The sequence below is a fragment of the Gymnodraco acuticeps genome, unplaced genomic scaffold (genome assembly GCF_902827175.1).
Source record: "Gymnodraco acuticeps unplaced genomic scaffold, fGymAcu1.1, whole genome shotgun sequence".
Taxonomy (NCBI): domain Eukaryota; kingdom Metazoa; phylum Chordata; class Actinopteri; order Perciformes; family Bathydraconidae; genus Gymnodraco; species Gymnodraco acuticeps.
The window spans coordinates 601,693-673,781 of NW_022990068.1; the positions used below are offsets into that span (position 1 = coordinate 601,693).

Here is a 72,089-nt window from a genome sequence, read left to right on the forward strand (position 1 = left end):
ATAGTTAGTATATCCTTAGATAATTTGTTTCGTAGATTCTTCGGGCCAAGTACAATAACTTCAGTTTTGGTCGTGTTTAACATCAAAAAGTTTAAGGTCATCCACGTTTTTAAGTCCTTAAGGCAGTCTTGAATTTTATTTAGATGATTAATTTCATCAGGCTTGATTGATAAATATAGTTGAGTATCATCCGCATAACAATGAAAGTTTACAGAATGATTCCTTATAATATTGCCTAACGGAAGCATATATAATGTGAACAAAATAGGTCCGAGCACTGAGCCCTGTGGCACTCCATGGCTAACTTTGGTTTGCGTGGAAGATTCATCATTGACACGTACAAACTGAGAGCGTTCAGATAGATAGGACCTAAACCAGTCTAAAGCAGTTCCCTGTATGCCAACTAAGTGCTCTAGTCTTTGCAATAGGATATCATGGTTGATAGTATCAAATGCAGCACTGAGATCGAGCAAAACAAGAATAGAGACACGTCCCTTGTCAGAGGCTATTAGAATGTCATTTGTGACTTTAACCAGAGCTGTCTCTGTGCTATGATGTGTTCTAAAGCCAGACTGAAAAGCTTCAAATAAATCATTGTTTTTTAAGTAATCACACAACTGTTTTGCGACCGCTTTCTCAAGAATTTTTGAGAGGAACGGAAGATTAGAAATAGGTCTATAGTTGGCTAAAACCTCTGGATCGAGGTTGTGCTTTTTAAGAAGCGGTTTATCACTGCTACTTTGAATGATTGTGGAACATAGCCTGATAATAAAGACATATTCATAATATTTAATAAATAAGTGCTAATTAATGGAAAAACTTCCTTCAACAGCTTAGTTGGAATTGGGTCTAACATGCACGTTGATGGTTTAGAAGAGAGAATCATTGAATTTAATTGTTCAAGGTTTATGGCTGAAAAGCATTCTAGTTTACTATCTAGTGTAATATTAGAACTTACGTTTCCGGGAGCCGTTGATAACACTATACTGGTCAAAGGCAAGAGGTCATTAATTTTGTTTCTAAGAGTAACAATTTTATCGTTAAAAAAGCACATAAAATCATTACTACTGAGTGCTATGGGAATAGAAGGCTCAATCGAGCTGTGGCTTTCTGTCAGCCTGGCTACAGTGCTGAAAATAAATCTTGCATTATTCTTATTCTCATCTATTAATGAAGAGTAGTAAGCTGCTCTCGCTTTACGCAATGCTTTCTTATATTCATTGAGAGTAATATGCCAAATTAAACAAGATTCTTCAAGTTTAGTAGAACGCCATATCCTTTCAAGTTGTCTCGACTTTTGCTTTATTTTGCGGGTTTCGGCATTATGCCATGGAGCTAGTCTATGTTGTTTTATTTTCTTCTTTTTCAAAGGAGCAACAGAGTCTAATTTTATTCGCAGCGCATCTGTAGCACTATCAACAACATGATCAATTTGGGGTGGTGTACATTTTGTATAAGTTTCCTCCCTTACATGCAGACATGCTATCGAGTTAAGTATTGGTGGAATCTCTTCCTTAAATTTGGCTATAGCACTAACAGATAGGTTTCTGCTGCAGGAGCTTTTGACTAATGCTTTGTAGTCTCGTAACAGTACTTCAAAAGTTACTAAGAAATGGTCGGATAAAGCAGGATTATGCGGTTCGACTAATAGTTGCTCAATTTCAATACCATAAGTCAGAACAAGGTCGAGAGTGTGATTATAGCAGTGGGTTGGTTTATTTACACTCTGACAGAAACCAACAGAATCTAATATAGAGTTAAATGCAACAGTAAGGCTATTTTTATCATCGTCAACATGAATATTAAAGTCACCTACGATAATTACTTTATCTGTTTTAAGAACCAAAGTTGATAAAAACTCAGAGAATTCAGATAAGAATTCTGAATAAGGACCCTGGTGCACGGTACACTGTAACAAATAAGATTGGCTGCAAAGTTTTCCAGGTCGGATGCGTAAGACTAAAAACGAGACTTTCAAAGGAGGTATAATTTAATTTTGGTTTAGTATTGATAAGTAAACTGGAGTCAAAGATTGCTGCAACTCCACCTCCTCGGCCCGTGCCTCGGGCAATATGAGTATTGATATGGCTGGGTGGAGTGGCCTCATTTATGCTGACATATTCTTCATGTCTCAACCAAGTTTCAGTGAGACAGCATATATCAATATTATAATCTGATATTAAATCATTTACCAATATTGCTTTAGATGCTAGAGATCTTATGTTTAAGAGACCACATTTAATATTCCTGTTTGTTGCACTGTAGTAGTTGTTACATTTACTTTGATTAGGTTATTATGTATGACACCTCTATTAGGTTTTACCTTAACTTGTCCTTGGGCAGACACACACACCGCTAATATTGGGTATTTTATTGGGTTCGGGATTCCTATGGATGACTGCCTAGGAGAGAGCGCAGAGAAGCGTGTAAGACTGCGACTCCGCCTCCTGGTCTCAACTCCAGTTTGTCATGGATTAAGTCCACAAAGCCCTGAAATGTTTGCCGAAATGAGATCGGCACCTTCCAAAGTAGGATGAATGCCGTCTCTCTTAATCAGACCAGGTTTTCCCCAGAAGGCTGTCCAATTATTTACGAAGCCCACATTGTTTGCTGGGCACCACCAAGACAACCAGCGCTGAAATGATGACATGCGGCTATACATGTCATCATTGATCAGATTGGGGAGGGGACCAGAGAAGATTACGGTGTCCGACATTGTTTAAGCATAACTACACACCGACTCCACATTAAGTTTGGTGCATTCTGATTGGTGTATACGAACATCATTACCACCGACGTGAATAACAATCCTACTGTATTTATGTTTATTTTTAGCCAGCAGTTTAAGATGCGCCTCAACGTCGCCCGCTCTGGCCCCCGGAATGCATGTGACTGTGGAGGCTTCGGTCTCTAATTTCACGTGTCTCATAATAGAGCTACCAATAACCAGAGTTGGCTTCTCAGCGGGTTGTCTCGCTGAGTGGGGAATATCTGTTAGATACGTGAACGGGTTGGTGGGGACCTGCGGGTTTCGCGTTATGCCCCTTCTGAACAGTCACCCAGTCTCCCTGCTGCTCGGGAGTTGCCGGGGGACGGCTAATAGGAGCTACCTTTTGCCGGTCCGCACCGGCTAACATGGGCTTTACTGTAGCTGAGTTTCTTTCTAAGATGCGGAGCCGGGCTTCTATGGCTATGATTCCCGCCTCCAACCTAACAACTATACTACATTTAACACATGTACCGGTACCAGTAAAGGAGGTAGGGAAGTAACCAAACGTTGAGACAGTTAGAGCAGGAAATAGCACCCGAGGGTGGGGAAAGAGCCATGGCTAGCTATCAAGCTAAAGTAGCTACCGTTAGCAAACCCGAAAAGAGTGTAGGCAACTGTGGAGTTACAGTCGCTAAGAGAAGGAGAGTTGTGAGAGCTTAAGTTATAATAACGTGTGATTACAACGTCAGGCAGTTGCCGTGATCAAGAGTTTTAAAACGATCGATTAAGTTAAGATAATAAGCTATCAGCAACAGAACGGGCACACGGGATACCCGGAGATGACAACAACCGGAAGTTACAACATGCTTACCGCAATAGTGGTCCGTGTGTAATACAGTGCTGAAAGATCAGATTCCTCCCAACTCGCTGCGATCCCTCTCTCGTGCAGCAAGCTCGCGGGTGCAGCATGTTTCCAGCTGTGTGGGAGAGTACTCGCGCACCTCTCCTGCAAGAGTTGTATAGTTTATTATGATTTAAGCCCAATATAATAAATAAAACAATAATTTTGAAAGGTGAAATGTCCATACATGTGTTGTACAAAAAGCATATTTAAACTGCCATATGATTTCTGTAAAGTCCTGATACTTGAGGAACTCTTCTCCCTCTGCCTCATGTGCTTTTCTCTCGGAAAGATCACCATCATATTTCTCTCTCATAAATCCTCCCGTTGAGCCTCACGAAGACTGCTTTCCTTTTCCAAACTGTGCTGAAGTCTCCTCTCTTCTTTCAGACTGTTTCTCTCTCGCTCTCCTGCTCGGCTCTCGGAGGGATAGTTACTCCCTCCTCCTCGTTTGCTGCTTCCGTGTTCACGGGGCGAGCTGTCGGGCACGAGCTCTCTCTCACAGCTGAACACATAATGTGTACGCCTCTCTCTCTCTGTGTGTGTCTGATCAGCAAATGAGAACATGAGTGCCTCATCTCCCTCTCTCGTATGGGAGCTCGAGGATTCGTCCGTCTCTCTCTCAGCTCAAACAATCCTGTGAGTAAAGTAAGCGCGCGCCGACTTGAACGGCCCTCCTCACAGCAGCAGCTCGCGCTGTGATATCTCTCCCTCTCTTTTGAGAGCTCGCAGTTTGTTTCGTCAGTTGTTCACACTCACCTGCACCGACTCTAACACCGACCCTCACACTGCAAGACTGTGTGCGCAGTCCTAACATTTATGGAAGGCCCTTTGAGCCACACACACTGCTTCCATCAGTCAACAAGTGCTCGCTGTAGACTCTAAACCCTGCGTGAAAACAGCTTCCCGCAGTTTATCAGAGAGATGTTACCGTCTGGTGAGTTGTGTTTGTATTTAGTTTCCAACCCTCCATTTATATTATCATACTTTTTTTAATCTATTGTGTGCATTTATCTCAAGATGTAGGTTTTCAATTTTAAATATTTGATTTATTTTTAAATGTTTTGGAGAGAATATATTCACCTCCAGTCCAGCACACAAACACAACACAAATACATTTGATTATTTTATTGGCAAAGCAAAAGATCAGATTCAGAATCCCTTATTTTCCCAGAGAGGGGAAAAGTGTTGCATCGAAGGGAAAGTGCAGTGACAATAAAATACATTATAAATGAATATTAAGCTGATGAAGCATGTCCATTCTCTTCTGGAACACGAGGGTCTGTGATGGGTTGACTCTCCTCTTCTGTCAGAGATCTTCCTCCACCGGGTGAGACATGTGATCTGCAGATCTGCCGACACACAACACCAAGTGCAACCAGAACCAGAGCAGCGGTGATGCTGAGGGGGATCCACAGGGTCTCCTTCTGCTCCAGGGGAAACAGAACAAGAGGAACGTAAACTAAAAGATGACACCTTCAACAAAACCCTAAAGTCCGATAATATCTAAGATGTTTCCATAAGCTGCATTTTATAATCAATATTTGTGGTGTTGTACTCACGCATGGTGGCTGGGGGGTGCAGGTGATCTGATCCGGGTTCCTCTCCTCTGGTGTATTCACTGCAGGGCTGACCCTCATCCTCACAGCCTGCAGATGTCCCCTCTTTCTGTCCTTGAGGACGTAGAGAAAGTAATCTCCTCGGTCCTCGGGCTTCACCCCCTGCAGGGTCAGAGTCAGGTCTCCATCGGACCTCCAGTGAGGGGCTACAGATGTTCTGTTCTCAAACCCTGAGCCCTGTGAGGTGCTTCCGGAGGAGAGGTCCAGCTCAAACACAAGCTGTGTGTTTCTCTCCACTCTGTACCTCCCGAGTTCTCCTGCAGTAAAGTAGTGGAAGGTAAATCCAGCAGCCTGTCCCTCAGGCACTGATTTCTCCGAGGATGTGATGACATTCAGATGGATACGTTTCTCCTCTGAGCCGCAGGTTAACCCGTAGAGTCCCTGGTCGTTGATGTTGCTCCTGTTTAAGACCACAGACTCGTTTGGACTCATCCGGTCTTTGTAACCTGCTGCCGGCTTCCAGACATCCTCCAGACGAGCCACAGCCTGACTGCTTCCACCTGTCAAAGTGTGCTGAAGTGTCGCTCCTCTCTCCCTGCACTGTTCAGTCTCTGGAAACTGAACTGGGTCTCCTGATATTGTATCGACAGCTAGGCCTCCTACGAGAGGAAGGTGGACAATAAGTAAGAAAATGCACAAAGTATGAGCTGCCATCTCCAGTCTTCTTCGTCTGGATCCTGTGCTTATTACAAGTGCTCTCTCGTTAATACTATTCTTTCAGAGCTTTGAGAGAGGGATCCGCCTCCTCTGTTCAGAGCTGTGTGAGAGAGGTGCAGTTACAGCAGGTGTCCACAGAGTGCAGCCTAAGTCAGACTGAAGCTTCTCCAAATGCTGTCTCTTTAAATACTCTTTGATTTCAGTTAAATCTGTGGGAGGAGTCTGACTTCCCGATTAATTTTAACCGAGATTTGAGAGAGGGCTCGGGCTCGACTTCAAGACGGCAGCTCGCGGTTGTTGAGCCGTGTATTCCCCACGCCAGATGTCGGGCCCGGTACCTCTCTCTCACAGCTCGGGGGAAAAGGCTGATCCTGAAAGATCAGATTCCTCCCAACTCGCTGCGATCCCTCTCTCGTGCAGCAAGCTCGCGGGTGCAGCATGTTTCCAGCTGTGTGGGAGAGTACTCGCGCACCTCTCCTGCAATAGTTTTATAGTTTATTATGATTTAAGCCCAATATAATAAATAAAACAATAATTTTGAAAGGTGAAATGTCCATACATGTGTTGTACAAAAAGCATATTTAAACTGCCATATGATTTCTGTAAAGTCCTGATACTTGAGGAAGTCTTCTCCTCATGTGCTTCTCTCTCGGAAAGATCACCATCATATTTCTCTTCAGAAATCCTCCCGTTGAGCCTCACGAAGACTGCTTTCCTTTTCCAAACTGTGCTGAAGTCTCCTCTCTTCTTTCAGACTGTTTCTCTCTCGCTCTCCTGCTCGGCTCTCCGAGGATAGTTACTCCCTCCTCCTCGTTTGCTGCTCCGTTGTTCACGGGGCGAGCTGTCGGGCACGAGCTCTCTCTCACAGCTGAACACATAATGTGTACGCCTCTCTCTCTCTGTGTGTGTCTGATCAGCAAATGAGAACATGAGTGCCTCGTCCCCCTCTCTCGTATGGGAGCTCGAGGATTCGTCCGTCTCTCTCTCAGCTCAAACAATCCTGTGAGTAAAGTAGGCGCGCGCCGACTCGAACGGCCCTCCTCACAGCAGCAGCTCGCGCTGTGATATCGCTCCCTCTCTTTTGAGAGCTCGCAGTTTGTTTCGTCAGTTTTTCAAACTCAACGGGAGGATTTCTGGTTATGAGACAGAATCACTCGAGTCCGTGAACTTAACAGCTCAAACACGACACACTGACCGAGTTCAACTTTATCTTTGGTGTGTTCAGATTTTACGCGGAGGGATCTTGATCTGAGAGTGAGACTGGAGAAGCCAACGGCGAAAGCAGCAAGGAGCTCCATATGAGAGGGATTGAGTGGGAGCTTCGACAGGGAGAGAAGTCACAGCGCGAGCCGTTGCTGTGGGGAGGCTCGTTCGAGTTGGCTCGCGCTTGACTTTAAGCAAAGGATTGTTTGAGCTGTGAGAGAGGCGGAAGCAGCCACAGACAGACTCAGACACGAGCTCCTGAGAGTGTATTAGTTTATTATTATTATTATTATTATTTAAGCCCAATATAATAAATAAAACAATAATTTATTCCCGATTTATTTTACCCGAGATTTGAGAGTGAGGGATCGGGCTTGACTTCTCGATGGAAGCTCGCGGTTGTTGAGCCGTGTATTCCCCACGCCGGATGTCGGGCCCGGTACCTCTCTCTCACAGCTCGGGGGAAAAGGCTGATCCCGAAAGATCAGATTCCTCCCAACCCGCTGCGATCCCTCTCTCGTGCGGAAAGCTCGCAGGTGCAGCATGTTTCCAGCTGTGTGGGAGAGTACTCGCGCACCTCTCCTGCAAGAGTTAAATAGTTTATTATAATTTAAGCCCAATATAATAAATAAAACAATAATTTAGAAAGGTGAAATATCCATACATGTATTGTACAAAAAGCATGTTTAAACTGCCATATGATTACTGTGAAGTCCAGATACTTGAGGAACTCTTCTCCCTCTGCCTCATGTGCTTTTCTCTCGGAAAGATCACCATCATATTTCTCTCTCATAAATCCTCCCGTTGAGCCTCACGAAGACTGCTTTCCTTTTTCAAACTGTGCTGAAGTCTCCTTTCTTCTTTCAGACTGTTTCTCTCTCGCTCTCCTGCTCGGCTCTCGGAGGGATAGTTACTCCCCCCTCCTCCTCGTTGGCTGCTTCCGTGTTCACGGGGCCGGCTGTTGGCCACGAGCCCTCTCTCTCAGTGAGCAGTGAGAGGCAGAATCTCGTTTGGGAGGAGTCTGCTCTTTCAGACTCGGCCTCTTTTCCCAGCTGTGAGAAAGAGGGAGCCTCGCTACAGCCGGCACCGTGAAGACACAGCTCAGCATGTTCTCATTGGCTGGTCAGATACACACAGAGAGAGAGGGAGACTGTGAGAGAGAGAGCTCGTGCCCGACAGCCGGCTCCGAGAAGTTGGAAGCAGCCAGTGAGGAGGGAGTTAACGCAGCGAGAGCCGAGCAGGAGAGCGTGTGATGTTACGTTAGAGGCAAACACGGAAACAGCCTGAAAGAAGAGAGGAGACTTCAGCACATTTTGAAAAAGGTCTTCGTGAGAATCAACGGGAGGATTTCTGGTTATGAGACAAAATCACTCGAGTCTGTGAACTTTAACAGCTCAAACACGACACACTGACCGAGTTCCACTTTATCTTTGGTGTGTTCAGATCAGGTTCAGATTGTACGCGGAGGGATCTTGGTCTGAGAGTGAGACTGGAGAAGCCAACGGCGAAAGCAGCGAAGAGCTCCATATGAGAGGGATTGAGTGGGAGCTTCGGGAGAGGTGTCACAGCGCAAGCCGCTGCTGTGGGGAGAATAGTTCGAGTTGGCTCGCGCCTAACTTTACGCACAGGATTGTTTGAGCTGTGAGAGAGACGGGCTATTCTTCGAGTTGCCGAAAGAGAGAGGCGGAAGCAGCCACAGACTCAGACACGAGCTCCTGAGAGTTATATAGTTTATTATTATTTAAAACCAATATAATAAATAAAATAATAATTTAGAAAGGTGAAATGTCCATACATGTATTGTGCAAAAAGCATATTTAAACTGCCCTATGATTATGTTCCTCTCAAAACACAGGGTTAGATCCTGAGTTTTTTTACGAGGGAGAGAGTCTGCAGAGCCTCTCGCGGTGATCCCCCTATCTCATATGGAATTAAATTAAATAGTTTATTATAATTTAAGCCCAATATAATAAATAAAACAATAATTTAGAAAGGTGAAATGTCCATACATATGTTGTACAAAAAGCATGTTTAAACCAAGCTGATCTCACCAGAATGCGTGACTCCACCACGACTCCTTATCACCGCATTGCATGGTGGACTCACGAACTTTGTTACATTTACGTGTCTGCACCACGCAAACAACCCCAATGTAAAGTGAATGAGGCTCTTTTGTCGTGGTGCACACACGCATTTCTACAACGTCCAGCAGTGAGATTTTATTCTATAAAACTTTTTTTAAATCTACTTTATAGCTATAGTAACTCTGTGAGAAGAGTTCCTCAAGTATCAGGACTTCACAGTAATCACATGGCAGTTTAAATATGCTTTTTGTACAACACATATATGGACATTTCACCTTTCTAAGTTATTGTTTTATTTATTATATTTGGCTTAAATCATAATAAACTATAAAACTATTGCAGGAGAGGTGCGCGAGTACTCTCCCACACAGCTGGAAACATGCTGCACCCGCGAGCTTGCTGCACGAGAGAGGGGTCGCAGCGAGTTGGGAGGAATCTGATCTTTCAGGATCAGCCTTTACCCCCGAGCTGTGAGAGAGAGGTACCGGGCCCGACATCCGGCGTGGGGAATACACGGCTCAACAACCGCGAGCTGCCGTCTTGAAGTCGAGCCCGAGCACTCTCTCAAAATCTCGTGTAAAATAAGTCGGGAATAAATTATTGTTTTATTTATTATATTGGGCTTAAATAATAATAAACTAATACACTCTCAGGAGCTCGTGTCTGAGTCTGTCTGTGGCTGCTTCCGTCTCTCTCACAGCTCAAACAATCCTGTGCGTAAAGTCAGGCGCGAGCCAACTCGAACGAGCCTCCCCACAGCAGCGGCTCGCGCTGTGACTTCTCTCCCTGTCGAATCTCCCACTCAATCCCTCTCATATCGAGCTCGTCGCTGCTTTCGCCGTTGGCTTCTCCAGTCTCACTCTCAGATCAAGATCCCTCTGGCGTGAAATCTGACACACCAAAGTTAAAGTGGAACTCGGTCAGTGTGTCGTGTTTGAGCTGTTAAAGTTCACGGACTCGAGTGATTTTGTCTCATAACCAGAAATCCTCCCGTTGAGCCTCACGAAGACCTTTTTCAAATTGTGCTGAAGTCTCCTCTCTTCTTTCAGGCTGTTTCCGTGTTTGCCTCTAACGTAACATCACACGCTCTCCTGCTCGGCTCTCGCTGCGTTAACTCCCTCCTCACTGGCTGCTTCCAACTTCGCGGAGCCGGCTGTCAGGCACGAGCTCTCTCTCTCTCACAGCCTCCCTCTCTCTCTCTGTGTGTGTCTGACCAGCCAATGCGAACATGCTGAGCTGTGTCTTCACGGTGCCGGCTGTAGCGAGGCTCCCTCTTTCTCACAGCTGGGAAAAGAGGCCGAGTCTGAAAGAGCAGACTCCTCCCAAACGAGATTCTGCCTCTCACTGCTCACTGAGAGAGAGGGCTCGTGGCCAACAGCCGGCCCCGTGAACACGGAAGCAGCCAACGAGGAGGAGGGGGGAGTAGCTATCCCTCCGAGAGCCGAGCAGGAGAGCGAGGGAGAAACAGTCTGAAAGAAGAGAGGAGACTTCAGCACAGTTTGAAAAAGGAAAGCAGTCTTCGTGAGGCTCAACGGGAGGATTTATGAGAGAGAAATATGATGGTGATCTTTCGAGAGAAAAGCACATGAGGCAGAGGGAGAAGAGTTCCTCAAGTATCAGGACTTCACAGTAATCATATGGCAGTTTAAATATGCTTTTTGTACAACACATGTATGGACATTTCACCTTTCTAAATTATTGTTTTATTTATTATATTGGGCTTAAATTATAATAAACTATTTAACTCTTGCAGGAGATGTGCGCGAGTACTCTCCCCCACAGCTGGAAACATGCTGCACCCGCGAGCTTGCCGCACGAGAGAGGGATCGCAGCGAGTTGGGAGGAATCTGATCTTCCAGGATCAGCCTTTTCCCCCGAGCTGTGAGAGAGAGGTACCGGGCCCGACATCCGGCGTGGGGAATACACGGCTCAACAACCGCGAGCTGCCGTCTTGAAGTCGAGCCCGAGCCCTCTCTCAAATCTCGGTTAAAATTAATCGGGAAGTCAGACTCCTCCCACATATTTAACCGAAATCAAAGAGTATTTAAAGAGACAGCATTTGGAGAAGCTTCAGTCTGACTTAGGCTGCACTCTGTGGACACCTGCTGTAACTGCACCTCTCTCACACAGCTCTGAACAGAGGAGGCGGATCCCTCTCTCAAAGCTCTGAAAGAATATTAACGAGAGAGCACTATAATAAGCACAGGATCCAGACGAAGAAGACTGGAGATGGCAGCTCATACTTTGTGCATTTTCTTACTTATTGTCCACCTTCCTCTCGTAGGAGGCCTAGCTGTCGATACAATATCAGGAGACCCAGTTCAGTTTCCAGAGACTGAACAGTGCAGGGAGAGAGGAGCGACACTTCAGCACACTTTGACAGGTGGAAGCAGTCAGGCTGTGGCTCGTCTGGAGGATGTCTGGAAGCCGGCAGCAGGTTACAAAGACCGGATGAGTCCAAACGAGTCCGTGGTCTTAAACAGGAGCAACATCAACGACCAGGGACACTACGGGTTAACCTGCGGCTCAGAGGAGAAACGTATCCATCTGAATGTCATCACATCCTCGGATAAATCAGTGCCTGAGGGACAGGCTGCTGGATTTACCTTCCACTACTTTACTGCAGGAGAACTCGGGAGGTACAGAGTGGAGAGAAACACACAGCTTGTGTTTGAGCTGGACCTCTCCTCCGGAAGCACCTCACAGGGCTCAGGGTTTGAGAACAGAACATCTGTAGCCCCTCACTGGAATATTCTGCTTTGTGAAATATCACTTTGATTCATTTCGGGATGCATTAGGAACCGTGTTTCGGGCCCTCAGGCGTGTGCGTCAGAAGCCATTTTACTGACTCATAATTCGGTTATGATGCAAATAAACCAGCCTCACTGCCCTGTTTTCTTTCTTTGTCAAGTCACTCTTTATGACATATTCCCAAAAATAAAATGTGTTCAAATGTGTATTACATCCACCACCTTTAAATGTTATTAAAATGTCCACATTCAGGTACTGATGGAATATGGTTTTCAATTATATTTACATTATTATTTATTAACTTAGTGATTTTATAATGCTGCTACTTGAAGTGCACTTTTTTATTTTAACGTGTGCTTGCTTCTTTAATATGTTAATCCACTCATTACACTTGTGTCTTTTTATCTGCACTCTCCCTTTGCTGCTACTATATCCTGCTGTGCAACAAATGAAGGCTTTATTATTCTTTGCCAATAAAATAAATGTAAAATATGACCCTGCTTGTGTTTTTCTGTGCTGGACTGGTTTCGACGCATACAGTTAATGGATTCTTCTCCTCAACATTAAAAATACAAAAACAAATCTGCAAACTAACTGGACCACATAATACTTATTGAACAAGTCTGATAGAGGTCAATAGGTTAAACATCGACATAGAAACACAGCTTCAGATTGAACCTCCCTTTCATTCATTCCAGGAGTCAGAACCCATTTTGACTCATACTTTGGTAATGACGCAAATAAACCAGCTGTAACTGCCCTGTTCTTCTTTTTTTGTACTCATTCATCATTCTTATTTATCAGCAACTCACAATGACCAGAGAGCATATGGGCAGGGTTTAAATGTTGTGCCACATTAATATCCCCTCCTGCTATTTATTTGTCCATCTCAGTTTATTTGGCAGCTACCGCTTTAACTCAAATTCTATACGGTCACTTTTTTGGAAACAAATACAGCTTGTTCTTTTTTTGGTTTTATTACCATGATCTGCTATTGTGTTTATTTCTTTACTTATTGTGTTCTTTTACTATAAATAACGTGAGCATACTTACTTATTTTGTAATAATGCAAGTCCATTCTCCCCACTTGTACCACTGTTATGGGCATATATATGTCTCGTAATTATTTGTGTGAACATACAAATAATTTGTGTGTAAATATGTGATTTGTAAATGTAAAACAACATCCACAAATGCATTTAAAAGATTTGCAAACTCACAAATACATTTGCAAGTGTAAAACGGATCTGCAAATACGCTAAATATGTTGACAAATTTAAAAAAGATCTGTGAATATCTCTTTAACATTTACACCTTTCAATCAGGCATTTGTGAATCCAATTTGTATTTGTGGACCAAAAATGCGCTTGCGGATCTCAAATCTCTGTTCACGGATCTCAAATCTCTGTTCGCGGATCGTCTTTTTACCAACCTGATCTCATCAGAATGCGTGACTCCACCACGCAACCTTAACACCACATTGCGTGGTGGAGTCACGCATTCTGCTACATTTGCGTGTCGGCACCACGCAAAAAACCCCAATGTAAAGTGAATGAGGCTCTTTTGTCGTGGTGCACACACGCATTTCTACAACGTCCAGCAGTGAGCTTTTATTCTATAAAACGTTTTTAAAATCTACTTTATAGCTTGTAGTAACTCACGGGAGGCTTCTTTTATTTTATTTGTATTCATAATCATTTGTATTTGTCGTCAGAATGTATGGTGCATTAGTTACGAATTTTTGTTCTAAAAAAACAGTGCATTGTGTGTAATACAACTGCGATTTTGATTAAATTAGTTAGTTTTTAAGGAAGGCCAGAGCTTCAGCTGTGTCAATAGATTGTTCCCTTTAGTTAACGTTATTTAAAAGATAATGATCATGTCCCCTTTATTGTATTACGAGCGTCCATTCCCATTGGATAACGGAGAATTTTACACCCGGAAGTAAGTATTCTCCTTACAGTCGATTGATTTTACAGTGATATCTGCACTACTCATCGACTAAAAAACACCAGATTATCCTTGTTAATTACACAACATTGATTGGTTTAAATTGTGTACAATGCTTTTGTATTTTTCCCCTTCGATTCGGAGAAACGAATATTTGTTCGGAGTTTTTGGATGGCAGAAGACACTACACTACCCAGAATCCTCAGCTATCGTTTGGGACTACACCATGTGCTTAGCTTGACAAACCCCGTGATCAGTCCCCAAGCTCTGTGATTGGATGTTGGAGTGGCAGTGCGCGAAGTTTACACGGAGTGTCAAAAAGCACCTTGAAATGGAATGAAACCCATCGACGGCACACTATTCAAAACAGGAATCGAACGTGTCCTATCCCCCCCCCCCCTTAGGTTGCAGGCTCCTCCAACAGTGCAACACAATAAAACAGATACACAGAAAAAATAGTGAAATAGTGCAATAAGAGTCTATATACAAGATTGATTGGAATCTTTTTTAATTTTTATTTAACCTTTATTTAACCAGATAAAAGCATTGAGATACAATCTCATTTTCAATGCTGACCTGGCCAAGAAGTTAGCAACGTTACACATAACACATAACACACACATATAAAAGAGAACATAACTAAGAAAACAAAAGACAAAAAAGCAGTCACTACATTGTGAATATGATATAGTAGATACATAATTTCTAAGTAGCAGCCAGATGAATGTTATGGATGTTGTTTCTAAGTTCAGGTGTTTCATAGTCTTCTGGCCTGTGGGATGAAGCTGTCCCTGAGTCTGGTGGTTTTAGTCCGGATGCTGCGGTACCGCCTGCCAGACGGCAGCAGACAGAACAGTTTGTGGCTGGGGTGATGGGGGTCTTTTATAATCCTGAGGGCTTTCTTTAAGGTTAACGTGGTGTTTTTACTCCACTACATTTATTTTAGTTACTTTACAGATTTGGATTAATGATGTGAAATATAAACAACCCTTAAATCAGACTTTAGTTACACCTGAGTAAAATTCAGTGAAGGTGATTGTCAAGTACCAACAATCAGGAGAGATATTTGATAGTTGGTGCTTGAGAAGACTAAACATTTATCTGCAGATCCGTATAAAGTATATTCATTACTCGTTATTCTCTAATCGTTCATTAAAGACTGCATATAATTGATATTTTGCACATCCCTTTCAAGATTTCAAGATTTTCAAAGGTTTATTGACATATCATATACACAACTACGGTGTAGTTATGCAATGAATGAAAAACTTGGGTCACAGGTTCCTCAACAGTGCATTACAAGACATCTATCAATATGTGTGTACCTCCACCATTAAACTGTCATATTCTGCACATTTCTTATACTATCTACATAAGAGTATAATTAATGTGTATAATATCAGTTAAAATAAATGCTTCAACATAGTTAACATTGCAGGAAAGTTGATTGTCAAGTTCCAAAACAAACCATGCAATATATTAGACGTTAAGCACTTTGTCAGGCTTAATATGTATCTGTAGATAGATACCCCAAAGCTTTTTTCTTATTTAAAAGAAGACCTTAGCCTAAAGTATTCTTTAATGTTTAAATAAAGCCTTATTAGTTTGTCTGTTTTGCACATCCTCCTATCAGGCACTAAACTGTTTTGTTGTAGATATTATTTACAGTATCTTCTTGATATTTTCTATTCTATATTTATATAATTGACCTTCTACTTTCCCACTATTTTGTATGTACTCTTAATATTTAAATGTTTTCATCAAATATAACACATTCAAAAGTGCTTTACAAAAATGAAAGACATTAAGAAAAATGCATTTTAAACAGTCATTAAAAAGCAACATAATCTTCCTGCATTGCAATTACTCCAAACGTGTAATAACGTGCTTTAACCAGTAGGAGGTGCGGGTTAAAAAACTGTCAAGTTTAAAGTGTTAACAAAATAAAATATATTGCTGTTTCTGGTTTAGTTTACGACGGATATATGTTGTTATTGTTTTGATATTTGTAACACAAAAGCGATGGAAAAACCCCACAGCAACACAGAAAATATGGTCTTAACAGTCTGACCCAGCGGTCTAGTAGTTAATAAAAAACAATAATATCAAAACAGATTATTACTACTAACTTTATTGTGAAATTAAAACAGAACGGTAAAAGAATAGTTTCCGGTCTATTCTGATGCCCGATCTCTGTAGATAAATAAAGAACTACGACAGATGTGTAATATTTAATGCAGCCAAACCATTTATTACAATGCATTCATGTGATGACTTTCAAAGAGTAAAGCAAGCACTGCTGAATAAAGTATGATTTTATCTTTTACGAAACGTGTTTTTTTCATATGGAATGCAGTTGGAGGTCAACCAATCATAGAGCTTGAGGACTGATCAAGGGGTTTGTCAAACAGAGCACATGGTGTAGTCCCAAACGATAGCTGAGGATTCTGGGTAGTGTAGTGTCTTCTGCCATCCAAAAACTCCGAACAAATATTCGTTTCTCCGAATCGAAGGGGAAAAATACAAAAGCATTGTACACAATTTAAACCAATCAATGTTGTGTAATTAACAAGGATAATCTGGTGTTTTTGAGTTGATGAGTAGTTCAGATATCACTGTAAAATCAATCGACAGTAAGGAGAATACTTACTTCCGGGTGTAAAATTCTCCGTTATCCAATGGGAATGGATGCTCGTAATACAATAAAGGGGACATGATCATTATCTTTTAAATAACGTTAACTAAAGGGAACAATCTATTGACACAGCTGAAGCTCTGGCCTTCCTTAAAAACTAACTAATTTAATAAAAATCACAGTTGTATTACACACAATGCACTGTTTTTTTGAGAACAAAAATGTGTGACTAATGCACCATAATACATTCTGACGACAAATAAAAATTATTATGAATACAAATAAAATAAAAGAAGCCTCCTGTGAGTTACTACAAGCTATAAAGTAGATTTAAATTTGTATAGAATAAAAGCTCACTGCGGGACGTTGTAGAAATGCGTGTGTGCACCACGACAAAAGAGCCTCATTCACTTTACATTGGGGTTTTTTGCGTGGTGCCGACACGTAAATGTAGCAGAATGCGTGACTCCACCACGCAATGCGGTGTTAAGGTTGCGTGGTGGAGTCACGCATTCTGGTGAGATCAGGTTGCTTTTTACACACACGGAATTTTGAGACATATTTTCCGCCGGTCTCGGCTAAAATCTACTCGTGTCACTCGGTTATTTTCGGAAACCACGTGATGGCCCGCTGATGACGACATTTCCGCATGATTTCAAAGTAAGAGCATGATGGTTTGTTTAATGCTCTGTTTTTGTATTATAATGAACAGCGGAACGTCAGATGCATTCTTTATCACCATCACCATCATCATCATGTTAGGTTATAGGTGTAAACAGACGATCCGCGAACAGAGATTTGAGATCCGTGAACAGAGATTTGAGATCCGCGAACAGAGATTTGAGACCCGCAAGCGCATTTTTGGTCCACAAATACAAAATGGATTCACAAATGCCTGATCGAAAGGTGTAAATGTTAAAGAGATATTCACAGATCTTTTTTTATTTGTGAACATATTTAGCGTATTTGCAGATCCGTTTTACACTTGCAAATGTATTTGTGAGTTTGCAAATCTTTTAAATGCATTTGTGGATGTTGTTTTAAATTTACAAATCACATATTTACACACAAATTATTTTTATGTTCACACAAATAATTATGAGACATATCTATGCCCATACACTGTACATTTCGCCGTTGCGGGACAAATAAAAATATTTCTGATTGAAAGCCTTTATAGTCTATTTTAAATCCTCACGATCATCACGCCAACCCAAATCTACTGAGGTGAAACCAACACGTTTCAAACTGAAACACTTCTTTCAAATGAACAGGTCATTAACAGCAGCTCACAACAACATAGTAAACGATAACATAGTTCTGGCTGCATGCCAACACATTGCCTCATTATTTAGTGTTGTCATTTTGCAGCCACCGCGTGCCTGAAACAGAGGCCATGGATGGATGACGCAGTCGATTTACACTGAGGTGCACAATGGGCAGGATTTAATACCTTTATGTATTATTTGTTAGAAGAAAATGTCCCATGGTCAGCACGCCAACCCAAATCTAATAAGGTTTAAAGGACAAAGATTAATGCGGGAAAATCTTAAAAAATGTTAGACTAATATTCTTTTATTGTTAATGTTTTTTTTTAATGATTTATGCTTTTAAATGACTGTTTTTAAATGCCATTTTATAATGTATTTCAACTGCACTGCTTCTTAATTATCTTAAGCACTTTGTGTTGAAAGGTAATGTATAAATAAAACGTGCCTTGCCTAAGGAGAAACGAACACGTAAGAAACTTAATTATTTCCTTGAATCAACTAATCAAAAGGCTATATCAGCAGTTCATTACAACATTAGAAACAATAGTGAGTGTACTGTGGTACTGTGATATTACAATATAAATGAAATGGCATCGATTACTGTACACTATAATGAAATAAAAAGACTTGTAAAAAAGAAAGAAAAAATAAACAATAGTGGCAGAGGTGAGTGCAATACTAACGAAGCCTTAAGTACATATTTCTAATGACAGAACAAAGCCAAAGTAAACAACCACACCCAAACACACTATATTACACACTGCGAAAGTATTCATGAGGTACAGTAATCTGTTTGTCATCATGCAGCCACGGCGGGTATAAAACTAGTATTTATTACTAGGTCGTTTTACATCAAGGTGCATGACGTTTGGAGGTGATAATGAAGATGATTTAATGTGCCAAAGACAGAGTTAAAGTTAATTTAGGGCCAGTGCTGGGTCCTTTTAACGAGGCTCTCCACTGGTTCCACTCTACAGGAATATGCCTAAATGGAAGCTTGAGTGATATCATATCTTAAACTCAAGCTTATCCGTGATTAAACTTCACTTGTATCTTCATTTAAGGGTGCATGCTAATTCCTCACTGATCCGTGCATTTCTCCCGTAGTTCCATCATATGTTTAATTACACCGGTTTATTGTTGATCTTCTACGGCTGCAAACATTTCACAGCAGCGAGCAACCAAACATTTTCAACTTTAAAAAACACACAAAAGTCCAAAGTTCAACCCCGCCCACACTGATCTGATATTCCAGGCTTTTCATTGGCCAGGATTTACACCAATACAAATACATATCCTGATTGGATCTGGGCCTATCCGGGCCTTCCCTTTGCTGCGACTTCAATGGTGAGTCGGTCCTTCTTGCAGTAACAGATGTTACAACTGAATCTGTTGTGGGTAACATTTCCACATTAAACATGTCAAACAATGACTGGACCTATAGGCCTAAAACCTGCGTTAGTGTTGGGGGCATACCAGTACATTCTTTGTACTGTTTCTGATGTTATGTAAAGCGTCTTTGAGCACCAGGAAAAGCGCTATAAAACTTAAATGTATTATTATTATTATGGTGGAAGGCATTAAAGTCCTGACTGTTCTCCTATAGCCATTATAGGATTTCCTTTTTTTGTTTTCTTTCTAACATTTTTTAAATGTTGGTGAACATTTTGTTGTTGTTTGTTAGATTCTGCACACATAAATATACCTGCTGTATATATGCTTGGTGGTTTGTTCAAATAATTGGTTAATACAAACTCAATCAAAATGAATAAATTCCACACATTTACTTATTATAATTGTGTTTTATAAACTTAATTTGTTCAGTATTTTCTAATCAAATTGTTGTGATTCAAATCTATTTAATTATATTAATTGTCACTTTGTTGCCACCATTTTTATAAGTAACTATTGGTCACAGTTTGTACAGTGCAGTAGCTGTTTTAAAATGTATTACATCGTCTTATTGTGCCCCCTGGTGCCCACATTTGAAATACTGGTGCCGGTATAGTCTTCTTATGGGAAGTGTGCTTAGAAAGTCAATATCATATCAGGTATTGTGTATCAGATAATAGCAGAATTTGGACCAAGTCATTGTTTTGCGACTTTCAAGTGTTCACGCTGATCCAAGAATAACTTTAAAGTGGTGTGAAAAGAAGAAACATTTTCACATTAAATGAACTCTTCATCCTCAGATTCATGGAGATTCATGGTTTCAAATACCTGAAAACATTCAAAATACAGAACTTTTAGTGAAAACTATCATTTTATTGTATGCTTGCATTCAATGTTTAATGGACATCTTATAATTTGCTTACAACCCTCTACTTTATGCATCCAAAAATATAATTTAGTACCACACATCTACTTCCACATTTTAAATAAACAACATTAAACAAGGCAGCTCATTCTTTACAACACATAAACACCCCTTATCAGCCTCTGGCTATGTGGTAAAGCAATCAGAAAATCAAATAGTCTGAATAGAAGATTGATTTAAAAAGTCAGGATCGATCAATAAATAAACGAGACATATTTGTCATGTCCCGATGTTCTGCACTTCCCAAAGTCTATTGACAGAGTTCCCTTTTTTATAGTGTATGAAGTACAAACATTGACATTTAAAGGAAATGCTAAAAGGACAGTTTCCTACAACCCATTACAGAGGATGATAAGCAGGCAGTAGAGATACAGGATGGTTTAATAAATACACTGTGGCTGTAAAGTCTGAAGCAAACAACTATGGGAATCATGGCTATTTGAAGGGGGCCGGATCTTATGGCACCGTTCCTTTCAAAGAGGGGGCGGGGTCACTAGGTTTATCTGCGAAATAATCACCAGGATAATGATTGACTGTATTCCAGATCTAATGTCAATAATCTGCATTGTAAACATGACACAAGGTGGCGCCATATCCATGTCATTCATGTCAGTGAATGTACTACTTTGAATTGACCATCTGTATGTGTTCAGTAAATAAAGTTGCCTTGCCTTGAATGAAATTCACGCAACTCTTAATATTAGATACTGTGTTTTTAAGTGACGATGGAGATTATTTGTTGGCCCTGCTTTAAAGGATATGTTGCCTTTACAAATGGTGCGCTTTATCACAGCCTGGGTTTTGGTTGAAGTGCATCCAAATGCTGCTGCGTTTTCGCGTTTGGCTCATTTTCCATCCAAGAAACACATCGTCTACCTGTCCTGTACCACTTGTTATGACTTATCTCTCTCTCGCGTATTCCGTTAAGACCCACCCCATCTCACTCCTCGTGCTGAAACCTATGGCTGAAACCATACCAGAGTAGGGCCGGGTCTTCACAGAATACGTTTGGGGAACCAAATCAAGCTTTTTAAAAGGCGAGTGAATGTTGGCAGGCAGTGAGTGCGGACCAACGATGGAACGATAAAAAGAACGGCTCTCACCAAGTACGACTCGGTTCCCCTCGTTCGTACCAAAGAGCCGCTCAAAAGAATCCCGTCCGACACATCACTACAAACAACTGGTGAATGAAAGTAAATACATTTGAACAATTCATATGAGACAGACATTTTTCCCAGCATTCAAAAACAATAATTTAAGATCCTCACACACACAGGTTGAGGTAAAATCACATTTTAATGAATGAACAGAAATAAAAAAGCAATATCAAGATTCTTCCACAAGGGGGTGCTCTTTATCTTTAGTTCAAGGTTTTAAATCGTTTGACTTGATGTCATCGGTAATAAAACGCATTAAAATGTTATTGTGAGACTGACCGTTGAGCGGCCCGACCAAGTAAGGAGGCAGAGGCAGAACGTCCAAATACTAGTGATGGCAGTTTGACACTGAAGCTTCGAACGGAGCTTCAACCCTGGACTTCTTCTATTCCATAGAAGCAGTGCTTCGAAGCTTGTTTCAAATCACGTGACATGTGACGTCCGAAGCAGCAACTGCTTCATTTCCTGAATGAATCAACTCACTGGTTCGCGGTCCATTCACGCGATTCAATCTATACATCCATGGATTCAATGCACTGCCTCGTCTCGATTCTGACAGGTGACAGGTTGAAACAGTTTCGAATTTGAGCGCTTCAACACTTTATAACCGCTCTAAACAATGCACAATGTGTGGGTTGTTGTCGTAGTTTACGTTGTTGTGTTGAGTTGTTGGTATTGCATTTTAATTGGATCATTATAGAGCAAGCCAGGAAGAAAGATAGGTCGTTCTGGCTCGTGAAACACTTCGAAATGTGGAGAAGTTGTGAACAAAAAGACAATAATTACCATAAAAACACTGTAAAATCCTGAGTATTAAACAAGTAACCCTAACCCATAAATGACAATGTTTGTAAACATCTGTAATGCCAAAACCCACCAAACCAAAGTAACTAACTACATTTACCAATAACAGTATTTTAATTGCCTGATGCTGATTTTAATGACTGATTGAACCACAGCAATATTGTTTTAGAGTTGTTATATGGTTAACTGCTATGCCTGTCATCTTTGCTCTATGTGTTTGTGTTGTCTCCTGGGTTCTGTAGTGCCCGGAGTCTGTCTTTTTATTTATTTTTCCTCCCAAACCCCATCCCCTCAGGAAGCCTTTGCCTCCTGTCAGGTCATCATTGTAAATAAGAATTTGTTCTTAATTGATTTTCCTGGATAAATAAAGGTTCTACTACTACTAATTAAGTATTTCCTATTTAAGTAACATTATACTTCTATTCTACTACAAGAAAAGTCCATATTTACTAATACAAAAAAAAAAGTTAGCTCCACATTTAAATGTTGTAAGTATATTATATAGTGATATGATTTGGCCAACATTATATAAAAAAATGCACAATAAGTGCTTTTATTTTTGGTATTTTAAAAATACTTTGACTAGAGTGAAATCATCAATGCATGTTTTTTCCTTTTCTGCACTTTGGTGCGACTCATTTTACTTTAAGTACTTTCTCCATCACTGACCACTTGTTTTGATCTCTTCCTATACTGAAGAAAAACCACAACATGCTCTGCTCTCATTCAAGCAGCGCCATGGAATCATCTTCAGGTAGATTTGCCAGAGGAGAGAAGCGGTTAACGGACGGAAATGGGTAGGAGAAGGTGTTTCTACGTTGAGGTCTGGCACCGTTTGAACGTGATCCAGACTCGGACATGCACCTCGAACGCTGAACCTTTGAGGCAGAGGAGGCTGAAGGAGAACTGGGGGACACTTCATCATTTTTGGTCAAAAGAGCAGGACTGCTGTGGCTATGTTTGCCTCTTTGGATCTGAGGGCACGCAGGGATGTGTGTTGGGACGTCTTTGTTCTGGGGTAAACTGACAGATCTTTGATGGTTGTTGTTGGTTGAAGCTGCTGGTGTTGGATTGTCGTCGTCGGGAAACTTGCTTTGAGTTTTCAGGGGTTTTGAGACATCTGGGGAAGGAATGTGAACAATCGTATGCTGGTCATGAAAAACCACAGGACTCTGCTTGGATTTAAAGTCCTTCAGTTCCTCTTTTTGTTTGCTGTTGATCTCGATCTCTTGGTTAAGTTTGTACTCCAGGTCAGAGATGTTCCTCTGAAGCTCATCAATCTGTTTTGTCCCGTTGTCATCATCTTCTTCTGTTTGTGGCACCTTGGTGTGTTGCTTACGTAGAGAGCAGTTTTTGTCCCCCACTGTATAAAAGCACAACAAAATGTCCTTCAAACATAACAATACTGACATACAGTTTCCAACTGAAAATAAATACAATATGAAGATGATTCCTGATATGCTGTATTAATTTACCGTTACTGCCTTTTCAATTCAACTTAACACCAGTGTTTCGTTCTCATTAAAAGCTGTTTATCAACACTTTTATTTTGGTGAAAAGGCTTTTATTGTCAATCAGATGCAATCTGGGAATCTTAAGGAGTTAAAGCGTGGGAACTTGGGATTTTGCAGAGGCAGACAATCAAAGGTTCTCCTGTTAGTAAAATAGTGTTTCCAACTTACCAGAGATGAAACCGGTCGTGTATAGGAAGGCACATATTGCACATAAAATGATAGGTACTATAACAGCAATGATGATGAGTGGAGTACAGGACGTCTTGAATTCATCTGAAATGAAAATAAAAAGGTATATTATATGATGCCAAATTAGACACTTTAGACCCTCGAAGAATTTGATTTAGGGAGAATTGGACACTCAAATATGTGCATGAAATACATTTAAGGAAATTATCTTGGATCGAAACATTCTAGTAACGATACAGACATTACCATCTGGAAACAGCAAGACAAACTTAGAGAAAAATGATCGTACTTGGAAAAGCGGCCATGCAATTATGATAATCCCCCCAACAAATCCAAACCCAAAAGATACAGAACATATTATTTTGATTATTGCCCTATTTTATAGAACAACTGTGTGTACAATAAATATGATATGGGAGTTGCGTTAAAGCTCAATCTTACCAGGTATGTAAATCTCTGTGTCTCTCGTCTGGTTTATTTCGTCCTGGTGAACTCTGCAGGTGACCCTGTAATGAAAATAGTTTGGTTTTAGATTGTTTTCAATGATACATGTAGAGCAGGGTTGCCCAATGCGTCGATCGTGATCGACCGGTCGATCGCAAAGGTAGTGTGGGTAGATCGCATGGCATTGAAAAAAAAAAGCTAGAAGTACAAAGCTTACGTTAAGCTATAAAGGAACTACAGAACAGTCACATGACTTCACCACCACTAAGCTAAAGGCGGCTAATGATGGGCGTGATGATGTTTAGTCGTCTCATTTAGACACTTGTTAGCAACCTTTGTTTTTTGGACCAATAGAATAAAAAAATTCCCCAGATGGGTATTTACTGATGTATTTTATGTCTTAGAACAAAACGTTAAATCTCTTAAACTTGTGTCAAACATAGACCTTATTGTCAACCTTGACTTTGAGACTGGAAGTGGTCAAACTCATTTCTGGGTTTAAGGACTCATTCCTACCCCACTTTATAAACATATGATATAAAATAGCTGAAATGTAACCTGTTGCCAGCCTGCACCGTCACGCTCCCTCTGATGTTGAAACAACCCCTCTTGAAGTCGATAGGAGTCTTTGGGTTTTCATCACTGATGATATTTCCATGAGCGTCAATAAATGTGATCTCAGGCTTTGGGAACCAGCAGTCAGCCTCACACTGCAGAGTCACTTTCCCATCCTCAGCTGAAACTACTGAGAGCTTCGGCTCAGAAACTGCACCTAAAGAAACAAGAGTTCACAAGATGACACTTCATGTTGTAATCAGGGATTTTACTAGAAGTGTGTTTTAAGACTATAGTATTTGTACTTTTGCTTAAGTAAAGTATCTTCTTCCAACACTGAGCCAATGTTACATTCAAGCCTTTGCCAAATAAATCCATGCAATACTAACGAAGCCTTAAGTCAACAGTTAGAGCTCTTTGTATTTCACCGCTTTAAAAGATAAACCCTTCAAAGCATTATGTCTACAGCACCTGAACATGTTCTGTATAAACAATTAGGCCTGTGAGCGGAGCGGGAAGAAGTACGAAGATCTTGTACTTGAGTCAAAGTAGAAATACCAGAGTGTAATAATACTCTGTTACAAGTATACCTCAACATTTTACTTAAAGGTCACCTAATATGCAAATTGAATGTATTTTATACATTAAGGTGTCCCCAGTATGTTAAGAGGCTCAGAAAGTTTCAGCAAATAATGCCCTGGCCACACAAGGACGAAAACGGTCGTTTGCGTTACTGTTTAGTGTCATATAGACCGTTCGGCCACACGAGGACGACCGAATACGGCACTAAACGACTGCGGAAAAGATAACGGGTCCCAAGGTGGATAGAACGGCATACGCAACGCTCTGGGGGGTCCAACGGCTCCGTGTGTACGCCCTATACGATCATTTTCTGATAATGATGAGGCAATAGCCCCGCCTCTCCCCACCTCTGCTGCTCACCCCCGCGTCAAAGTAAACTGCACACTGAATTCAGATTATTTATCTTTCTCTCGATATGGACATAAACGCGAGTGAAGTCTAATCTGACAGGACGGAGACACCTCTCAAACTACCTACACTAGTTATAAATATGTTTATTTTTACTGTCGGCCGGGTCACTCATTACTGGATCAGCTGCTGCATGAAACAGACACTGGCGCTGTCCGAAGAGAGGGAGGAAAAAGAGAGGCTCCGTGTATTTATATTATTATATTATATAGAGTAATTATTAATTTGTTTTAAAGCTCAATAAATAACAAAGAAGACCTTTTATAATTTTGTCGGAAGATTTAAACTTTAATACACGTTGACTGGCGAAAAACTCTGCCCGGTTCCCTCGGCCCCCACCGCGGAGAATAAACAGAAGGGCAACCATGACAACCATGCTTCTTCGCTGCTTTTGTGGAGGAAGTTACAGCGCCACGTACAGGCTCCTGCATATGTACTGCAGCTTCTCCAGCGGTTGGAGCTAAACGGAGCGGTCTCGTGTGGACAGACACTATCCGGATGACTATTGCGTGTGGACGGAAGCTTTTTTGCGATTGCGTTTGCATTAATCCTATGCGTTTAGCCGTTTTCGTCCTCGTGTGGCCGGGACATTAGATTATCTCCCTTTTTCTCCTGATCGACATATTTAAACTCCCGTCGAAAAATGAGGGAATTGGGTTTGAGATCCAATAGGACGTCATATGGTACTTTTGGAGTTGGGTTAGGGTTTCAGAAACCTCACCAGTGGCGGCCGGCCCATAGGGGCGCCGCCCCCCCTCTTCCCACATTAAAAATATATATATTTTTAAAATATTTTTTTATTTTTAATAAACAAGGTAAATATTATATAATTGGTATCAGTAAAATGTATAATCTACAATAAAATCTCGTTTAAAATTGTGTTACGATGTCTAACGTTACTGATAAGTCACATGTTTCCTGCCTGACCTTGCCCGTGTATCATTACCCTCTCTCGTCACAGCACCCAGACGAGAGTGCAGCAAGTGCAGCAGAAGCCAACTGTTGCGATCTTTAAACTATACCGTCGAAAAATAATTTCAGCCAATCAGCGTCGTCAAATCGGATGGTGACAGGGGCGTTGTTTGGACTTTATACTGTAGCAACTATGTCCAGGACAAGGTATTTGGAAGTTTTGGAAGATTCATAGCTAACCACACTGAATATTATGGTATTGATTAGTCTTCTCATATTTTTAAGCCTCAATTTGTCCTTCCCCCCCCCCTCTAACATCACCAGAAGTCATAATTTAAGGGGTCTTTTCTCAATTTTTTTTTACCGGGGGAGCATCCCTCCTGACCCCCCTAGTATTTTTTGGTCACCATTTCCACAGCCCCACCTATAATATTTTCCACCAGCCGCACCTGAACCTCACCCTTCTTCCAAAGAACATCAGATATAGGCTCCACCTTTTTTGATATAAAATGTCTGGACTCACCCACAAACAGCTCTATGGAACCCACTTCCAGGGGTCGTTTTCCTTTCTCAATCGTCTTGCATTTGTATGTCCCTGCATCCGACAGCTGCGCGTTGGAAAGCCTCAGCGATGCGTTTCCACTCTTCAGTTCCTTCAGGAAGAGGTTTGTCCTGTATTGGAAGGTCTGTTTCTTCTCCTCGAAGGTCTCACAGCCATCTCGATACAGGAAGGCGATGGTGGGGTACAGATGCTCCTTGGACCACTCCACTGATGGGATGACAGCGTCAACCTTTACACTGACGGTGCAGGGCAGAATCACCGTTTCTCCAGCAATGGCTTGGATCTTCAGCGACACATTGTCACCCAAGGCTTCTCCTAAAATAAAGTGTAAAATGATAAAAGCAGTGCTGGTGAAGTACATATGGCAAAATGTATACAACTCTGCATTGATTTTGAGTCATTGGGTCACATGACATCAGTGATAGAAAGTAGGCCTACTAACATTTACTATATTGTATTGTACTTTTTTGACACGTTTTTACTTTTTAAATGTCCATGTAATGCTAATTTTGACTTCTTCACTACATTTCATAGGCAAATATTGTACTTTTAACTCCACTACATAGCACTCAGTCATTTGTCAACATTGACAAACTACTATACTAAAACGCTCATGTATAAAAACAGAATAAAAAACGAAATTAAATAATGCATAACAAGTACTTTTAATGTTGGTACTTTAAATATATTTTAATGGTTATACTTGTACTAACAGAGTAGGCTATTAAAGACCATATTATTAAGTAGCCTACTTAAAAATACACTGAAGCAAATGAAAAAAAAGTCAAATAACCACAGAGACAGATATATAGCCTACAACATAGTCAATCGTTATTATTAAACCACCATACATAAAATGGAGAGGACGCACATCCAGGAGACACCGGGAACCCCCGCTGGGCTGAGAAACCAAGTGAAACCCTCTAAACACGGTTTAACACACGGCTGGAGTTCTAGCTTAAGGCTCACCACCGGAACACGGCACGCAGACACACACCAGACACCCGGGGATCGGTGTTGCCTCGCGGCAGCCGCACACTACGAAAGACCCCACTTCTTTAGTGATTCGACGTTATTTAACTGCATGTACGGGGGGAAGAAATTCAACGGATTTCATATCCCCTCATTACACCATGCAGTCACGCTCACTAAAGCATTCATATACAAACTGCGATACATACCTGTGCAAAAAACCAGGGCAGAAACCAGGAGCAGAGGAAGAGGCATGGCGAGAAAACACATCTAAACTGAATTCCTGTAGATCTATGAGGCTTTTGAGATTAAATGGATATATCGAGCGTCTGAAACTAACTTCACGTTCCGTCAAAACACCCAGAATGAATCCAGACGCTGCTCAAAGTTTTATTCTTCCTGTTTACGTCAATAGGAGCGGGGCGTCATATGATCCGTCCATGTGTCAAATTTCAACATCTTGATGTGTTTGAGATCGTTGCGGAGTAGTCCTAACAATGACTCATGACTGAGTAATGACAATGGGCCATACCATAACAAGACATACATATACCAACGAAATCACATGACTCGGCATGTCACCTGAGGACACCTGAGGGAAAAAAAGATAGACCTCAAATCTTAGACTTCGCATCACCCAGAAACAGAAAGGGGGGTTACACCACCAAGCAACACATGAAGACAAAACAATATACATTACTTTTTTGAGCTAGACCTAAAATAAAGCTGACAATGAATTCTGAAGATGTGCAGAATATATCTTTGATTTGACATTTAAACACACATTTAAACACATTCCAAGCTTTCTGGATATGAAGCTGAAGGAAGAGGCTACATTACGGAGGAAGAGCCAACATTATCGCGGTGTTCTCGTGTATTAACCTTTATATATAGTCTGGTATTAACATGTATTTCTTAGGAAGCAGGTGCCGGGAATTACACACACACCCAAAAGCCAAAAGTCTCGTTAAGCTATTGTTCATTATTTTGATTATCTTAATTTGTTTACACCACGTTTAATTGTTATTGGTTATCACTTCCGTCAATCTACCAAAATAAAAACATAGGTCACTACATGGGCTGCAAATGCCTATCGTATGTGAACCTTTATTCTGACTCATTAATATCCAGCTTCCTCTTTTTCACTTATCTGTTTATGTTGTTATGTCTGTCTTTTCGCCTTCATTGAATAAAATAGTCGGGACTCTAGAAACCGTAATCTGTATTTTTTTTAATCGTTTTTCCATCTAAATGTGTTATTATTTTCCCTGTCATTTACTCATCAATAACTGCACGCATCAAACACACGAGTGACGAGAAGTCCTGCAAACTCAAGAGTCAGAAACATTGTGTGTAACAACACCCAGTAGTTACACTGTCCTCCCAGCTTGGTTTCCTTTTACCCCCCCCCCCCCGTGGTGTTAATTTAACTACAAACAAAACATATACAAAGACCAGACACTGAACATTTTTCCTAAAATGTTGTAATCGATTTGTGTGTGTGTCCTATCTGATGAACATAATGTTTGTTACTCATTAATTTCCCATGCGTCATTTTTGACCGGCAACATCAGACACAAAGTTGAGTAACACTCAACTTTGTGTCTAGGGGTAGAGGAATGTGAGAATTGGGTTCGGGATAATGCCAAATATCTGGAACAAACAAAGACAGGCAGTTTACACAGAGCAGCGGCCCTGAGAGTGAATGTGACATACCCTTTGTTTAGGAAGCTGGTGCCGCTATCTGTCTCACATGCATCACACACAGTGAGATGCAATGTGAGGTGAGTGAACTGACTTGACTCCCACAGTAAAGGAAAACTCAGTTTGCTTAAGTTGCACACTGCTTAACTACCGAGCAGCATTTGAAAATGTAGCGTGCACTCTTGTAAAGCACTTTGAATTGCCTTGTGTTGAAAAGTGCTAGATAAATAAACTTGCCTTGCCTTGTGGCCCTTATTGGTGTTCTGCTGGTCTCTGAAGCACCCTCGCTTTAGAGTCTAATCCAGACGCCGGTTTAAAACATGATTCAGTTTATGAATCCTCGGGTGGTTCTTCCAGCTGGGTGAATCATCTTCAGAGGCATGCGCCAGAATCATTTGACCTCAACCTTGCTATCAGCTAACACAAACACTAGCTGGTGTATAAAAGTGCTAGTAACCAAAGGAATCTAAAGCTGGTTAAACATAAATGAGTACTGCTGTGTTTTACAGGTGTCAACCATTAGGGTGAGTGCTAACGGTTGTTAAACTATTCACTGGCTGGGCAGCAGTGATTGACAGCCTGAGCCTGCAACAATGGAGGCAAACAGGAGCAAGGACAGCCCTTATTGGTTTTCTGCTGGTCTCTAACTGACACCTCGTGAGGAGGCAGGAGTGAGTTCAGGTTCAGGTATTAAGTCAAAGATCAAAACTTAACAGGGAAAACAGGGTGTGTGTGTCTGTTTTCCCTCTATCCGAGGCTTCTGGTCTGATCTGTTTGCTTCACATGACTCACACAGTCAAAGCCAGGATATGTTTCAAGGGTGAGAAAACATACAAGATATTGTTGAGTAATATGGTAATACTGGTTCACACATTTCTACTTTACTTGAGTAACATTTTGATTGCAGGACTTTTTCTTGTAACAAAGTTTCTTTGACTCAAGTACAAGATCTGAGTACTTCTACTTTTACTCAAGTACAAGATCTGGGTACTTCCACTTTTACTCAAGTACAAGATCTGACTACTTCTACTTTCACTCAAGTACAAGATCTGGGTACTTCTACTTTTACTCAAGTACAAGATCTGAGTACTTCTACTTTTACTCAAGTACAAGATCTGAGTACTTCTACTTTTACTCAAGTACAAGATCTGAGTACTTCTACTTTTACTCAAGCACAAGATCTGAGTACTTCTACTTTTACTCAAGTACAAGATCTGGGTACTTCTACTTTGACTCAAGTACAAGATCTGAGTACTTCTACTTTTACTCAAGTACAAGATCTGAGTACTTCTACTTTTACTCAAGTACAATATCTGGGTACTTCTACTTTTACTCAAGTACAAGATCTGAGTAATTCTACTTTTACTCAAGTACAATATCTGGGTACTTCTACTTTTACTCAAGTACAAGATCTGAGTACTTCTACTTTTACTCAAGTACAAGATCTGACTACTTCTACTTTACTCAAGAAGTCTTGCTTTTCAATTTCTTCTTAAAATAAAGAAAGGATACAAAATAAACGTAAAGTTACAAAAGCAGTACTTCCTTATTCCATGATGTTTGTATTGCGTGTACTAATTGGCAAAGTAACCAAAGCTGTCTGATGAAAGTATAACAACAGCTGCCTCTGAGATGTAGCAGAAGTGGAGTAAAGGTTCAAAGATGCGAGTAACAATGACAAGGTGTTTCATCAGCGCATTGCTCCTAACGTCCACACACCTCAAAGAAGCATTCATGCTTTTATTTACATTTTGAAGGAATGCAGATCTTCATGTGAGGAGGCCCAGTTGACTGTCCTGACCCCGGAGACTATACTCTCTGAAATGAGTATCCATTACAGAGCACGCAACCCAGTCCAACATGCAAACAAAATCAAAGCAGACTGGTCTTAGACATAGGGGGGAGGCTAACTTATGTATTTTACGAATTTGGATATTATGAATACAAACCCCACCCAATCATAACTGAGCTATCAGAATATTACTGCCCTTTAAAACCTGCAGACTGGCAACCCTCACATTCCTTGAAATCACTATTAAATTACGTGGCACAGAGTAAGAGTGAGTGTGTGTGTGTGTGTGTGTGTGTGTGTGTGTGTGTGTGTGTGTGTGTGTGTGTGTGTGTGTGTGTGTGTGTGTGTGTGTGTGGTGTGTGTGTGTGTGTGTGTGTGTGTGTGCTTGAGTGTGTTGTGTGTGTGTGTGTGGTGTGTGTGTGTGTGTGTGTGTGTGTGTGTGTGTGTGTGTGTGTGTGTGTGTGTGTGTGTGTGTGTGTGTGTGTGTGTGTGTGTGTGTGTGTGTGCTTGAGTGTGAGTGTGTGTGTGAGAGAGAGAGAGTTCCTAAACATCCACATCACCCATATGCAAAACAATTAAGTTAAATCATTGATGACGCACACTAAACTCTCACTTCCTCTCTTTAGACCAGCCCCTTTGGGCGGGGACTGACGCTCATCTCATACACACACACACACACACACACACACACACACACACACACACACACACACTCCAGTCCTCAGACATCACTAAGAAGGAAGGTAGGCAACAACAAGACACATCAGCCTAAGGTGTAAACCAGCCAAACTCTACACGACAGATTCGTAAACTCACCATGGCACGGCTACCGCTCTTTGTATTCACTCTGGTATGTCATATTGCAAAAGCTGCTTTTGGAGAATATCTGCAAGTGATTTTGGGAGAGCCGGCTGTGTTTCCAGAGACCTGTTCTAAAGGTGCAGAGCTTCACCGGGTTGAGGCTCCAACAGGGCTCGTGGCTGTTCGGGAGGAAGATGTTTGGAGACCGAGTGGGAGCTACAGGGACCGGATCCAGCGAGGCGCATCTCTTGCCTTTCATCGCACGCGTTACGCAGACACTGCACTGTATGTGTTAAAGAAATGCGGGCAAAGCGAGACACTTATCCAGCTGGAGGTCGTTTGGGGTTCTGAAAAAACAGTCACGGAGGGAGAACCGGCCAAACTGAATTGCTACTACACAGATAAACACCCGGACTTTACTATAAAGTGGTGGAAAGCTCAAGAGATGGTGTTGGAGCTGAACATGCCTTCCCAAAAGATCCAAAACGGCACAGCATTTAACAGAAGGATGTCTCTGTCACCCGAAGGCTACACAGAAGGAGACTGGTCGCTGAGTTTTGAGAAGGTTCTGCAGGAGGATGGAGGGGACTACTTTTGCTCAGTCCACAAAAAACACGGAGCACGAAAGTGGGGAGCCCCAGCTGCTGTGAGGCTGAACGTCACGCGGAGGAATCAGAGCAGCACGAGCCCGCCGACTGTAGGTCCCTCACAGGTCAGTCACCACGTTTTATTCTGGTCCTATAACCAAGCATAAGAATAGAAGACCTACATTGTACAATATCCCCAGGGAACCGAGGAAAACATATTTTCCAATCTTCTTTATTTTGTATTTCCTACCTATTTAGTGTTAAAAAAAATATCTTGCAATTTAGACTTTTTTTAAATTGTATGTCCAGGACGTCAAGACAACTTTAGTTTGAAAAGACAGACACAATGAAAAGATAAACCGTACTGAATTGGACTCCAGTCTGCACGGGCTGTAGGGTCATCTTGACTAGGATTTCACTTGTCATGGTTTCACTTAAAATAAAAAACAACAATAAGACATATGCTACCCTTGGCTCAAAAGAGTAAAAGGAGATACATGTTAACAACATGTCCACTGTGAGCTGGGTCCCAGGAGGTTATATAAGTATACTTACATATTAAATACTATGGAGATGCAGAATGTTTAAAAAAATACAGTATATATATTTATGGGGTAGGCTTCATGACTCAGTTTAGACAAAAAAGCTCACAATAGCTGTATTGAAAAGAAAGAAAGTGGATCACATCACTCCAGTTCTGAAGTCTTTACACTGGCTTCCTGTGTGTCAAAGAATAGATTTCAAAATCTCGAACTTGGTTATTTATCTGACCTTTAAAACCCTGTCCCACACACCGAGATCCTCAGAGGCCCCGCTGTGTGTCGTTCGGAGGTCAAGGTGCAAACACGAAGGGGACCGTGCCTTTGTGGACAGAGCTCCTGACTCTGGAACGACCTGCCAGAGGAGATCTCCTCTTTCAAGTCACTTTTTTAGAGTTGCTTTTATTTATTGTCTTATTCTCATGTGTAATGCACTTGCTGTCTGTGTATCTGTACGATAAAGCCCTTTGTAACTATGTTTGTGCTAAATAAAGTTGTTCTGAAAAACCCAGATCATCATTTGACCTTATTAACCTTTACACAAACACTAGCTGGTATAAAGTGCTAATCACCAAATGAACCTTCATCTAGTTCAACATGAAGGAGTGCTGCTGAGTGTGTGGAGGACACTGTTTACACCTGACCTCCCTGAAACCATCAAGCTTTAGGGTGAGTGCTAACGGTTGTTAAACTATTCACTGGCTGGGCAGCAGTGATTGACAGCCTGAGCCTGCAACAATGGAGGCAAACAGGAGCAATGACACTATGGACAGAAGGTCCTTTCATAACTGACACCTCGTGAGGAGGCAGGAGTGAGCTCAGGTTCAGGTATTTTGTCAAAGATCAAAAGATAAAAGGGAAAATAGGGTGTCTGTTTTCCCTTTTGACAGTTTCAACAGGAAACACAAACAGTAGTAGAGCCATGTGTGTGGTGTGGTTTCCTGTTGGCTTCACATGACTCACAGTCAAAGGATATGTTTCAAGGGTGACAAAACATGTTGAAGTTATTGTTGAATATAATGGTAATACTGGTTAACACTTTACAATTACTTGAGTAACATTTTTGATTGCAGGACTTTTACTGTAACAGAGTATTCCTACAATCTCAGTACTTCTACTTTTACTCAAGAACAAGATCTGAGTACTTTTACTCAAGAAGTCTTGCTTTTCAATTTTTTCTTAAAATAAAGAAAGGATACAAAATAAACGTAAAGTTACAAAAGCAGTACTTCCTTATTCCATGATGTTTGTATTGCGTGTACTAATTGGCAAAGTAACCAAAGCTGTCTGATAAAAGTATAACAACAGCTGCCTCTGAGATGTAGCAGAAGTGGAGTAAAGGTTCAAAGATGCGAGTAACAATGATGGAAGGTGTTTCATCAGCGCATTGCTCCTAACGTCCACACACCTCAAAGAAGCATTAATGCTTTTATTTTCAACTGATGCCATTTTTAGGAGTTTTTTTTGCATTTTGAAGGAATGCAGATTTTCATGTGAGGAGGCCAAGTTGACTGTCCTGACCCCGGAGACTATACTCTCTGAAATGAGTATCCATTACAGAGCACGCAACCCAGTCCAACATGCAAACAAAATCAAAGCAGACTGGTCTTAGACATAGGGGGGAGGCTAACAGAATTTGGATATTATGAATTCAAACCACGTACAAATCATACGGCACAATATGACTGAGTCGTGGTTGCACATGCCCTTTGAAACCTGTATGACTGGCACTATCTGGCAACCCTCACATTCCTTGAAATCACTAGTAAACTACGTGGCACAGAGTAAGAGTGAGTTTTTCCATTCATTGGTATTATATCATTCAAGTATTATTTGGGGTCGAAATCTTGAATGTCATGTTATTATACTCATCCAGCGAAAATATAATGTTACAGTATACTATACAGACTGACCAGTTCCCTAACCACCACCAACAATAATCCATTCTCAATAATTCACAATACCTCGCCTCTGTGCTTTCTGTTATTACTTTAAGGGGGTTAAGGAAGGAAGGAGAGGGGGTATGTTAGTGGAATTTGTCTTGGTTCATGTTCAAAACAGTATATTGCTTTCCTTGTAAAGAAACACATGAGGACAAAAACAAAGCTGTAGTAAGAGGTGTATTACGGGGAAATCAAACAGATGAAAGTAGACCACATCTCCCCAGACTCTATGACCACTGGACCTTTAAGTCACATGTCCTGCATTGATATCTGGCAATGTTTAAGGACCGAATTATTAGAATATCTGGACATTTCTCACTTCACATTTCAGCCCTACCACACACACACACACACACACAAACACACACACACACACACACACACACACACACACACACACACACACACACACAATTGTATGTATTGATTTAAATTGACATGCATCCGCTAAGAAAAATAGTCCGTTGTTACTGTTTGAATACGTAGTAACGGCAGGAACTGCTTCGATAGCGTTTCTGAGGAGCTTTTTGATTACAGATTTGAAAACATCGTTGCTTGCTTTAAAAGTAGCACACTTCATGATGTCAAACTTTGGAAAGTATCTAGATATCCCTGCCCTAATGCCAAAGTAACTGCACACTGAATATGTGTCGCCGTTTGATGTCTATGTCTGGACCGCTGCGTAAAAAGGAGGGTTTCTGCCCCGTTACTTCTCTTCTTACTTCTATAAGAATAAAACACGGAGGACGGAGATCTCTTTTTCTCCCCCTCTTCTGAGAGCCCATCAGCTGATCTCAAGCACGCTCCCCTCTCCTGCAGGGGGGCGTGGTCAGCTGCAGCTCACAGAATCAGCCCCCTGCAAAAACAGCACTGGAAGGAGCAAATAGAGCGAAATGAGGCATGGCTCAAATGCAGGATCTGTTTGGTGTTTTGAAAAAAAACTATATTTATATAGGTATGGCCCTACAATATATTTTTCAAATATAGCATGATAGGTCACCTTTAAATTAACACTTCATGCGATACATGGAGATTCATGTTTAAATACCTGAAAACAATCAAAATATAGAACTTTTTTTGCATCATTTTATTTTATGCTAAATGGACATCTTATAATTTGCTTACAACCCTCTACTTTATGCATCCAAGAATATAATTTAGTACCTCAGACACATCTACTTCCACATTTTAAATAAACAACATTAAACAAGACAATACAGCTCATTCGTTACAACACATAAACACCCCTCATCAGCCTCTGGCTATGTGGTAAAGCAATCAGAAAATTGGATCGATCAATAAATAAACGAGACATATTTGTCATGTCCCGATGTTCTGCACTTCCCAAAGTCTATTTACAGAGTTCCCTTTTTTATAGTGTATTAAGTACAAACATTGACATTTAAAGGAAATGCTAAAAGGACAGTTTCCTACAACCCATTACAGAGGATGATAAGCAGGCAGCAGAGATGCAGGATGGTTTATTAAATACACTGTGGCTGTAAAGTCTGAAGCAAACAACTGGTTAATGGAAGTAAACAAATTTGAACAATTCATACGAGACATTTTCTCACAGCATTCAAAAACAGGTGGAGGTGAAAGGACATCTACAAATAAATCTCTGAATGAATGAAGCAGAATAAAAAAGCAATATCAGGATTCCTCCACAAGGGGGTGCTCTTTATCTTTAGCTGAACGTATTACATGATGTTATCTGTAATAAAAGCATAGAGAGGTAAGTGAGTGTACAATCCTGAGTATTAAACAAGTAACCCTAACCCATAAATGACTCCTGTGAACAGAGCATTTTGTAAACATCTGTAATGCCAAAACCCACCAAACCAAAGTAACTAACTACATTTACCAATAACAGTATTTTAATTAAGTATTTCCTATTTAAGTAACATTATACTTCTATTCTACTACAATTTGGATATTTTTATTTCCTTTTTTTACTTAAAAAAAGTCCATATTTACTAATAATAATAAATAAATGTATTGGCATGAACTATGCCACCTGGTCGTATAAAAATATAAAAAAGTTAGCTCCACATTTAAATGTTGTAAGTATATTATATAGTGATATGATTTGGCCAAAAAAATGCACAATAAGTGCTTTTATTTTTGGTATTTAAAAAATACTTTGACTAGAGTGAAATCATCAATGCATGTTTTTTCCTTTTCTGCACTGTGGTACGACTCATTTTACTTTAAGTACTTTCTCCATCACTGACCACTTGTTTTGATCTCTTCCTATACTGAAGAAAAACCACAACATGCTCTGCTCTCATTCAAGCAGCGCCATGGAATCATCTTCAGGTAGATTTGCCAGAGGAGAGAAGCGGTTACCGGACGGAAATGGGTAGGAGAAGGTGTTTCTACGTTGAGGTCTGGCACCGTTTGAACGTGATTCAGACTCGGACATGCACCTCGAACGCTGAACCTTTGAGGCAGAGGAGGCTGAAGGAGAACTGGGGGACACTTCATCATTTTTGGTCAAAAGAGCAGGACTGCTGTGGCTATGTTTGCCTCTTTGGATCTGAGGGCACGCAGGGATGTGTGTTGGGACGTCTTTGTTCTGGGGTAAACTGACAGATCTTTGATGGTTGTTGTTGGTTGAAGCTGCTGGTGTTGGATTGTCGTCGTCGGGAAACTTGCTTTGAGTTTTCAGGGGTTTTGAGACATCTGGGGAAGGAATGTGAACAATCGTATGCTGGTCATGAAAAACCACAGGACTCTGCTTGGATTTAAAGTCCTTCAGTTCCTCTTTTTGTTTGCTGTTGATCTCGATCTCTTGGTTAAGTTTGTACTCCAGGTCAGAGATGTTCCTCTGAAGCTCATCAATCTGTTTTTTCCCGTTGTCATCTTCTTCTGTTTGTTGCCCCTTGGTGTGTTGCTTACGTAGAGAGCAGTTGTTGTCCCCCACTGTATAAAAGCACAACAAAATGTCCTTCAAACATAACAATACTGACATACAGTTTCCAACTGAAAATAAATACAATATGAAGATGATTCCTGATATGCTGTATTAATTTACCGTTACTGCCTTTTTAATTCAACTTAACACCAGTGTTTCGTTCTCATTAAAAGCTGTTTATCAACAACTTTTATTTGGTGAAAAGGCTTTTATTGTCAATCAGATGCAATCTGGGAATCTTAAGGAGTTAAAGCGTGGGAACTTGGGATTTTGCAGATGCAGACAATCAAAGGTTCTCCTGTTAGTAAAATAGTGTTTCCAACTTACCAGAGATGAAACCGGTCGTGTATAGGAAGGCAAATATTGCACATAAAATGATAGGTACTATAACAGCAATGATGATGAGTGGAGTACAGGACGTCTTGAATTCATCTGAAATGAAAATAAAAAGGTATATTATATGATGCCAAATTAGACACTTTAGACCCTCGAAGAATTTGATTTAGGGAGAATTGGACACTCAAATATGTGCATGAAATACATTTAAGGAAATTATCTTGGATCGAAACATTCTAGTAACGATACAGACATTGCCATCTGGAAACAGCAAGACAAACTTAGAGAAAAATGATCGTACTTGGAAAAGCGGCCATGCAATTATGATAATCCCCCCAACAAATCCAAACCCAAAAGATACAGAACATATTATTTTGCTTAAGTAAAGTATCTTCTTCCAACACTGAGCCAATGTTACATTCAAGCCTTTGCCAAATAAATCCATGCAATACTAACGAAGCCTTAAGTCAACAGTTAGAGCTCTTTGTATTTCACCGCTTTAAAAGATAAACCCTTCAAAGCATTATGTCTACAGCACCTGAACATGTTCTGTATAAACAATTAGGCCTGTGAGCGGAGCAGGAAGCAGTACGAAGATATTGTACTTGAGTCAAAGTAGAAATACCAGAGTGTAATAATACTCTGTTACAAGTATACCTCAACATTTTACTTAAAGGTCACCTAATATGCAAATTGAATATCTTTTATACATGAATGTGTCCCCAGTATGTTAAGAGGCTCAGAAAGTTTCAGCAAATAAGATTATCTCCCTTTTTCTCCTGATCGACATATTTAAACTCCCGTCGAAAAATGAGGGAATTGGGTTTGAGACCCAATAGGACGTCATATGGTACTTTTGGGGTTGGGTTAGGGTTTCAGAAACCTCACCCTTCTACCAAAGAACATCAGATATACACCTTTTTTGATACAACATGTCTGGACTCACCCACAGACAGCTCTATGGAACCCACTTCCAGGGGTCGACCCTTAATCATCGTCTTGCATTTGTATGTCCCTGCATCCGACAGCTGCGCGTTGGAAAGCCTCAGCGATGCGTTTCCACTCTTCAGTTCCTTCAGGAAGAGATTTGTCCTGTATTGGAAGGTCTGATTCTTCTCCTCGAAGGTCTCACAGCCATCTCGATACAGGAAGGCGATGGTGGGGTACAGATGCTCCTTGGACCACTCCACTGATGGGATGACAGCATCAACCTTTACACTGATGGTGCAGGGCAGAATCACCGTTTCCCCAGCAATGGCTTGGATCTTCAGCGACACAATGTTCCCCAAGGCTTCTCCTAGAAAATAAAGTGTAAAATGATAAAAGCAGTGCTGATGAAGTACATTTGACAACATGTATACAACTCTGCATTGATTTTGAGTCATTGGGTCACATGACATCAGTGATTGAAAGTAACTAACTACATTTACTCAAGTATTGTACCCTTTTTGACACGTTTTTACTTTTTAAATGTCCATTTAATGCTAATTTTGACTTCTTCACTACATTTCAGAGGCAAATATTGTACTTTTGACTCCACTAGCCTACATACCTTTTAGCACTCATAGTCATTTGTAAATATAAAACAGATAGTAGGCTATAATCAGACCCGACGGCAGACAGGGGTGGGGGGCTGTTAGACTCTCGAGATTTGTCATGGGGGGGGGGGGGGGAGCGCTCGTGAATTGTTGTTAAGGAAACAGAGGGGTTTTAGGTTGCCATAAGGCTGCTGACGGTCTTATTATAGGCTACATCCATTGGTTGGTTTTGTGGCACATTTGTAACGCTGTGCCAACTTGGGCAAGCACGCAGGGTGGAGAGGTGGAGTGAGGTTGAGCGATGGAGAGAAAGGGAGAGAGAGAGAGATTGAGCAAGGCAGAGAGCGTGTGCGCACAGAGCAGGAGTTTGTGAGAGAGCCGGCTTGAGAGTCAATTTCTCTTCAAAATAGAATTCATTGCCAGCCTCCCTTGTCCCTGGCTGGCTCGCTAGCTCGTTGGTAACGTAACTGATGTCTTCTAATGTGCATCTGGCGCTGAGTTGCCATATTCCTTTCGTGAACCACTTCCTGATATCCATTGTTGCAGATAAATATAAATGATAATAGCCAAACTAACCTAGCAAGAGCAAACTGACAGGCTGCTGTGCCGCATCTCACTCAAAAACCCACACGACTCAACCCAGCGAAAAACCAGTCTCGCGCGCAGCCTTTCATTCAGAATTTCATAGCAAAATAAAACAATGATATTAAACTAATCTTTCAACATAGTTTAAAACAAAAATAAATATTAGGACAAAGCCCTACAAATAACAAAAATAAACATAATCAGTGGCGGCTCCAGAGTATTTGTGTTGGGTAATCTATGGTAGGGCTAACCCATGCAGTGGTGGGGCTCAAGTCAGTATTTGCAATGTAATTACATACACGCTCCCCTTGACAGTGAAACGCCACGCGTGAGGTTTGGATTATTTCCCTGTCTCAATCCAAATTGAACTGTATGAAATAAAAAGTATATTATTAAGTATAATGCTGTACTGTACTTTTGTATACCTAAATTTTTCAACATTGACAAACTACTATACTAAAATGCTCGTGAATAAAAAACAAAATGAAATAATGCATAACAAGTCATTTTAAGTATATTTCAATGGTTATACTTTTACTTATGTAACAGAGTATTAAAGACCATATTATTAAGTACTTAAAAATACAACAACAAAAAAACCTTCTAATAACCACAGAGACAGATATATAGCCATCGACATATAGTCAATCGTTATTATTAAACCATGGAGGGGAGAGGACGCACATCCAGACCAGGACACACCGGGAACCCCCGCTGGGCTGAGAAACCAAGTGAAACCCAAACACGGTTTAACACACGGCTGGATTTCTAGCTCACCACCTCGCGGCAACCACACACTACGAGAGACCGAGGCACGACATCTGTAAAACCGGCCCTGAGTCTCGGTGGCGGGTCTAAACAGCTCGACACCCTCCCACCCAAAAGAGTGCCAAATCACGTTTATCGCACTCCAACCTCGATAAATTGTTTCAATAGTCTCCCCCGGCAGCAATAAAACACACCAGGTATAGGCTTTCAATAGAGCATTCTAATCCAATAAAATGGGGTTTGAATGAATCTTAAATTATCTATTGAAGTATTGTTTTTAAATCAATTAATGTCACAATTCCACTTTTTAAGTATTTGTTTTCCACTTTTTAAGTATTTTAGGTAGCCTACTATTTGTATTTTAGTCTTAACACACTGCTGCTTATCAAGCTTTGCCAAATTGGGATCAATAAAGTATCTATCCATCTCAAGGCGGAAGTTAGAAGAGGACTCTATTACACAATATTTTTTTTTAAATGATGCAATCTAAATTTGCATGAGAACCATTCTCAGAATTACTTTTTTCGTCCACACTTCTTTAGCGATTCGATGTTATTTAACTGCATTAACGGGGAGCAGAAATTCAACGGATTTCATATCGAAACCCCTCATTACAACACAGTCACGCTCAGTAACGCATTCATATACAAACTGCGATACATAGGCCTACCTGTGCAAAAAACCAGGGCAGAAACCAGGAGCAGAGGAAGCGGCATGGCGAGAAAACACATCTTAACGGAATTCCTGTAGATCTATGAGGCTTTTGAGATTAAATGGATATATTGAGCGTCTGAAACTGTAGCTTCGGTCCGTCAAAACACCCAGAATGAATCCAGACGCTGCTCAAAGTTAATTTATACTTTCGATTCTTCCTGCTTACGTCAATGGGAGCGTAGCGTCATATGATCCGTCCATGTGTAAAATGTGAAATGGCATTGGCCACCGAAATCACATGACTCGGCATATCAGCTGAGGACACCTGAGGGAACAAAAAGATAGACTGTCAAACCAGTTAGACCTCACATGATCTTAGACATGAAATGCATCACCCAGAAACAGAAGGGGGGGGGGGGGGGGTTACACCAAGCAACACATGAAGACAAAATAATATAAATTACGTTTTTGAGCTAGGCCTAAGACAAAGCTGACAATGAATTCTGAAGATGTGCAGAATATATAAACAAATTCCAAGTTTTCTGGAAATGAAGCTGAAGGAAGAGGCTACATTACGGAGGAAGAGCAAACACTTTATACACACACACACACACACACACACACACACACACACACACACACACACAATTCAAGATTCATTATTAAATATGGCCTACATAAGATACAATAAATAAAATAACTTTGACTTGATAATTTTGTTCACAACATTAGACCTGTCCTCTAATCCAGTGGTGCTCAACTGGGTCACGGACTACTTTTACTCAAGAACAAGATCTGAGTACTTATTCTCAAGAAGTCTTGCTTTTCAATTTCTTCTTAAAATAAAGAAAGGATACAAAATAAACGTAAAGTTACAAAAGCAGTACTTCCTTATTCCATGATGTTTGTATTGCGTGTACTAATTGGCAAAGTAACCAAAGCTGTCTGATGAAAGTATAACAACAGCTGCCTCTGAGATGTAGCAGAAGTGGAGTAAAGGTTCAAAGATGCGAGTAACAATGATGGAAGGTGTTTCATCAGCGCATTGCTCCTAACGTCCACACACCTCAAAGAAGCATTAATGCTTTTATTTTCAACTGATGCCATTTTTAGGAGTTTTTTTTGCATTTTGAAGGAATGCAGATTTTCATGTGAGGAGGCCAAGTTGACTGTCCTGACCCCGGAGACTATACTCTCTGAAATGAGTATCCATTACAGAGCACGCAACCCAGTCCAACATGCAAACAAAATCAAAGCAGACTGGTCTTAGACATAGGGGGGAGGCTAACAGAATTTGGATATTATGAATTCAAACCACGTACAAATCATACGGCACAATATGACTGAGTCGTGGTTGCACATGCCCTTTGAAACCTGTATGACTGGCACTATCTGGCAACCCTCACATTCCTTGAAATCACTAGTAAACTACATGGCACAGAGTAACAGTGAGTTTTTCCATTCATTGGTATTATATCATTCAAGTATTATTTGGGGTCGAAATCTTGAATGTCATGTTATTATACCCATCCAGCGAAAATATAATGTTACAGTATACTATACAGACTGACCAGTTCCCTAACCACCACCAACAATAATCCATTCTCAATAATTCACAATACCTCGCCTCTGTGCTTTCTGTTATTACTTTAAGGGGGTTAAGGAAGGAAGGAGAGGGGGTATGTTAGTGGAATTTGTCTTGGTTCATGTTCAAAACAGTATATTGCTTTCCTTGTAAAGAAACACATGAGGACAAAAACAAAGCTGTAGTAAGAGGTGTATTACGGGGAAATCAAACAGATGAAAGTAGACCACATCTCTCCAGACTCTATGACCACTGGACCTTTAAGTCACATGTCCTGCATTGATATCTGGCAATGTTTAAGGACCGAATTATTAGAATACAAACAAATTGCTGGTTGCACTGTCGCGGACATTCATTTCGGAAAATGTTTGTCTTTCTCACATGCCTGCCACGATGGTCCTTCAGAATTGTTTTTTAAACTCTAATCTCACTTTCGCGAAGTTTGCTGGTGACTCTAGAACAGCTGACAATGTATGTGTGTTGATTAAGAGGAAAAGGTGCTTGGTATTTTTGTTGTTGTTACTATCAGGAAATGTACAGCCAAATCCAGGTCCACCTAGCAGTATTAGTCAAATAGCTACTGTGGGGTATTTCTATATTACTTTGTAAGGGTAAACCCCAGCTCGGTTCAATAATACCAGAATCCAGTGAACAAAGATAACAGGACTCATGTTTCCAGTTTACTTGCTGCAAGGAGAATCAGCGAGTGACATGTCATGTCAACTCCTTAACCAACTCCCAGCTAGGAGAATCGGCGAGTGACATATGCCATGTCCACTCCCTAACCAACTCTCAGCTAGGAGAGCCAACTCTCAGCTAGGAGAGCCAACTCTCCCCTAGGAGAACCAACTCTCAGCTAGGAGAGCCAACTCTCCCCTAGGAGAACCAACTCTCTGCTAGGAGAATCAACTCTCAGCTAGGAGAACCAACTCTCAGCTAGGAGAACCAACTCTCCCCTAGGAGAACCAACTCTCTGCTAGGAGAATCAACTCTCAGCTAGGAGAATCAACTCTCTAACCGACTCCCACTCGCCTCCTCTCAGTGCAGTCCTTTTATTTCAACAATACAGTAACATGAGACAATCATGTGGTCTTGACCAACGCCTTATTTGTTCGTGTGGATCTTGTGTCTCTCAGTCATGTGAATCTGTGTGTGTGTGTATGTGTGTCATTTTAAACAGACTATGCTTTGTTCCTCCATCAACACATTTTGTAACACAGCAAATGAGAATACATTATGAAAACACAGTTTATGAAAACACATTTTTATCCTTCAATAAACTCTAACATTCCCTCCTGTTTTTCATAATTACTAGCTGGTTACAGTGTCTTTATAGTCATTAGCGTCAGACCCAGCAGGGTCACTACACACAACGCCTTTCCCAACAAAGTCTAGTTGTGATAGTGGTTCTGTTGTTTTCTTCACCGGGGTTGAGACCAGTATTTCCTAATGAAACACCGCCCTTTGTAGCCGGACTTCCACCACTTATCCGTCGTTAAGTTGGAGAGGTATTATCTTTTTGCAGTGGCTCTGATGTATCCATGTAGTTCTTTCGGCGATTTTTAGTGCAGTCGGTGTTGTCAGCAGTACCGTGTAGGGACCGTCCCACCGTGGACAGTGCCAATGCTTCCTCTTAATCACCTTCACGAGGACCTGGTCACCAGTCTGCACTCGAGTATCCTGTAAGGGAGTAGAAATGTCTGGCAGGTTATTTGTTCGAGCTATCTCATTACTTCTGAAGAGTCTGCTCATCCATTCAGCTAATGTAGTCTCTGCCTCAGCATCATCCTCCTCCCTCACCTCGTCTGTGATTGGTAGTCTGAATTGCCTTCCTGTTATGATCTCAAAGGGAGACAACCCTTTTGCCGTGGGTGTGATTCTCATGCATGTTTCTACTTTCCTCTCTGTGATCGCTCATTGCCTTGAGCCTTGTGTCTGCAACATACTACACAGGCTCTACAAAAGTTTTTAGAAAATGTAATGTAGTTGTATGTATGGAAGTGTTCATTTATATTTATTATTGCCACACCATCCCCTCCTGTTGAGACATGGCACGGCCCATGACTCAAATAAGCTGTTGTTTAATAGAGACAGGGAGTACTATCTTGTTGTTTATTCTGAATACTTCAGAAAGGTCAATGTGATGTGTGTGGACGTCCTCTTCTTCCTTTTCTACGTCTAGTCAGTTGTCATAACTATGTCGGTTATGTGAAGGGGGGGGGGGCCATGTCTTTCGTCTTTGTACTGTCCCTTTTGTCCCCCTTCTTTGTTCTGTGGTCTCTGTTCCTCACAGTCTCTCGCCATGTGCCCCTCCTTTCCGCACCTGTAGCAGAGGAATTTGCCTTCTGCGTTTCTGCCTCTGCCTGTTCCTCTATCATTCCCTCGTCCTCTGTTAAACCCGCCTCTCTCTGTCCTGGTCCCACAAAGAAAATCTGATTTTCTTCCCCATCTTCTCCTATGAAGAAAGCTGATGCTGACGCTTTCTTATGTATTTTTTCTTTGATCTGGGTTGCTGCATGTTGTTTTTATATCTAGTAGATATATTTTTACTTCATGTTTACTCACAAAACAATATAACATTCTTCAGACTAGTAGTTAACTTTATATAAGTTGTACTCTCTCTGAACTCTTCAAAACATCTACTTCTCCTGTCTCTCTCTCTCTGTGCCCTGCAGCTGCTCCTGCACAAGCTTCTCTCATCAATCACCTCTCTGTGTTTAGCCAACAGTGTGCTTTTAGCCTCGTGCAGCACCTCTGTCATGTTTAAACATGAACAGATCCCTCCTGTTTACTTACTCTTTCTTCATAAACACAATTAATGTCTACTAATGATATTGCAAAAACTACCTAATGACAAATACCACAAAATTCACAATGCAATGCAATAGTAACAATCAGTTCTCAAAACTTCTCATGAAAACCACAATGTGACGTAACTGCATCCCACAAAAACTATGCTAAAAACGACAAATTATAGTTTCTTATTTATTTAAATATCTACGACACATTGATCTATTAATTTTCAATGTTATTCACTCCAACTTCAGACCAGTCGTTGATTATTCACTCCTTGTTTTAAATTCAACGCTCAGCAGCCATTTTTGAGGCATTTTGAGAAGAAGCACAAGCAGTCATACTGCTGCTTCAGCAATTAGAGGAAAGCTGTGAAGAAAAAAGGGGGGCTTTCTTTTTATTCTTTGTTCCTGCGCTTTGTGTTCTTCCACTATCGCTCTCAATTTGTCGCTTAATTCTCTTACTGCTTGGTGTTCCTACTGGACAACGTGCCGGTCAGAACCTAATTCCTAATTCACCACTAGTGTACTTCAACAGACCACAGAGTTTTTGTTATCACCGTTAGGTTTCCACTCTGTGCGCCGATTCCACTTGGTGACACTTTTACACACTGCTTTCACTCAATCACTCATAAGTGTACCCAAAGGCACGTCGATCCTCCTCCTAGGCGGAGTAGCCTTTCTCTATCAACGTTTTATCAACCTCCTTAACGGCGGAGTAGCCTTTCTCTATCAACGTTTTATCAACCTCCTTAACGGCGGAGAAACCTTTCTCAATCAACGTTTTATCAACCTCCTTAACGGCGGAGTAGCCTTTCTCTATCAACGTTTTATCAACCTCCTTAACGGCGGAGAAACCTTTCTCAATCAACGTTTTATCAACCTCCTTAACGGCGGAGAAACCTTTCTCAATCAACGTTTTATCAACCTCCTTAACGGCGGAGAAACCTTTCTCATAAGTGTACCCAAAGACACGTCAATCCTCCTTAAATGGCGGAGAAGCCTTTCTCTACCTCCTTAAATGGTGGAGAAACCATGTATATCAACTTTTATCTTACCCGTTATCTGTGGTCACTGGTCCGGTTGGATTCCGTCAATCGTGCCGAGGATGAGGGAGGTTGGACATATAAGCACCGGCCCGGCCACGAATTCTGCGTCCCGGGTCTTTCTCGGGGTCGGCTGATGATCCCGGCTGTCGACAGACTTGCGGCGTGTCTTTTCCCTCCTCCTTCCCGTCACGATGTATTGGAATCCGGCTCGAAGGACCAATTAATTGGTGTATTTCTATATTACTTTGTAAGGGTAAACCCCAGCTCGGTTCAATAATACCAGAATCCAGTGAACAAAGATAACAGGACTCATGTTTCCAGTTTACTTGCTGCAAGGAGAATCAGCGAGTGACATGTCATGTCAACTCCTTAACCAACTCCCAGCTAGGAGAATCGGCGAGTGACATATGCCATGTCCACTCCCTAACCAACTCTCAGCTAGGAGAGCCAACTCTCAGCTAGGAGAGCCAACTCTCCCCTAGGAGAACCAACTCTCAGCTAGGAGAGCCAACTCTCTGCTAGGAGAACCAACTCTCAGCTAGGAGAGCCAACTCTCTGCTAGGAGAGCCAACTCTCCCCTAGGAGAACCAACTCTCAGCTAGGAGAGCCAACTCTCTGCTAGGAGAGCCAACTCTCCCCTAGGAGAACCAACTCTCAGCTAGGAGAGCCAACTCTCTGCTAGGAGAACCAACTCTCAGCTAGGAGAGCCAACTCTCAGCTAGGAGAACCAACTCTCTGCTAGGAGAACCAACTCTCAGCTAGGAGAGCCAACTCTCCCCTAGGAGAACCAGCTCTCTGCTAGGAGAACCAACTCTCTGCTAGGAGAATCAACTCTCAGCTAGGAGAACCAACTCTCCCCTAGGAGAACCAACTCTCCCCTAGGAGAACCAACTCTCTGCTAGGAGAATCAACTCTCAGCTAGGAGAATCAACTCTCTAACCGACTCCCACTCGCCTCCTCTCAGTGCAGTCCTTTTATTTCAACAATACAGTAACATGAGACAATCATGTGGTCTTGACCAACGCCTTATTTGTTCGTGTGGATCTTGTGTCTCTCAGTCATGTGAATCTGTGTGTGTGTGTATGTGTGTCATTTTAAACAGACTATGCTTTGTTCCTCCATCAACACATTTTGTAACACAGCAAATGAGAATACATTATGAAAACACAGTTTATGAAAACACATTTTTATCCTTCAATAAACTCTAACAGCTACTCCTGCTGATTTTATATCTAGATCTGGGCTAGGTTTAATTCATTTAAATGTGCGTAGTCTGTTACCTAAATTAGATTTTGTCCGTATTTGGGCGAGTTCGACTGATGCTGATGTCATTGTATTATCAGAGACGTGGCTAGATAAATCCATTTTGGCCTCTGACATCTACATAAATGGTTACAATGTATATCGCACTGACCGGCCTAAAAAAGGTGGTGGCGTTGCCATTTATGTGAAAAAGAAGTTTTGTGTAACTAATGTGGTTTCCAAATCGGTTAGTAAACAGCTAGAATTTTTAGCCGTGAATATTGAGGTAACAAAGGGTCAACAGGTCATGGTGGTGGGCTGCTACAGGGCCCCCTCGGCTGTCAAGGACTCTTTATCGTCATTGGCAAAACTGTTATCACAACTTTCCTACAAGGAAATAGTGCTGCTTGGTGATTTTAACTGGGACTGGTTAACTTCTGTGTCAGAGGATTTTAAAAACCTGTGTACCTCTTTGAATTTTACCCAGATTATAGACAGTCCTACTCGCCCAAATATTAAGTCCCCAAATAAATCCTCCTTAATTGATCTAATTTTAACAAATGTTCCACATAAATACTCAGCTGTGGGAGTATTTGCTAATGATGTGAGTGACCACTGTGTTGTAGCCACAATTAGGGACACTAAGGTCCAAAAGGTTAAACCTCGTATCATCACAAAGAGAGACAAAAAACTCTTTGTGGAGCAGGGTTTTGTTCATGATCTGTTTGGGTTTGATTGGGGAAAAATCAATCTGTGTGCTGATGTAGAAACCGCATGGTCTTATTTTTATGAAAATTACAGATAGACATGCACCTCTGCGTACATTTAGAGTGAAGGGACGAAACAATCCCTGGTTTTCTGCTGAGCTGTCTAGTCTCCTTCATGAGAGAAATAATGCTTGGGCAAAGGCTAGGAAATCAGGCTCAGAGGTAGAATGGCTACGCTTTAGGCAGCTAAGAAATAGCTTCACATCTCAAATAAAAAGTGCTAAATCAAAGTACTATTTGTCAGTTACCACAGAAAACCTGAATAATCCTAGGAAATTTTGGAAAGCCATAAAATCGATTTCCACTGGTGATATCCCAAATGAGCTACCTCCGTGCCTCACCACAGCATCTGGCTCTATATCAGACAGGGCTACTATGCTAAATTGCTTTAATAAGCATTTTGTGTCTTGTGGCTCTCTGTTTGATTCTGTCACTGACTGTACTTCTGCTTCTGTGAACGCTCCAATCCTTGACTCTGAACAATGTGGTCTGGAAAACCCTTTCAGTTTTACTCCTTTAACTATTGGTATTGTTCATGAAGCATTATCCAAGTTAGATCCTAGGAAACCGGCTGGCCCGGACAGCTTAGAACCTTTCTTTTTAAAGTTAGCTGCAGATTTTATTGCTCCACCTCTCACTACTCTTTGTAACCTCTCCCTCACACACACACACACACACACACACACACACACACACACACACACACACACACACACACACACACACACACACACACACACACACACACACACACACACACACACACACACACACACACACACACACTAAGGGCCATCAGATTTCAGTAGGCCTACTGGCTGACAACGCAGGAAGTACAGAGAAACAAGAAATAGCATGAGTCATAAACTTGTGTGTGCGTCTAAAGATAGCCCTGCGCACGCACGCACGCACGCGCGCACACACACACACACGCAGCAGGATTACTGTGGAGCGCATGAAGCAGACCCTTCACGCGATAGCGGAGCGAACAGGTAGAGGGAGGGGGGGGGGGGGGGGGGGGGGGGGGGGGGTCGTTGTCCACTATCGATCGCGGGTGGCGTCGTGCTCGCGGACAGATACATAAAATGCAAACCTAACATATGACCACACAAGTGTTTTAAACCAGGTAGGCCTACGTTTTTATTATGTATGTTCTATATCGCTATGTGTGTGATTACCTAAAGCCAGTAGCACTTGAAATGTTTAGCTCTATGAAACCTGATGTACTTATATGATTCTGTTTTCTTCAAGGTTGTGTCTTCCTGGTCGAATGTACTTATTGTAAGTCGCTTTGGATAAAAGCGTCAGCTAAATGTAATGTAATGTAATGTAATGATTACAGATATTATATATATATAATATTTATTATAGGCTACTGTATTGGTGCCGGTGCGTTAAGACCACCTCTAGTGTCGGATTTTGGAAAATTGATTTTGAGTTTTTTCATGGCAGGGACTTTACTTCCTCTTGACACCATCGGTTATTTACAAAAAAACACCTATTGTTATTGTGCTTCGGTCTTTCTGTGTCTTTTAATCTGCTCCGTAAACTCCTATTAAACATCCATGGTAAACTCCCTCAACGTGCCGCTCGCTCTCTTTTCTTGATCGACCTCTCTCAGGAGAGCACTTCACTGTCCCGCTTCATTGGATTTCTGCCATGTCTCTACTTTAATTTGACCATCTCTGTTATTAAGTTATGGAATACTAAATAAATAAGTCCATTAGATACCTTACCGTTACTGCGCTCATAAAGAATCAATAATGCATATTGAACGGGTTTAATTAATTAGTGAGTTTATTTAAGGTAATTAGCCTATAGAAGCCCTATTTTATCAGTATGTCTGCACAGCAGTTACAAAGGTCAAACTACATTGAATATGTTATGTGATATGGACCGCAAAACAAAAAAGTGCCCTGGTTTTCTTTTCTTTTTTTAAATGAAGTCACTGAATGCAAGTAGACTAGTTGCCTTAGCTTATTTTGTTATGAGATGATGATGTGAATTACTCTTCAAATTAGTTAATGTAATAATCGTTATGGTCTTATATTTTTTTTCGGGGGGGGAGGCCCTTTTTCCAGTTTAGAGCAATAGCCCCTCCAAATGTCTGTGCACGTCGCTGCAGAGGAGAATAACAGAGAACAAAGAAAAACCACCACACCTAAACTGAGTCCGACATGACATGGGCCTATGCAAGCAGGAATGTATAAACAGCTCTGCAAGTCAATAGCCTCATTATTTGTGAGAGTGTCTAGATAAAGATAATTCACACCAGCAAACACATTTCAAAGTTCAACCCCGCCCACATATTCCAGGTTGTTAATTGGAATACACGTAAAATAGAGATACAATCCCTTTTTGATGTCGGCCTATCCGGGCCTTCACGGCTTCAAATTGACTATTTCAAGGAAAGTTAATAATATAAGAAAAATAGTATGAAATATATAATTTAAAACATTTACTAATGTCCAATATTTTATAGCCTATCCGTTTTCTGTATAAACCAGTGACTGATGTATGGACACATGGCCAATAGGAACTATTGTCAGCACAGCTAATTAGAAATACTTTTCTAAATACAATATTTAAACCAAAATGCATTAAAAATAAAAACCGGGAATGTAGAACTACTTCCTGTTTACATACCCAAAGCATTGTAGGAACTGGAGTCCAAAAGTTCAGAGTTTAGAGCATCCCACAGATTTACAGTAACATAAAGAAAATAGTTGGGTTTCTTGGTGAATAAATAAATCTAGCAAATCTAGCAGCCACTGCTTATTTTACCAGCATGAAGATTTCAACCCCTTAATATAATGTTGTGTTGCAGTTTAAACACAATCACAGAAAGCAGAGTTAGACAGTGCAATATCCATACATTAAAATGAAGATCACTTGTTGGGTAATAAACTGCTCTCCATGAGGCTTAGGAAATAGCCTTTGCTGGCAGAAATATAGACCAAAGTTACCGAATCATCAGATTTCTTCTCGGTAGTAATTAATATGAACACACTCACCCCTTTGTGTTTACGCACAGCCATAAACAAAAATAGTTTAACTAAATTGCAAAAGAAACGGGAGAAGAACAACATTCCCCTCGTCTGAATCATAGGTCTGAATACACGACAAAAATAAATGGAAAGTAAACGTTGTATATGGGAGTAGTCTGTGTGTGTGCCATGGTTGCCATGGTGACGCTTTTTCAAAGTTGGAGTTCCCTGCACTGCACAAAAACATCCTCCGCGTAAAATCGCTCATTATCATTTTGGCTTTCTGAGAGCCGACTGTACAGGAGCCTGCTTGCTGTGCACTCCCCCTCATCTGAAGCATTGCAGTACATGTGTTGGTGGGCGGAGTCTTCTCTATAAAAGTGAACCTTTGGAAGAAACGCCTTACTATGATCCAGACAGCACCACTCCAACAATGGCAGCTCTTACATTGCGTGCTCTCTTATTGATTGTCCACCTTCCTCTCGTAGGAGGACTAACTCTCGATACAATATCAGGAGACCCAGTTCAGTTTCCAGAGACTGAAGAGTGCAGGGAGAGAGGAGCGACACTTCAGCACACTTTGACAGGTGGAAGCAGTCAGGCTGTGGCTCGTCTGGAGGATGTCTGGAAGCCGGCAGCAGGTTACAAAGACCGGATGAGTCCAAACGAGTCTGTGGTCTTAAACAGGAGCAACATCAACGACCAGGGACTGTACGGGTTAACCTGCGGCTCAGAGGAGAAACTTATCCATCTGAATGTCATCACATCCTCGGAGAAATCAGTGCCTGAGGGACAGGCTGCTGGATTTACCTTCCACTACTTTACTGCAGGAGAACTCGGGAGGTACAGAGTGGAGAGAAACACACAGCTTGTGTTTGAGCCAGTGCTGGAATTGGGCCGGTACTCACCGGTACGCAGTACCGGCACTTCTGGTTCTGACCCATGGAGTACCGGCACTTCTTGCTCAGTACCGGCATGCTGGCGGTACTCCGGTACTCATGCACCGTGCCAGTACTCAACACTCTCCCGCCGTTCTTATTATACATCCATATATATATATACAGCCGCCCGGTACTCAGTAGATGCGTCATGAGGTGCCGAACGGACATTCTCATCGCTCTAACCGCTGGAGTTTCACAGCGGCTGTCAGCTGTTTACTCCTGTCATTCAAACAGAACGTGCTGGAGAGGGGGCGGGGCTTATCTTCTCCATGTAAATACTGTGGTGGAAACGACTATGTCAAAATTAACCTATTTGACCGTGATTTAATAGTAATACACGTTTCAAAATAATAATAATAATTAAAACTGCGGTCGCACTTGTGCGCGCAGTGATGAGCGGGCCCTCGCGTCCGTGCGCCTGTCGGGGAGGGCGGCAGGTCGTCCCGGCGTCAAGCAGACGTGCGCGAGTCCTGGGAAATGAGCCGTTTGTCATTTCTCTAATTTTCGCGTCCCAGACTCCCAGGTGCTCCGGCAGCGACCCGGAAACGGATGTCGAAGGAACACACATTTCTCTAAAGGGTCGTCGAGGATCGATTATCGAGGAGGCTGTCTGGAGGAGCCGTAACCGAGGATACACTGATTTAGAGGAGAGAGGAGTGTCTCTGGAGGAGCTATAACCGAGGGTACACTGAAGTATTCTCCTGAGACGATTTAAGCCAACAGTGATGTTTAAAAGAGGCGTGAAGCATGGCTGGACTTCTGTCAAACGAAGCACAGCTCTGCAAACTGTTCCCGTTGTGATTATAAGTTATTTGAGATGATCAAATGTGCATCAGACTTTCTGCCCTTTACCATTTGTTTACTCACTAATCACATGTCCCCTGGATGTTAGGTGATGTTACAGTGAGAACAGCTGCTGAGGTCAGTGCAGAAAGCAGAACAGTGTGTATAATATATATCGCTAAATAACAAATGTAACAGGCCTACATGTCACACTTTATTTGTAGGCTTTAGGAGATATCTACAAAAAAAAAAATTAGGGTTAGGGTTAGGGAGTGTCTTTTGTAATGAATATGCCGCCAGCAAAGGGCGTTGTTGGACTAACAGTGTGTGTGTGTGTGTGTGTGTGTGTGTGTGTGTGTGTGTGTGTGTGTGTGTGTGTGTGTGTGTGTGTGTGTGTGTGTGTGTGTGTGTGTGTGTGTGTGTGTGTTGATGTACCAGACAGGCAGGTCTCAGTAGCTTATCTGACATATAATAGGTCAAAAAAGGTACATTCTCCGTTAGCCTACGAGCTCCCCGTTTGAGCGAAGGACTATTACTTCTCAATGTAGCATGAGATTGGATATGCGCTGAAGTTGTCCTGGATTGGAATTGTTCCGATCATTCCCCTATGAGGAGTTTGCAGAAATTTCCTTAAAATGCATGAAAAACGCACATTTTTGTAAATGGCCGACTTCCTGGGGGGCGGGGCTAATGGAAGGCAATTTGAAATATGTGTGCAATCATAATAGCAATATGTATACAGCGTTTCGTGAATATTGGAAAAAGTATACGCGAGTAGTTTGGAGTAATTTGGAGTAATTTGTGACATGTAAATCGTAATAAATGGTGTATTCGCTGTTAGCTTACGACCTCCACGAGTGATTTTTAAAAAATGTGCTCCTCAATTAAGTATCATATTGGATAGGGGCTAAACCTGTCCTGGATTGGAATTGTTCCGATCATTCCCCTATGAGGAGTTTGCAGAAATGTCCTTAAAATGCATGAAAAACGGCCATTTTTCAAAATGGCTGACTTTCTGGTGGGCGGGGCTAATGGAAGGCAATTTGAAATATGTGTGCAATCATAATAGCAATATGTATACAGCGTTTGGTGAATATCGGAAAAACTATATGCGACCAGTTTGGAGCAATTTGCGCCATGTGAATAGTCAAAAATGGTGTATTCGCTGTTAGCCTACGACCTCCACGAGTAATTTTTGAAAAATGTGCTCCTGAATTAAGTATCCTATTGGATAGGGGCTAAACCTGTCCTGCATTGGAATTTTTCTGATCATTTCCCTAGGAGGAGTTTGCAAGAACGTGCGTAAAATGGCTGAAAACCGCACATTTTTCAAAATGGCCGACTTTATGGGGGGGTGGGGCTAATGGAAGGCAATTTGAAATATATGTGCAATCATAATAGCAATATGTATACAGCGTTTCGTGAATATCGGAACAACTATATCCGAGTAGTTTGGAGTAATTTGCAACATGTAAATCGTAAAAAATGGTATATTCGCTGTTAGCCTACGACCTCCACGAGTAATTTTTCAAAAATGTGCTCCTGAATTTAGTATCATATTGGATAGGGGCTAAACCTGTCCTGCATTGGAATTTTTCTGATCATTCCCCTAGGAGGAGTTTGCAAGAACGTGCGTAAAATGGCTGAAAAACGCACATTTTTCAAAATGGCCGACTTTCTGGGGGGCGGGGCTAATGGAAGGCAATGTGAAATATGTGTGCAATCATAATAGCAATATGTATACAGCGTTTCGTGAATATCGGAATAACTATATCCGAGAAGTTTGGAGTAATTTGCGACATGTAAATCGTCAAAAATGGTGTATTCGCTGTTAGCTTACGACCTCCACGAGTAATTTTTCAAAAATGTGCTCCTCAATTAAGTTTCATATTGGATAGGGGCTGAACGTGTCCTGGATTGGAATTTTTCCGATCATTCCCCTAGGAGAAGTGTGCAAGAATGTGCTTAAAATGGCTGAAAAACGCACATATTTCAAAATGGCCGACTTGTTGGGGGGCGGGGCTAATGGAATGTATGTACAAATATGTCTTCAATTCCATGAGGAATGTCTGTGCCAAAATTCGTGAAGTTCTGAGAAACTATGAGACTACCACACAATAGGGGGCGCTAGTGAGCAGTTGTTTTGAAAAATTACGTTTTTTTTTTACATTCTACAAAAGGTCGTGGGCTGTGACGTGTGTACCAAGTTTTGAGTACCGAAACATATTTTAGCACATCGTCATAAAAAAAAACGTACAGGCCACGCCCACATTTGTCATTCGTCGTGACACTTTAAATATAAGTGCATACTTATCCCCAGAGTATGTCTAAAAAAAAAAAAAAAGATTTTGTCCAGCAGTTCATGAGTTATACATTTGTCATGTTTTTGGCGCCCCCTATAGTCCAAAATGGAAATTACTTTTTGTGCCTATTCCCCAATACAGAATGAACCTTCCCACCAAAATGTGTGGTTTTTTTGTACATTGTTGATGAGTTATGAGCATTTGAAATTTGAAAAACTAAGCCCCGCCTTTTGCAAACACGTTTAGAGTAATGAGGGCCACATTTATCGACTGAACATGCTCATTTCCTACGATAATGTGTCTGACCCTCCGGCGATACTGTATACTGAGTTTGGTGTTGAAAAACCAAAATTTGAAATTTAAGTGAATATTTAACTGTTTTTCCAATTATGCTAATTAAAAAAAAAATAAAGTAGGCGGAGCTTACGGGTACTTGGACATTATATGTAGAGCAGGTCCACCCGAGTAAGTGTGAAAAATTTCAGGTCATTTGGAGTTACGGTGCGACTTTGTACATCTTTCCAAAAACGGAAATGGCCATAGGTGGCGCTAGAGAGCATGTTGGACAATTTGAACACATTGACTCCAGAATATCAAATTTTTCACCGATTCTGGAATCTGTGCAAAATTATACAACTTTCTCAGCATCCTAAAGGCCTGAAAATAAGCATTGAAATATGGAATAATAATAATAATACCACGAATAACAATAGGTATCCTTGCACTTCGTGCTAGGACGCCGTTGGGTCCTAGCACTCTCGTGCTCGGGCCCTAATAATGCCGAAGTAACAACATACTGAAAACTGTTAGTAAAACCATGTTTGAATGCTTTACAATTTACATACCTAGATGCACGTGTGTTGTGTTTATGCAGTGCAACTCCCACCCAGTGGGTGGCTATGTAGAGTGATAGAACAGAGCAGGCACGCCCCCGAGAGAAGGAAAGCAAGTCACGTCACAAATTAGCATTTCTAAAATGTTAGCGTGGATTAATAAAAGTGCAAAAAGACAGCGGTTGTCGCCGGAAGAAACTTCAAATACAGAGAATGCTGTGCCTGTGTTGTAAATTGTGTCTGATGGGGAGCTTTCTTTGGTTGATCCTCCTGCTCCAAGTTCTAGTGCATTAGCATTAGCACTAGCTCCGCCACCTCCTCCAGAGCCTCTAACGTTAGCTGCTGCTGGCGCAACTGCCACCACCAACACCGGGCAAAGCGATGCACCTGACTGCTGGACAACGGACCAGGTGCAATATTTTTGCAAGACCAATGCATGGCTCCTTCTTAAAGATAAGAAGCTAGGATGTCGGATATGCAGAGATGTCAAATCTTTGGGAATACACACTGGACAAGGACTGAAACTGTCAACTGAATGGGGTGAGTGTGCAGTGTCTCATTTCGGTGTTGACAAGGGCAAACAACAAGCTAGCCTGAGAAAAAAAATCAAAGAACATAAAGAATCACAAGCCCATGTAAAAGCTGCTGACATCCTTACATCTGCTTCACGTGAAACTATTCAACATCAAGTGCAGTCTATGCATACATCTGAATTAGACACCACTATCAGAGTTTTTCGAAAGGCATATAAAATTGGCAAACATAGCCGGCCATTCACAGACATGCCAATTGATTTGAATGTACAGAAACTGAATGGGCTGGACGTGGGCAGGGTTTTGCACTCCAATAAAACCTGTGGCGAAATCATCGACCACATAGCTCATGAGCTGAAGAAAAAAATGGCAAAAGACATTACAGAAAAGCAAAGAAAACTCTGTGTTTTGGTCGATGAATCTACCACTATTAGTGGTAAAACGGTGCTTGTTGTGTGTCTACGCTCAGCATTAGCTGATGCTGAGCCCGAAACGTTTTTTTGGGAGCTGATCGAGTTGGATGGAACAACGGCTGATGACATCACAAAGGCGTTAATGGAGTGTCTTGGAAGAGATTTTAACGAGGACTTTTTAGGTCGGTGTTTCGTTTATTTTGCATGTGATGGGGCTTCAGTCATGCTAGGGAAGAGAACAGGCGTTGCTACCCAGTTGTGTAGTAAATTCCCAAGCCTGTTTGTGTGGCACTGCTCCAATCATCGTCTAGAGCTGGCAGTTGGGGATGTGGTCAAGGAGGTCTCAGGGCTCAATCATTTCCAGATCTTTTTTGACAAACTCTATTCCTTGTTCCATGCCTCCCCCAAAAATCAGAGGCAGTTAGCGCAGTGTGCGCAAGCAGTCGGACAGCGTCTCCTGGTGATAGGGCGTGTTTTGTCCATCCGCTGGGTGGCTTCAAGTGAAAGGAGCGTCAGAGCAGTCTGGGAAAACTACCGAGTGCTTCATGATCACTTCACAAATGCTGCAAACGACACGAGCAGGGATTCCAGAGACAGAGCAAAGTACAAGGGCCTGGATGATGTGCTCACATCTGCAACGTTTGTCAGCAATCTGGGACTGATGTACGATGCGCTCACAGAGCTCAGCGACCTCTCTCGGCAACTCCAAAAAAGAGAGATGACACTGCCTACAGCAGATAGGCTCTTAACTCGAGAAATACGAGTTTTTGAATCCATGGTCACCATGCCTGGCCCACACATGACTACAGTTCATACAGCTCTAGCTGAGAAGTCCTTCAAGGGTGTTGCCCTGCGTGAGAATGGCAGGCTTGTACAGATTCATGCAGGTCAGTTTTTCCGCAGTATGGTAGAGAATCTGAGACACAGAATTACTTCCACAACCTCCTCTCATGTCAGCACAAGAGAAATCCCATTACATGGCCGGGAGGCCCGGGACAATCAGCTAATCCAGGACATGAAAGTTATCCATCCTGGAAGTTGGCCTGAAGAGGAGTTAGACGTACAGTATGGGGACGTAGAGGTGCTACGTTTGTGCGAAGTGCTGAAAGTGGACAGAAGAGAGACTGTTCAGGGCTTTCGCGAATACAAGGAAACCAGGGCATCCCGTACACCTGCTGCCATGGAGCCTCTACTGAAAGCAGTCCGAACCATCACTGTCTCCACTAGTGAGTGTGAGCGGGCATTCAGCTGCATGAACGATATCCTTACTGCAAAAAGGAATGCTCTCTCTGTCAGCCGACTGTCCAGCCTGGTTTTCATTAAATGTAATGGACCATCACTAGGACAGTTCAATCCGGAACAGTATGTGAGGTCCTGGCTGGCAAAGGGAAGGAGAAGTGCTGATGAAAGAGCCTGTCCAGCTCCAGCCCCTGATACTGATGTCCCCAAGGCCTTCTGGAGCCTTTTCTAACAATGTGAAGTATATTGCAAAGCAGCTCACCCAGTGAGAAGACTTTTGGCATAATGTGCCGATTTGTACAGATCCTGGAGATAGAAGGACTTCAGACCAACCAGGGAGTTATCTGATCAGCTTGGTGTTCAATGTAACTCTTTACCATGGCTCAGACTTTGTTACTTGCAGTTACAGTTTCTCATTTTAGATTGTGCAAATTTTGCATTTGTTTTTACATGTTCTTTGTTCATGCTCTTTATCATTTTTCTGAGTTGGAAAGTTAGATTGCATCATAGTTTACTTTATACATATTTGTATTCTTCAGTGGTGAAGTATATTGCAAAGCAGCTCAGCCATGTGAGAAGACTTTTGGCACTTTTTCGTTTTTCGTTTTCTGAGTTGGAAAGTTAGATTGCATTCAAAATGTACAGAAATACTTAATTTTGTTAAAGCTTTTTATAAAAAATGCTTCTGACCAGAGCTTTGTTTCCTTGTCATTAATGTTGAACACCACCAGAGGGGCTCTCACCTGAAAGGTCTCTGCTTCATGTGTCTTCAGCAGAAGATCTAGACTTTGATTGCTATATTTTCAGTTAATATTGACCTTACTGAGCTTTAGCCATATCCGCTGCCTATCATAAAAAATGTTAAGTACAGTGAACCTTTCTAAAATATACAGTAGTAAAGAGACAAACCCACCAGCATTATAGTAGCCAAATTCTTGTTTGTGGGCTGTATATATAAAATTGACTTGAAAAAGTTGCTGATTTTAGAGTACTGGCACCTTTTTCATTCCAATTCAAGCACTGGTTTGAGCTGGACCTCTCCTCCGGAAGCACCTCACAGGGCTCAGGGTTTGAAAACAGAACATCTGTAGCCCCTCACTGGAGGTCCGATGGAGACCTGACTCTGACCCTGCAGGGGGTGAAGCCCGAGGACCGAGGAGATTACTTTCTCTACGTCCTCAAGGACAGAAAGAGGGGACATCTGCAGGCTGTGAGGATGAGGGTCAGCCCTGCACTGAATACACCAGAGGAGAGGAACCGGGAGCAGATCACCTGCACCCCCCAGCCACCATGCGTGAGTACAACACCACAAATATAAAAAACAGTTAGTTTGTAGATTAATCTTAGACATGACGCTACTGTGTTGTGTACGGAGCCCCCATAGTCTAGCCGTAGAGGGACATGGGGAGAAAAAAAGAGATACGTGCGTCGTGCGCACGTGATAGCCTAACCCGTTATCCCGACTTTTTTTTTGAATGAAATACTAATGCTAAATCCCGACTTGTTTATCCGAGAAAGTTACCGGTGTGCCAAGTGGAGCACACAGGAGACAACCGTTTGATTGGGCTGTTATGTGTATGTGGGGAAATGGGGAAATGACATTGCATATTTGAGATATCGAACTCGGAGTTCATTTTAAGGACAGTCTGCCTTGATATCAATTAAAGTCCGTGACTCTCACATTATTTATTTTTTCTCCAATTTATGTCAATAAAGTCACTCGTTATCTCGATTTAAAAAAAACCGTTTCATGTCCCGGAGCTCCGTAGTTCATAGCGGTCTGATCGTTTTTGTCCCTCTCTCTCTGCTGCAGAAAGAGAAGACCGCTTTGATCTGTGTCTCCGTAGCTGCTGTGCTTTTGATTGCTGGAGCTTTTTTCTGTGGTCAGAAAATGCCGAGAATCTGCGGGTCAAAGGTCTCTGGAGGAGCCGCTGCTGGAGGAGCTCCAACAGGACTCGAGATGCCACCTTACACCGACACTCCTGTTCCGGTAGTCGTGAATGGACATGCTTGATAACGGTGTTTAATGTGATGTAATATTGTTTTCAATTATATTCACATTATTGCGCAGTATTCTGTACATGCTTTCTCCCGCCGTGGTGCTTTGTTATAGTTGTCGGCAAAACACACTTTATTGTTCTACCTTCTCTCCCTCGACCCTCATTATTTAGTTAGCAGCAGGTGTTTAGTATTATTGCGCAGCTCAGTTGAATACTCGTTTCTGATTGGTCAATTCGGACATTTCAGAGGTTATTAATATCCAATAACAAAGCCTACTGCTGCCAAGCATAACATCAATAATGACCTAGCTGCACATTATCACTGATTTAAGTACCTCTGAAATGACCACATTGATCAGGATAACACACATGCAGAGTAAACAATAATCATAAACGTATATAGAAAAAGTGATAAAAAACAACTAAAAAGGTATAATTTCAAGTAAAATATTTATCAAATTTGGTTTGGATTTCCTTCTAATATGTTATATTTGTAATAGTTCCATATTCTAAGTCAAAATGTGGTTGGTCAACATTTGGTCTGGAATGCATTTCTTCTTGTGAATGGGAAATATTCCCAAAAAGAAAACGTGTTAAAATGTGCATTAAATCCACCACCTTTAAAGTTTATTAACATGTCCACATTCAGGTACTGATGGAATATGGTTTTCAATCATATTTATATTATTATTTATTTAGTTATTTTATAATGCTGCTACTTTGTTTGCTGCATCTGTACATATCCTGCTGTGCGACAAATGAAGGATTTTAGATTCTTTGCCAATCAAATAAATGTAAAATGTGACCATATGCTCGTGTTTTTCCCTGTGTGTGCTGGACTGGTTTCGACGTAAGGTTAATGGATTCTTCTCCTCAACATTAAAAATACAATATATTTAAAAAACAACACATGGATTTATGCTTATTGAAAAAGTCTGATAGAGGTGAATAAGAAACATCGAAATACAAAACACACAGCTTCAGATTGAACCTCCCTTTCATTCATTCCGGAAGTGTGAGTCAGCACTCATCATTTGGTAATGATGCAAATAAACCAGCTCTATAACTGCCCTGTTCTTCTTTATTTGTCAAGTCGCTCATCTATCATGCGCATTTATCAGCAACACACAATGACCTGAGTGCATATTGGGCAGGATGTAAATGTTGTGCAACATTAATATCCCCTCCTCCTATACATTTTTCTAGGCCTATCTTAATTTATTTACAGTTGGCATAGTACCAGCTACCGCTTTAATTGTAATTCTATACGGTCAGAAGGGATTTAATCGGCCAGAATACACATGTAAAATATGGAGATAAAATCCCTTTTTGATTTGGGCCTATCTGGGCCTTCATGGCTTCAATTTGACTATTTAAAAGGAACGTTAATAATACAAGACAAATATTATCAAATACAAATTAAAACATTTACAAATGTCCAATATTGTAAGCCCGTTTTCTGTAGTTGTTAAACCAGTGGTAGTTGTATGGACACATGGCCATAGGAACTATTGTCACCACAGCAAATTAGAAATATTAATGACAATATTTAGACAAAAATGCATTAAAATAAAAACCGGCAATGTAGCACTACTTCCTGTTTACATTCCCAACACATTGGAACTGGAGTCCAAACGTTTAAAGCATAATTATCCCACAGAATTACATAAATAAAATAGTTGGGGTTTCTTTCTGTCTGGTGAATAGCCTAAATAAATAATGAAATATAATCTAGCAGCCACTGGTTATTTGTGCCATGCATGTTTCCCCTTATATAATGTTGCGTTGCAGTTTAAACACAATCACAGAAAGCAGAGTTAGACAGTGCAATATCCATACATTAAAATGAAGATCACTTGTTGGGTAATAAACTGCTCTCCATGAGGCTTATAGCCTATTGCTGGCAGAAATATAGACCAAAGTTACCGAATCATCACATTTCTTCTCGGTTAGTAATTAATATGAACACACTCACCCCTTTGTATTTACGCACAGCCATAAACAAAAATAGTTTAACTAAATTGCAAAAGAAACGGGAGAAGAAAAACATTCCCCTCGTCTGAATCATGAATACACGACAACACACACACACACACACACACACACACACACACACACACACACACACACACACACACACACACACACACACACACACACACACACACACACACACACACACACACACACACACACACACACACACACACACACACACACACACACACACACACACACTAAGGGCCATCAGATTTCAGTATGCCTACTTAGGCTGACAATGCAGGAAGTACAGAGAAACAAGAAATAGCATGAGTCATAAACTTGTGTGTGGGTCTAAAGAAAGCCCTGCGCACGCACACCTTTGAGGTGAAGGCAACAACTCTCTGCGGAGATGACTCAGACACACAGTAGATCCTGAAATTGTAGCCGTCACTACGGCAACCAGATGTTCAGCATCTGAACTCTATACACACACATACGCACGCACACGCGCGCACACACGCACACACACACACGCACACAATCTTGCACTGATTTCTCAAAGATTTTGAAGTGACTGTTATTTTGTTGATTGTTCCGTTTTATGTAGGTCTTAATGTGTGCATACATGTGTCCTTTGTTTGTTGGCTATATATATAGATACATGTTTGCATAGGCCTACATATTTTTATATATCTTTGTTTTTATATTCGGGATTGTGTAACAGTATTCCAATCTCTCTGTCTGTACAAACAAACTGAAAGATTGAAAATAACGTTGACTTGACTTTGATAAGGAGAGAGACGCCATGCATCAGAGGGAGTTCCCTCTCTCACTGCACAAAAACATCCTCCGCGTAAAATCGCTCATTATCATTTTGACTTTCTGAGAGCCGACTGTGAGCCATGCTCTGTGCACTCCCCCTCATCTGAAGCATTGCAGTACATGTGTTGGTGGGCGGAGTCTTCTCTATAAAAGCGAACCTTTGGAAGAAACGCCTTACTATGATCCAGACAGCACCACTCCAACAATGGCAGCTCTTACATTGCGTGCTCTCTTATTGATTGTCCACCTTCCTCTCGTAGGAGGACTAACTCTCGATACAATATCAGGAGACCCAGTTCAGTTTCCAGAGACTGAACAGTGCAGGGAGAGAGGAGCAACACTTCAGCACACTTTGACAGGTGGAAGCAGTCAGGCTGTGGCTCGTCTGGAGGATGTCTGGAAGCCGGCAGCAGGTTACAAAGACCGGATGAGTCCAAACGAGTCTGTGGTCTTAAACAGGAGCAACATCAACGACCAGGGACTGTACGGGTTAACCTGCGGCTCAGAGGAGAAACGTATCCATCTGAATGTCATCACATCCTCGGAGAAATCAGTGCCTGAGGGACAGGCTGCTGGATTTACCTTCCACTACTTTACTGCAGGAGAACTCGGGAGGTACAGAGTGGAGAGAAACACACAGCTTGTGTTTGAGCTGGACCTCTCCTCCGGAAGCACCTCACAGGGCTCAGGGTTTGAGAACAGAACATCTGTAGCCCCTCACTGGAGGTCCGATGGAGACCTGACTCTGACCCTGCAGGGGGTGAAGCCCGAGGACCGAGGAGATTACTTTCTCTACGTCCTCAAGGACAGACAGAGGGGACATCTGCAGGCTGTGAGGATGAGGGTCAGCCCTGCACTGAATGCACCAGAGGAGAGGAACCGGGAGCAGATCACCTGCACCCCCCAGCCACCATGCGTGAGTAGGCTACAACACAAATATAAAAAGCAGTTAGTTTGTAGATTAATCTTAGACATGACGCTACTGTGTTGTGTACGGAGCCCCCATAGTCTAGCCGTAGAGGGACATGGGGAGAAAAAAAGAGATACGTGCGTCGTGCGCACGAGATAGCCTAACCCGTTATCCCGACTTTTTTTTTGAATGAAATACTAATGCTAAATCCCGACTTGTTTATCCGAGAAAGTTACCGGTGCGCCAAGTGGAGCACACAGGAGACAACCGTTTGATTGGGCTGTTATGTGTATGTGGGGAAATGGGGAAATGACATTGCATATTTGAGATGTCGAACTCGGAGTTCATTTTAAGGACAGTCTGCCTTGATATCAATTAAAGTCCGTGACTCTCACATTATTTATTTTTTCTCCAATTTATGTCAATAAAGTCACTCGTTATCTCGATTTTTAAAAACCCGTTTCATGTCCCGGAGCTCCGTAGTTCATAGCGGTCTGATCGTTTTTGTCCCTCTCTCTCTGTTGCAGAAAGAGAAGACCGCTTTGATCTGTGTCTCCGTAGCTGCTGTGCTTTTGATTGCTGGAGCTTTTTACTGTGGTCAGAAAATGCCGAGAATCTGCGGGTCAAAGGTCTCTGGAGGAGCCGCTGCTGGAGGAGCTCCAACAGGACTCGAGATGCCACCTTACACCGACACTCCTGTTCCGGTAGTCGTGAATGGACATGCTTGATAACGGTGTTTAATGTGATGTAATATTGTTTTCAATTATATTCACATTATTGCGCAGTATTCTGTACATGCTTTCTCCCGCCGTGGTGCTTTGTTATAGTTGTCGGCAAAACACACTTTATTTTTCTACCTTCTCTCCCTCGACCCTCATTATTTAGTTAGCAGCAGGTGTTTAGTATTATTGCGCAGCTCAGTTGAATACTCGTTTCTGATTGGTCAATTCGGACATTTCAGAGGTTATTAATATCCAATAACAAAGCCTACTGCTGCTGCCAAGCATAACATCAATAATGACCTAGCTGCACATTATCACTGATTTAAGTACCTCTGAAATGACCACATTGATCAGGATAACACACATGCAGAGTAAACAATAATCATAAACGTATATAGAAAAAGTGATAAAAAACAACTAAAAAGGTATAATTTCAAGTAAAATATTTATCAAATTTGGTTTGGATTTCCTTCTAATATGTTATATTTGTAATAGTTCCATATTCTAAGTCAAAATGTGGTTGGTCAACATTTGGTCTGGAATGCATTTCTTCTTGTGAATGGGAAATATTCCCAAAAAGAAAACGTGTTAAAATGTGCATTAAATCCACCACCTTTAAAGTTTATTAACATGTCCACATTCAGGTACTGATATGGTTTTCAATCATATTTATATTATTATTTATTTAGTTATTTTATAATGCTGCTACTTTGTTTGCTGCATCTGTACATATCCTGCTGTGCGACAAATGAAGGATTTTAGATTCTTTGCCAATCAAATAAATGTAAAATGTGACCATATGCTCGTGTTTTTCCCTGTGTGTGCTGGACTGGTTTCGACGTAAGGTTAATGGATTCTTCTCCTCAACATTAAAAATACAATATATTTAAAAAACAACACATGGATTTATGCTTATTGAAAAAGTCTGATAGAGGTGAATAGGAAACATCTAAATACAAAACACACAGCTTCAGATTGAACCTCCCTTTCATTCATTCCGGAAGTGTGAGTCAGCACTCATCATTTGGTAATGATGCAAATAAACCAGCTCTATAACTGCCCTGTTCTTCTTTATTTGTCAAGTCGCTCATCTATCATGCGCATTTATCAGCAACACACAATGACCTGAGTGCATATTGGGCAGGATGTAAATGTTGTGCAACATTAATATCCCCTCCTCCTATACATTTTTCTAGGCCTATCTTAATTTATTTACAGTTGGCATAGTACCAGCTACCGCTTTAATTGTAATTCTATACGGTCAGAAGGGATTTCATCGGCCAGAATACACATGTAAAATATGGAGATACAATCCCTTTTTGATTTGGGCCTATCTGGGCCTTCATGGCTTCAATTTGACTATTTAAAAGGAACGTTAATAATACAAGACAAATATTATCAAATACAAATTAAAACATTTACAAATGTCCAATATTGTAAGCCCGTTTTCTGTAGTTGTTAAACCAGTGGTAGTTGTATGGACACATGGCCATAGGAACTATTGTCACCACAGCAAATTAGAAATATTAATGACAATATTTAGACAAAAATGCATTAAAATAAAAACCGGCAATGTAGCACTACTTCCTGTTTACATTCCCAAAGCATTGGAACTGGAGTCCAAACGTTTAAAGCATAATCATCCCACAGAATTACATAAATAAAATAGTTGGTTTATTTCTGTCTGGTGAATAATTAAATAAAATCTAGCGGCCTCTGGTTATTTGTTCCATGTTTCCCCTTATATAATGTTGCGTTGCAGTTTAAACCCAATCACAGAAAGCAGATCGCCCAGTTAGACAGTGCAATATCAAATTAAGATCACTTATAGACTGCTCTCCATGAGGCTTACAAGGAAGTAGCGAAAGTTACCGAATCATCACATTTCTTCTCGGTTAGTAATCGAAGCACATTGCTTCATTACTGCCATATGATTACTGTGAAGTCCTGATATTCAGCTTTGTGATCATACCCACTCCCATCCGCGCGACGGGAGAGAGGGAGACAAGTTATTCTACTAATAGCGCGAGTCAGCTTTACGCGGAGGTATCTTAAACCGAACGTGAAAAACGGACAAGCTGCAATTTTCTCCAAAAAACAATTGTGCTTCCTAAACTTTGAATTTACATCATTATTAAGCACCAACATTAATGTAAAATAAACACTATTAGGCTCAAATTACGCTTCAAACGAATGGGAGATGTATTATGGGACAAAGAAGCTAATTATTATGCAGACGTTTGCCCGTGTTGAGATATAACATACAGACATGTATAGTGTATGACTCCATGTATTACTGTGTACCATATATTGTTTATGTAAGTAGCTGCGACTACTAACTGTGTTCATTGGTTAGGGCTGTACCACATGATTGTGATGTCACTACCTGGGGTATAAGACCGTTGGAAGTCACGCCCCTTCTCTCTCTGTCCTCAAGCCTCTTGAGATGTGTGCCTATAATAAATAACGCCGTGATGAATGGCTAAACTTGAACTGCTAAGATTATTCACCTTTCTGCTGCAGGAGAAAAAAGGTTTAAGTCTAAATCTGCTAACAGCCCGTTTGCAGTAAACACATGTTTAGTAGAACAATAGCATTTTTAAGGCATCAACCTCAGAACATTCAGAATCATTCAAGTCATTCTCCACCGTTTTGCTCCATCCTATAGTCAAATCTGAATAACGAATGAATGGATAAAATAAGTGAAAGTGTGGTTCTGGTTGCTTCAGTGGTTCCCAACCAGGTGTATGGGGACCCCTAGCGGTGCTTGAGGGGGTTGTAGAAGGATTAGGGATTGCAATGGCCACACAAAAACATTTTAAAATCTATTTTCATAAGCCTGGCTCTGGCCCCAAAAGCTTATGAAACACAAGCTCAGGTGTCTCATTAAAAGCTCTTAATAAAGTGAAACTGCTAGAAGTCTGACTTTATATTATTATTTTTCACTGACTATAGCCTATGTCTAAATGTCAAGTTGTATGAATGGTGAGTTTATACAATGGATTTTCATCTAAGGGGCAATTGGGTTAAATACGATTACAGAGGGTTTAACACATTCTTATGGAATGGAGACCATGCTGAAGGCCCCATATTTAAAATGTGTAAATCATGCACATTTCTTCTCCACACAACCTCTTTTGAATCAGCACAGCTCTCCACTTTAAATATCGTATTTGTCAATATTATAGATTTTTTACAATTAATATACATTTTCTTAATAGCTGTCATAAAAGTCCTGTTTTTATTGTAAAACTGTGAAGTCACACTTTTGTTTGTGTGAACCGCTCAAGGCTACAACTCCCGTCTCGCACCACACACCAAGATGGCCGTCACGTTGGAACATTTCACTTCTTTCTTTCAGAATGAGGCGGAAAGTATTAAGAGAGATGAAAATCACTCCTAGTCTGGGCACGTTGAGAGCTGTGCACACACACAAGGGGAGTTAGTCGGTTCCGTGAGAGCCAGCATGCGGGACCGGGACTCTGGGATTGGTAGTCTTTATAGTTGCGTATTTTTCATAGTCTTATATTTCAACAGTTTTACGACAAACTGTGACTTTTTTGACATGGAAATTATTATTTAAGATTGACAAACATCATGTTTAATTCATGGAACAATTCAAACGGGATCGAAAGACACGTTTTCTCTCTCCATTGACTTCAATACGTACTTTTTCGGAAATAAGGTCCCATGGACCGGAAGTAGATGGGCGGGACTTCGCCTCTCTATGCAACAAAAAGCAGATCTGACAATACGGGTTGTTGTTTATAATCAGACTTTATTCTGGGTCCACATGTAATGACAGAAAATAAACAGATACAATGAACATGGTGTACAAGGACATTGAGATAAAAAGGAATATACAACAACACATTGTTAAACTGCTGCCATCATCCTACGGGTGAGCATTGTGCCTTTATATGATCATTATGCAACAACGCCGCGTGCTTCTGCTGGAACGCGGTCGAGGTGCTTTTCTACTTTAATAGGACGATGCAAAATTAGGAATATTTATCATTTACCACAACTCCAGTCTATTGATTACATGAGAAATGGGGTAAGAAAGCAAGATTTTAACAAAACATACAGAATGCAGGAAAAAGAATACAGAAGATATTTGATAAATAACACGATTAAAAGATCCGACAAATATGAAAAACAATGGCAAAACACAGCTTGAAGCAGAGCATAACGGTTATACAAGGAAATGTGATAATTGCATTAAAACAAAGCAGGAGCCTTTTTCTCATTTTCATACTAGTTCAGCTTGATCTCACTTTAAAGAGGGAATATTTAACATTATTTAAACCAACACTTATTTTTAGTACGAGACACTTCCTGTTCGATCGCCCCACGCGTACGCAGTCTAATTGAGTGTGTGAGTTTTGTTCTTTTGGATCTAGAGGTGACTTTTTACTCGAGGTACGTTCATCCCGTCTCTTTTCAGAAAACATTAATTTCTTGTAAGCACACTTGCAAAAGCATGAACTCATGTTTTTGTCCCTAATCTGTATCAGTATTTAGTTATTATACGTGAATTACAATTAAATCACGGTCAAATGTGTTCACTTGTTGTTGGTGTATACCACGGTATGTACATGGAGATAAGCCCCGCCTCCTCGCCAGCACGTCTAGTTTGAGTGACGCGAGTAAACACGAATGGTGCTGCGGGCCAACTCAATGCAATGCAAATCAAAAGAGTATAATATGAAGTTGTTCAGATAGCAGAGAAAAAGACTTGGGCTGCAAGTAAACTAAATAAACAATGGATTCTGGACTTCTTCTTCTCTTCTTCTTCTCTTCTTCTTCTCTCCTCTCCTCTCCTCTCCTCTCCTCTCAGTGCACCAGCTCCAGTTGGCTGCTGGAGAAAGGCAGGACCCCACTGACGTAGTAAGCGATGCCCAGAGAGAGCAGAGCGATGACCACCAGCAGCAGGAGGACCCTCCAGAAGCCCAGGTCCTCCACGAACTCCTGCCAGGTGGTCCTGAAGCTGGACAGCACCCCCTCACTGCTCTGCAGGTTGGGGTTCAGCAGGGAGTGGCTCTCCATCGCACTGGAACATGGAGGAAATCACAGTTAGGACCACCTCCTCTCTCCTCATTTTGACTGGTATGCGTATCCTAACCCACCTCAAAGCAAGGCAAACAAAACCAGAATCTTTTTGGCTGCTCATCCTTTTTGAAACTTGAAGTACGGCCTGCTAGACATGAATGGACACATTTTGGCTACTGTGGCAAAGCAACTAAAACTAATGGCGACACGTTTTTAGGCTATTTAGATGTAAATGTCCTGGGGAAGAGCGAGTTTGATTTTTCAAAAATGTTCATTTGTTGTAATTTCCTCATTTATATTCAACATTTTCAAACTCTCTCCAACACCACATCTGGCCGTTTGGACCTGTCTGTCCAGCTGAAAGGAAACCGCGCTTCCCCATGCATTTAGTTATTACAGTAATGACTCATTATCTACAGCAGTCTGGTGTCCTCACAGATGAAACAAACACATCATTATCTACTGGAGGACACACACACACACACACACACACACACACACACACACACACACACACACACACACACACCACACACACACACACACACACACACACACACACACACACACACACACACACACACACACACACACACACACACACACACACACACACACACACACACACACACACACACACACACACACACACACACACACACACACACACACACACACACACACGTTCAGCTCACCTCTCACTGTCGGCCATCTGCATGGTCTCCAGTTTGGAGTGTGCTCCTCTGTTGAAGCCCTTCACCTCCTGCTCCTC

The 72,089-nt window shown here is 41.4% G+C and overlaps 4 protein-coding genes across 9 annotated transcripts in view; 1 reads left to right on the forward strand and 3 right to left on the reverse strand.

Annotated features, from left to right (window-relative positions):
* The window catches only part of LOC117546024, a 12,001-nt gene extending 3,017 nt beyond the window's left edge, over positions 1-8,984 (reverse strand). The window contains exons 1-2 of one of the 4 annotated variants that reach the window (XM_034216105.1): positions 8,886-8,984; positions 5,174-5,829 (exon numbers count right to left, since the gene is read on the reverse strand). In XM_034216105.1, the coding sequence (XP_034071996.1) occupies positions 5,174-5,662 (489 nt within the window). In that variant the 5' untranslated portion in view covers positions 5,663-5,829; positions 8,886-8,984. Of the gene's footprint in view, positions 1-4,724; positions 5,039-5,173; positions 7,798-7,864; positions 8,285-8,885 lie in introns of those variants that run through there. The other 3 variants (XM_034216104.1, XM_034216103.1, XM_034216102.1) reach the window with 3 other exon arrangements.
* Positions 8,985-21,375: 12,391 nt separating this feature from the next.
* On the reverse strand, positions 21,376-42,579 carry LOC117546031 (butyrophilin subfamily 1 member A1-like). 3 transcript variants are annotated; one of them, XM_034216113.1, is made up of 6 exons: positions 42,378-42,579; positions 39,763-40,113; positions 24,765-24,978; positions 24,204-24,268; positions 23,742-23,846; positions 21,376-23,422 (listed from the first exon to the last, which is right to left on the reverse strand). In XM_034216113.1, exons 1-6 carry the CDS (start codon positions 42,436-42,438, stop codon positions 22,782-22,784), a joined length of 1,437 nt encoding a protein of 478 aa, XP_034072004.1. In that variant the 5' UTR covers positions 42,439-42,579; the 3' UTR covers positions 21,376-22,781. The 3 variants fall into 3 exon arrangements, with proteins under 3 accessions (XP_034072004.1, XP_034072003.1, XP_034072005.1); XM_034216112.1 differs by lacking the exons at positions 39,763-40,113; positions 42,378-42,579 and adding exons at positions 27,187-27,540; positions 28,407-28,599; XM_034216114.1 differs by lacking the exons at positions 21,376-23,422; positions 23,742-23,846; positions 24,204-24,268; positions 24,765-24,978 and adding exons at positions 36,636-38,488; positions 38,808-38,912.
* A 22,259-nt stretch (positions 42,580-64,838) lies between these two features.
* On the forward strand, positions 64,839-66,271 carry LOC117546023. The gene is made up of 2 exons (XM_034216101.1): positions 64,839-65,549; positions 66,071-66,271. The coding sequence occupies exons 1-2, from the start codon at positions 64,839-64,841 to the stop codon at positions 66,269-66,271; spliced, it is 912 nt and encodes a 303-aa protein (XP_034071992.1).
* Positions 66,272-70,023: 3,752 nt separating this feature from the next.
* ankrd46b (ankyrin repeat domain 46b) overlaps positions 70,024-72,089 on the reverse strand; it is a 14,712-nt gene continuing 12,646 nt past the window's right edge. Inside the window, exons 3-4 of the mRNA XM_034216121.1 lie at positions 72,013-72,089; positions 70,024-71,318 (exon numbers count right to left, since the gene is read on the reverse strand). The exon at positions 72,013-72,089 is cut by the window's right edge and continues 82 nt beyond it. Coding sequence (XP_034072012.1) covers positions 71,102-71,318; positions 72,013-72,089 — 294 coding nt within the window. The 3' untranslated portion in view covers positions 70,024-71,101. The remainder of the gene's footprint in view (positions 71,319-72,012) is intronic.

What these genes read in the sequence shown, in the direction of transcription:
- LOC117546031 (XM_034216112.1), bottom strand. Translation starts at nt 28,467, where the DNA reads ATGTGTTTTCTCGCCATGCCTCTTCCTCTGCTCCTGGTTTCTGCCCTG. An exon ending in TTCCATAGAGCTGTTTGTGG is followed by an intron (nt 24,979 to 27,186) that starts GTGAGTCCAGAC and finishes TTGTTTCTTTAG; the next exon opens with GTGCAGTTTCTGAGCCGAAG. An exon ending in ACGGTGCAGGCTGGCAACAG is followed by an intron (nt 24,269 to 24,764) that starts GTTACATTTCAG and finishes TTTTCATTACAG; the next exon opens with GGTCACCTGCAGAGTTCACC.
- LOC117546023 (XM_034216101.1), top strand. Translation starts at nt 64,839, where the DNA reads ATGGCAGCTCTTACATTGCGTGCTCTCTTATTGATTGTCCACCTTCCT. An exon ending in GCACCCCCCAGCCACCATGC is followed by an intron (nt 65,550 to 66,070) that starts GTGAGTAGGCTA and finishes TCTCTGTTGCAG; the next exon opens with AAAGAGAAGACCGCTTTGAT.